Genomic DNA, 72089 nt, shown 5'->3' with positions numbered 1-72089 from the left:
ATCAAGACCCTCCTTTTGAGTAAATCCTTTGGCAACAAGTCTAGCCTTATGTCGCTCTACCTTGCCCTTGGAGTCTCTTTTGGTTTTAAAAACCCATTTGCAGCGTACTGCAGTAGCCCAGGAGGTAGTTCAACTAGATTCCAAACATTGTTTTTAGCCATAGATCTATTTCATCTTTCATAGCATCTAGCCATTTGGAGGAATTTACTGAATTTATGGCTTGTGAGAAATTTATTGGATCATCTATATTCTCTATGTCATAATCGCTTTCTTGAAGGTATACTATATAATCTGGTGGAATTGGAGATCTCCTTACCCTTGATGACCTTCTTAAAGTTGCTTCTTGATCCACTGGTTCTATAGGTGGAGAAGCAATATTTCAGTGATAATTGGCACAGATTTAAGTGGAACATTAATAGTAGACTCATCCTCCTCTAAATCATTATTAATGATAGGTGGAGGAATCACTGGCTGCTTATTTGAATCTCGCACACCATACAGAGTTTGCTTTCCTCAAAATTAATTTTTTGAGGTTTTATACTCCCATTGATTTGGTCATTTTCAAGAAATCTAGCATTTCTTGTCTCCACAATCCTCAAAGTATGATTAGGACAATAAAATCTGTATCCCTTGGACTTTTCAGGATAACCAATAAAATAACAACTAGTGGTTCTAAAGTCCAACTTTTTCTCTTATGGGTTGTACACCCTTGCCTCAGCTTGACACCCCCAAATGTGTAGATGTCTTAAACTAGATTTCCTACCTGTCCAAACTTCATAGGGTGTTTTTTGGGACAGCTTTAGTAGGAACCCTATTTAGAATATACGCAGCAGTTTTTAAGACATCACCCACAGAGAAATTAGGAGAGTTGAGTAACTAATCATACTTCTTACCATCTCCATTAATATTCGGTTTCTTCTTTCCGCAACTTCATTTTGATTAGGAGTACCATGCATAGTGTATTGTGCAACTATACCTTGCTCTTGAAGAAATCGAGCAAATGGACCTAAATATTGTCAATTTCAGTATACCTACCGTAGTATTCACCACCTCTACCTGATCTCACAACTTTAATCTTTTTATCAAGTTGTAACTCTATATCTGTTTTGAAAAGCTTAAAAGCATTTAATTCCTTAGCCTTGTCATACAACAAATAGATATATCCATAGCGTGAGTAATCATCAATAAAGGTGTTAAAATATTTATGACCAGTAAAACATGGGGTCGAAAAAGGCCCACATATATCTGTATGTATGAGATCCAATAAATTTGTACTTCTTATGGCACCTTTCTTAAACTTGTTAGTCTGCTTTTTCTTGATGCAGTCTAAACAAGTTTCAAAATCACCATAGTCAAGAGTTGGTAAAATTTCATCATTTACTAATCTCTTGATTCTTTTTATGGAGATATGACCTAATCTTCGGTGCCATAACATAGAGGAATTTTCGTTCATCATGCTACATTTTAATCCATAATGTCTTTATTTTGCAGGGATAAAAGGGATAGCTCAAAGGATGTATCAAGGTCTAATTTGAATAAACCATCCTCTAACAAGCAATTACTAACATAATATTATTCAAGAAAAGGTTTACAAATGACCATCCAAATGAACCGGTATATCCAAAGGAAGTAAGTTTAGAAACAGATATCAAGTTTCTTGAAAATCCAGGTACATAAAGTATTTTCTAGATACAAATATGGCCAGTCTTTAAGGTCAATTTGAACGTTCCAACAGCTTCCACATGTGAACGCATCTTATTTCCATTATGATGCTTCGTTCACTTTCCGTTGGAATTCTTTTGTTCAACAATCCCTGCAAGTTTTACATATATGGATAGTAGCACCAGAGTCAATCCACCATGTGTTATGAGGTACATCAATAAAATTTGATTCATAACACACTAAGAAAAGAGAAGTACCTTTCTTTTCGAGCCATTTCTTGTACTTGGTGCAGTCCTTTTTCAAATGTCCCTGTTTCTACAGAAAAAGCAACTTTATTTGCTTTTTGTCAGTCATTTAGCTGACATTTTCATTTTCTTCTTCTTGACAGGAATATGATGACTGGTACCTGGCCGACCTCTTTATGTTCTTTTTCCTTATGAGAGGTGAGATAAACACGCTCTTGCCTCTCTTGTTTTATTCTCTGCTCCTCATCAACACAATGGCTAGAAGTTGATTCATAGTCCATTTTTTCTGTATGTGTGTTGTATGAGATCTTAAATGGTGCATACTCCATAAGCAGAGAATTAAGAACAAAGTGTACAAGAAAAGTCTCAGACATGTCTACTTCCAATGATTTTAATTGGGCAGCGATGTCACGTAATTCCATAATGTGCTCGGTATGCCATCACTATCATTATACTTTAAGAAAGCAAACCTTGATATTAAGGTGCTGGCTAGGACTTTCTTGAACTCACAAATTGCTCTTCTACTGCTATTAAAAATTCTTTTGCAGTTTTGCAATCAGGAATTAAGCCCCTTATCTTTCTAGAGATATGATTTTATATGAGTAAAAGACTTAAGCGGTTTGATCGCTCCCACCTCTCATACAACTTTTTCTCCTCTGGCGTAGTTTCCTCCGTGGGGACGGGTGGCATATCCTCACGAAGTGCCAAATCAATATCCATGCATCCTAAAATAAATGTCAGTCTTTCTTTCCATTCCGATAAATTTGAACCATTAAGTATTGGAATGCATGATGTGAATTGTGAAAAAACTGTCAGAACAAAGCTGCAAAACATAAGCTTACTATCATATACATGCTATAAGTACACTAAATCTTATCTAAATCACTAACCCATATTAGCAATTTAGTGAGTAAAATCAAAATTAACTTTACATGATTTACCCTTTACGACAAAACTAATGCATTAAGTATGATATTTTAATGAACTTTATATATCTAGTTGGAAAAATCCAAAGAATAACAGCCCCAGATCAGTTTTCAGATCAGTGGTGAGAACTAGGCTCGCTTAAGTACCAGCCCTTTCCTTAGGCATGTATGCCTTTTTGATAAGCTTTTCTTAGACACCGTTATTCAATGGATAAATTTTACGGATATTGTTTAATATTAATGAAGAATTCAAGGCTTTGGGCAACAAGATTTCATCATAAATATCATACTAATAACATTATTTCACTCCCATCATTAACTTTGTATAATGACTTCCCTTTGGGGCCGGTTTCATTATATATGATGCAACTATTCAATTCATGAGATGGTGATAAAAAACTCTTTATTAATTAAATTTAAATTAAAGCATTCTAAAATTTATGGAATGCTTTGGCTTGTCACCCACAAATATGTAAAAAATTTAATCATTTTTATGTTCTTTTCCTACATAAGATGCTTTGGCTCGTCTCATGCATACATCACCCTTTTATCATGAAATATGAATAATATAAACAATCATGTATCATCATAAGAAAGCATATAAATTGATCATTTATGCCAATAAATTTATTACATAGAATAATACATAATTGTCAAAGTACTATTCTGTAATGAAACTTTAGCAAAGGGACCACATAATATATTTTAGGACCCTTTTGATAATTCAACCTTTCGGCTGGGGACCAATATATGAATTTCTTATGCCCCTTTTTTCACGATACATATTGTCAGGGGTTTAACTGCAAAATGCACAGTTTAGTCAAAAGAATTCGGGTTTCGGGTTGCGGGCCGAGACCCAATAACTCGAAACCTATTAATCCCTTCACCTTTTTTTTATTATTATTAACCGGATTCGGGTTGCGGGTTTAGAAAAATCCGAAACCCATTTCTATTCATCTTCTTCCCAAGCGAAAGGAGGAGAAGGGGGCCAAAACCAGTGGCCCCTTCTCTCCTAAACAATGGCGGCGCAACCGCCGCAGCCGGCCGTAGGCACGGCCACAGGCCGCGGGGGCAGCCGCAGGGCGGGGCTGGAGGCGGGGTCGGTCGGGGTTCGGCCGCAGGGTGCGGCCGCAGCCACGGCGCAGGCCATAGGGCCGTCGGCCGCAGGCGTTGCTGCGGCACCGTTAGCAGCGGCCGGGGCCGCTTAGCGGCGGGCTGCAGGCCACGGCGGCCGAGTCCTCCTTTCCCCTTCCACCTGCTTCAGCCATGGTGGCCACGGCGGTTTGCAGCCGCGGCCGGCTCGCCAGGGCGGGTCGCAGCGGCAGTCGGGGAGGCGGCGGCCATGGCGGCCGTGGGCGGCGGCGGCCATGGTTGCCTCCTCTCCCTTCTTCTGTTCTTAAACAGGGGTGGAAGGAGGTGTGGAAAGGGTGAAGGGTTTTAGTCCCATATTGCCCAGACAAAGATATTTCATTTGCTCTAAGTAATATGGGCAAAAAACTTTCATCCCGAAAGAGGCTTTTAGTCCCACATCGGGAAGCCCAAAAATCTTTTCGATGTTTAATAACATCGGGTTCTCCACGCAGATTAAATTAACAGATCAAATAGGTATGATTTACTTTAGACCTCGATCCGCTCTCATACCCATTGATGGAATGATTAATGTTAATGAATCTGATACCATTGATGGAATGATTAATGTAATGAATCATAAACCCATATTTTGACCTCGCTAAATCCATCTTGATTGAACTTGAGATGCGTGTAATCTGATCTGGCAGCCGCGATCAACGAGATTTGCTTTGATTTGGACAGAGATTAGCTGGAGAGAGAGCTCCTAATGCGTGTTTTAGAGAAAGGGTCTAACTGGCTATTTATAGCCCTCTCCAGGGATCAAACGCCGTGGTTAGTTACACCCGTGAAGAGTCACCCCCCATTAAGGCAACCTTTCACTGTCGTGCAATTACACTCAATACCCTCCTGATTATCAGGATTTACAAGTGACACTTTTCAAGATGTGAGTTCTAATTAAACGGGATCAGCGTTTAATTAAACGGGATCCAACATTACAAAGATACCATCAGAAATGAGATTTAGATAAAATAAATTATTATTCGCATTTTATTTCCAAAACTATCAATACTCATGATTGTTAGATAATAAAATTTTGTTCGTGAAACCAATACTATTACTTGCATGGACAAATTTGACAGAACCAAAGTACTCCTAATGATCTTTTTAATATAGTATAGATTGAAATTCGAGTGACTTCATCATTTTTGTTGCACTCTCTTTTCTTCAGTTCTTTGCTTTGAATGGCTTTCCCCTGTCCACCTCATCGAAATCCTTCAGATCATTACCTTAGGACAATCAACAAAGACTTTGAGAAGGTATGCAGCATCACTTCAACAGCTTTTTACTTGCTAATCATCCATAGTTGAAGCCCTAGTAAAATTTCGACGATGTTTCTATGATTCCTTCCAACAGGATATCGAAGAAGGCCCTGAAGTCCAGCAAATAACCACTGCTGAAGTAATTGAGACCCTTGTGAAATCTTATAAGTCCTCCACTATTTCACAACAAGTAGCTCAACAAATTGCAGAGATACGTGGAAGGGTAATCATGATCTTGGATTAGTACTTGTCCGTTCGTTCGTGATGTTATTCAAAGAACATCACTTAGCGCAATCCCTTATATATAGTTTTATCTCATGTTCTAATTTTACTTGTATTACTTTTCTGGAAGGGAGGAGCTCTGGTGAAGAAAGGAAGTCAAGCTAGCTTCTTAACTCAGTCCCTGGTCCTCACTAGAAGGTCCTTTATGAACATGTATAGAGATTTGGGCTACTACTGGTTGCGATTTGCCATTTATATTGCGCTCTGCCTCTGTGGAGGCACCATATACCATGATGTCGGCCATACTTATGGTTCAATTCAGGTGTGTTGGTGTATTCCCTTATGAACTCAAAGGCCATTTTAATGCTTTTTTATACGTATCATCATGTAATGCTGGTTTTGAAATTTTCAGGCCAGAGGTTCTATGCTCATGTTCATAGCTGCATTCCTGACTTTCATGGCAATAGGGGATTTCCATCTTTTGTGGAGGACATGAAGGTTAGTCATTTTCTCTCGAGATATAGTTATGCATCTGAATTGTTAACGATCCATAGGTACTTGCAAACTAAAAGACTCTATAGGCATGTTTCTTACAGAATTGGGCTTAAATTTTTACAAGATTTGTGGACTGGACCATTCATTTAAGCATGGCCCGTATCAACCAAATCCCATCTAGCCCATATCCAATGGGAAGAAGAAAAAAATCTCTATAAGTTTTTGTTTTTCCTTCATGTAAGCTAAAGGCTAGGATTTGGACTAGATTTTGATAGGCTCTCAAAAAATTCAAGCTAGATAGGCCAACAGCTCTGATTCCAACAAGATTTTCAGTCCAATCTTGTACGATATCAAAACTGGCCCTATAAGTTTCGCCAAGCACATATTGCATGTCAAAAGTTTCTGATCAATTATCTTCTTTTATGGACACTTGCAACACATGCTTTCGTTAATAGTCATATAGCATCATGATAAAAGAACTAGATTAGCCATAAATACCAATCATTGGTGCAGATTACCTTATGGTCTGATTCTTTATTATTACAGTATCATTTGGGTCCAAGCGCATGCCTAACAAGAAACAAGAGTTTTTTTTTGTTAACTTTACTGATACCAATCATTGGTGCAGATTGCCTTACGGCCTGATTCTTTATTATTACAGTATCATTTGGGTCCAAGCGCATGCCTAACAAGAGACGAGTTTTTTTTTTGTCAACTTAGTGCTAAACTTTTGTTCTTTTTATCTAATTGGAGCAATATCATTTAGGTCCAGGTGCATGCCTAACAAGAGACAAGAGTTTTTTTCTTAATTTTGGTACTAAACTTTTCTTTCTTTTGTTTTTGTAATCTTAGCAACAATTATAGATTATTACTGCTGCTTTTACTATTATTTACTTTCGCATTATCATAACATCACATGGATCTTTAGGTCCTTTCAAGCGAAAAAATATAATCTTTTTGATCACTTTGATGCTGCATGAAAACTCTCTTTTTATTAAAAGGTCAGCTATAAATACAAATCCACCAGTGTTAAGTTTATTAAGATTTGTTTCACTGTTAATGGCCATTTCATTCTCTAGGTCTTTGGACGAGAAAGACTGAATGGGCATTATGGCGTCACCGCATTCGTGATCGCCAACACTCTTTCTGCCATTCCGTACCTGGCTCTCATCTCCGTTGCACCAGGGGCCATGGCCTACTACCTTGTTGGCCTTCAGAGGAGAATAGATCACTTTGCCTACTTCGCTCTGGTGCTCTTCATGTGCATGATGCTGGTGGAGGGCTTGATGATGATCGTTGCAAGCATCGTCCCGGACTTCCTGATGGGCATCATAACCGGGGCTGGAATCCAGGGAGTGATGATACTGAACGGTGGCTTCTTCCGGTTGCCCGACGACCTCCCCAAGCCTGTGTGGAGGTATCAATGTACTACATCGCCTTCCATAAGTATGCCAACCAAGGCTTCTACAAGAACGAGTTCTTGGGTCTGACTTTCCCCAACAACCAAGCAGGGGGGCCTCCCACCATTACTGCGAAGAGATTCTGAGGGGCTTCTGGCAAGTTGAAATGGGCTACTCAAGTGGATTGATCTTGCTGTGTTATTCGGTATGGTTATTCTATATAGGGTCTTGTTCTTGGTAATTGTAAAGATAACAGAGAGGTTAAGCCCATGATGAAAGCCCTACTTGTTATGGAGCAGCTGTCGTCTGGGTACTCAGAGTGAGTACCATGCACTAAAATGGTCTAGTTGTGGTCTTCTGTAGTATACTTGATTTAACCTCCTTCATACCTCATGAGAGGGAAAGTATATTTCAGTCGATGGATAGGTATATTTCTTTTCATAGGGAAATCCCACATCAAAAATATTTGCTCTGTAGTAAATTAAGGCTTTTCTTATGAATGTACTCATAGACAAGACGGGCATGCAGTTTTTATGTATGGTTTCATATGCAAGAATGCCGCTTGCTCCATGTAAGGATAACTCACAGGCAATATCAGGGAAGCAATAACTCAAATCTGAAAATTTGTAACTCTTGACTGCACTGAAACAATCAGAACCAAATGCATGATCTGTAAATCCCATTGTTCTTCATCAGCAAGTATGATCTTTATTATCTAACGAAAATTCAGGACAAATTTGAAAGAATTGAAGTAGAAGAAATAAAATATACGGTCAAGCATTCTCATCTCTGACTTAGAGAATGCACCATTAACTAGAGGTGTCCCATTGACTGATGCTCTAACAATTGTTCTCTTTTCTTCTCTCTCTCTCTCTCTTCTCTCTCTCTCTCTCTCTCTCTCTCTCTGGTAGAGACTGGGTTAGATAGCATTGATGTACCAGTGCTGACAAGATTAAGCAACGCTTTGGGTCCATGTTTTGATTTGATTCTTTAGCTGATAACCTGTGTCTCTGTTTCTTTTTTTTTCTTTTTTTTTTTTTTTCGTCGTCGTCGTCTAGACTCCTTGTAGTCTTGAAAAATTCTGGAGGTTGATCCCTAGTGATCTGAGCTTGAATTGAAACTACAAAAGGCAGGTCCCCTGCCTGGAACTGACCTCTAAGGTGCCATAGCAAGCTCCTCTGATCGACTCAAAACTGGTCATCAGTTTCAACAATCTACACATAAGAAAACCATGGGACGCTGACTAGTATTTTACCTCTGAATTAGTTAAAATGATGAAATTTTGACCCAAGCTGACATGTATATCAATCTAATGGTATAAGTTTTCAGGTGAACTTGGATTTTGATGGCTATATTACACAATTTTGAGTCATCAAACTTGGACTCAAAACGTATATACCAACACTTTTCCCTTGCATATTTATCTTATATAGGACCAGATGTCAAATGTCTCCTCCTCAAGCCCCAGGTGCGAATCCGTTCAAGTCCCGCTCAAGTATAATTCACTGCTCTCCAAATAAACATTGCAAAAAATAAGTTGAGAAGAACCAAAAAATATCTTTTAGCTAAGGACATCACTTGGTGAGGGAGTCTACGGTTATGTTTGGAATTGGGATAAAGAGCGTTTATCCCCACTTTATCCCCTATAAGTTGCCAAACATCAGATTCTTGTGTCAGAATAAGCTATACCCAATAATTTGTTCAACACCCCGATATCCCAATTAAACAGGATTTATACCTTAGAGACTAAAATACAATAACATAATATAATATAATATTATGTAGACAATGCAGTATAGTATAGTATAATATTGTTAGTATAATATTGTTATAATATTAAGAGATCAGCTACACTACACTCGAGTCAGGGCCGGCTCGGGCCTTAGGCGACTGAGGCGGTCGCCTAAGGCCCCCGACCCATGGAAGGCCCCCGACCCATGGAACCACAGCATAGTTTTTTTTTTTTTTTTTTTTAAGCCGGATGGAAGTCTGGAACTCCTTGACACCCACCCATGACCCAGCGGACCGTAGCCTCCTGCGGCTCTGCCTTTCCCTTTCCCATCCGTCTCCGGTCTCCGATGGGCGATGGCTAGAGTGACACTGTGACAGTCGTAGCTGGGCGCTGGGCAGTGGGCGAGGCGACGGCTACCAGAGCACCAGTACCGGGCTGCAATGGGTTACGGGTATTTCCTCCCTCCTTCGGACCTTCTCTCCCCCCTTCTCAGTTCTCCCAAATCCCAATCCCCCGTTCTCCAGTTTTCGGCAGACTCGCACGCTCGCAGTCGCAGCACCGCTCCATCTGTCCTCGTCGACTCCGACGACTCGTCGTCCTCAGGCTCCGACCTCCGGCCTCCGGCCTCCGGGCCTCCGGCTCCTCGCCTCCTCGGCTAGTCGGCTCCCGCTCTAAAGTCCACCGTCCTCGGTGGCTCGGTCCTCCTCCTCCGGCTCCAAGAAGCCTTCTTGAAGAAGGCAGAAACCCGCCGGCCGATCTCCTCTCCAGACTCCAGCTCTTGGACCGCTGGCTGGATCTCCTCTCCTGGCCGACGCCCCGATGTCGCCGTCCTCGGCTCCTCACTCCTCATTCCTCCAACCTTCGGGCTTCAGCCGACGGAAGACCCGGCGAGTGGCTAGCCGCCGCCGGATCTCCTCTGAGAGGAGTCCTCTCCAGACTCCAGCTCTCCTCGCCGTCCTCGGATCCTCCGATCTCCGGGCTCCGCCGCTCCGGGCCTCCTCCGCTCCTCGGCACTCGGCAGTCGGCAGCTCGGCTCACTCCAAGCCCACCGTCCACTGTGAGTCTGTGTCTCTGTGACACACTGACACTGCGTCACTGCCCACTGCCCAGCCCACCGTCCCTCTGTCAGTCGTTGGACCGTGAGCATCCAATTTCCCACTGAAATTACTGAATCACTGTCACTGATTCCCAATTCCGGTGAGAATCTAATCCACCGCCTCCTCTGTTAGCTCCTAAGCTAGTTTACTTTACTAATTAATCTTTTGATCCAATTAATTTTTATTTAGTCAAGTTAAAATTGATTTTTTTTTGGATCCAAATGTAGGTTGGTTGTGGCTTCGGCGGTTCGGCCTCTTCTCGACACAATTAAGTTCGGCACTACTTGTCGGACCCGAGTTTGTTTTTCTTGACACAATCAAGTTTTTATATTTTGATTTATTTGTGGTGTTTTTTTAATTGCTTAGTTTGGATAATATTATTTATAGATTAAAATGTCTAATAGAAAATATGACTGTGGGTATGAAAAACTAAAAAAAAAAGGAAAATCGATAAACTCATTCAATCTCAAAAAGGAGCTCTAGATAGATTTGTTGTTACAAACAAACAAAACACCACATCAAATTCAACTCAGGAATTAGCAACAGAACAGGCATCCGAAATGGAGCTAAAAAATGAGATTACTAGTGAAACGATATCTAATGAAGAGCACATGAAGAATCAGATGGAGGATAAGATAAACAAGGAAAAAGATTGTGAAACTAGTTCTATTTCTGCAAATTTTTATGATCCTGGTCAATGGAAAAATATTGATGCAAATTTAGAGATCTAATGGTGGAAAGAGGTCCAATTAGAGATTATGATTTTCATTTTCCTAAGGATGAAAATAATAGACACTTCTCTACGATATATTACATTCGTAAGTTACCTAATGGTGAAAAATATGATAGAAGATGGTTAGTGTATTCGAAAGATTTGGATAGAGTATATTGTTTTTGTTGTAAATTATTTAATTCAAAGCCTAGCATGAGTCAATTAGTCAATGAAGGAAGTAGAGATTGGAAAAATCTAGGTATCAAGCTTAAAAGTCATGAAATAACTAATGAACATATCATTAGCATGAAATAGGTGGATTGATTTAGAAGTGAGATTGCTAAAAATAATACAATTGATAAAAGTCTTCAAGAACAAATAATCAAGAGAAGGATCATTGGAAAAAAGTTCTATTGAGAATTATTGCTGTCGTAAAAAATCTTGCAAAAAATAATTTAGCATTTCGAGGAAAGAATGAAAAGATCTATCAAAGTAATAACAGAAATTTTCTAAGTTTTATTGAAACTGTTGCCCAGATAGACAATCCAAGAGGGAGGGTGAATTGGGTTTTAAAATAACTATTACAATTATTTGATTTATGAAATACTAATTAACACCTTTTGCAAGTTGATTAATTAGATGCTATGTGCTGTGAATGAAATGAGATAAAGAACAACAAAGCAATCACAAACACAAGGAATATATAGTGGTTCGGAGCTAACCCTTGCTCCTACGTCCACTCCCCAAGCCTCACTTGGGAATTCACTATAACCCCTCGGATTACAGCCGGTGTTTTACAAGCTCACAACCCAACTTGTTGTTTTATGAGGTCACAACGAACTCGGTCGGTTTTTTCCAGGCTCACCGACTAGAACCACCCGATTGTTTTTCCGGGATCACAATCGAACCCTTACACCGTTGGTTTCAACCTAGGCTCACCAACAAACCTTTACACCCTTGATTCAATCCCCTGATTGAATCAAGTAAGGAACAAACGGTTTGAATAAAAACAAACAGAAAAATAGAGCTTCTAAAAAGCAGATATACAGCGATATAAATAAGAGAAAAGTTAAGAGCCCTCAAACAAGTTTATGATGATGTAGAGGAGGGCTTGTTGAACTCTGGGTCTCCTCTTGAATGTCTTGAAGACTTGAAGGCTGAAGGAGACTTCTTTAATGCTGGGAAGAGTTGGTTGAATGGAGTTAATGGCCCTCTTCCTTCTTTATGATTTAGATCCCTTTGACAGATGAAGTTTTTGTATTTTCTTTGAAAGGAATGTCACTTCACTACTTTGCTACAGTCCTCTGTGGCTATTTAAGCCATTCCCCATGTAAACTAGCCGTTAGACACAATCTACTAGCCGTTCTGCACATTCTGCACATCCTGACAATGTTTCCATTGGGATCGGAGTCGACTCGCGCGATCTGGAGTCGACTCGGTTGCAGCAGGAGTCGACTCATGCTTTTCTGGAGTCAGCTCGGCAATTGTTCCGGATTTGAATTAAAGTGAGCTTCTCGACTGGGAGTCGACTCGACTTAACCCGGAGTCGACTCCCCAAATTCTGGAGCTGACCTTGCACTTTTGGAGTCGACTCATTCCAAGGAAATCCATAGAGGTATTCTTCAACTTTGCTCACTCGAGTCGACTCGGAAATTCTGGGAGTCGACTCGGCGCTCAGAGCCCGAACTCCCGATTCTTCTGTCTTTTGGCTCGTGCAGTCTTGGAGTCGACTCGGACTGTTTTGGAGTCGACTCGGCTCTCAGTATCCAGAAAAACAGTCTTCTGTCTTTTTGGAGTAGCGCTGCCTTGGAGTCGACTCGAACTGTTTTGGAGTCGACTCGCGTCTCAGAGACAAAAATACTGTCTTCTGTCTTTTTGGGTCGCGCTGTCTCGGAGTCGACTCGGGCTTTGCGGGAGTCGACTCGGCTCTCAGTGTCCGAAAGTTGCTCTCTGACTTTTGCCTTGTGTAACACTGAGAGTCGACTCTCGCTTCCTTTGGAGTCGACCTGCCAACCATCGGAGTCGACTCGCGTTCCTCAGGAGTCGGCTCGGCTCTCAGGGTCCAAAATGACTTCTCTGTCTTTCTGTCTGTAACTCCATGGAGTCGACTCATACTACTCCGGAGTCGACTCGGCAAGCATCGGAGTCGACTCGCACTCTTCCGGAGTCGGCTCGCTGACAGGTTTTGAGTTGAGTCTTTCTGTTCGTCTGTCTGTTCTCAGTCGGAGTCGACTCATAATGTTCTGGAGTCGACTCGAGCCTGTGCCAGTGCTTCTGATACGCTTGGAGTCGACTCGTAATATCCCGGAGTCGACTCGAGTCTCAGACTTTGGTTCAGATTCACTTCTTAACTTATCCAAAATGTCTTGAACCAAATCTAGAGACACTTAACCATAAATTTACAAGATTTTCACTGAAACACTAGATTGAATTCATTAGTAAACATAAGATATACTCAAATGCTTTGAGCTCATCAAAATCAAATAGGGTTATAATCAATCACTCCACAATCTTCCTCTTTTTGAATGATGACAAAACATTGAGTATATGTAAAGTGAATTGCTCAATAAACAAGAAATTTATAATAAAATTTTAAAATGAATTCAAGTGTCTGATTATTTAATTTATCCAAACTTGAAAGGTGTGAAACAATAAATTTTGAAGTTAAAGCTCCCCCTTTCATTTGGAATTATATAAGCCTTCATGTCATGCAATCAATTGTTTGGCTTATATATATTTAATGATTTTGCTTTCTTAAAAATTCAGATTCTCCCCCTCAACATATGCATTCAACTTTGTTTCGATTCTCTCTGAATTTTTTTTAGTGCATTGAAGCTTTTGAACTTAAATTTTTGGTTTTTAGAGGAAAATCTGCCAATTTGTTCTTAAGTATGATTGAACTAATCTCCGAATATCCCTTGAATAGATTCTGGAGATTACTCCATTAGGAGCCCCAACAGAGAGATAATGAGCCTCGAGGTATCGAATCCACTAAGAACAAATTCTTGTGTGTTATAAAAGTTTTCTTTTTATTGATTTTCATTGATTCCCTTTACATGTCTATTCAATATATTTCTCCCCCTTTTTGTCATCATAGCAAAAAGGAAGTAAGCAGAACACACAAGCAGTTAGAGATTAAATTGCACAGTATTGAAGAAAATTGTCTACTCATTGTATTGATGTATGTGTAGGTACATTTGTGAATACTAAGAGTAAAGCAGTAAATACATGTCAAAATACACAAAATAAGCTAGGGCTTCCTCGAGGATATGGCTCCTCTGCTCAGTCTTGATTGTTCCATTAGGAGACTGACCCCATCCGTGACGTTCCCTAGCTGGGTGATGATGGCTGAGGTGGCTCTACTGTGCGTCGTGGAAAGCTCAGTCAGAGTCTCCTGGAGTTTGTCCACCTTGGCGATCAACACATTCGCCAAGCGCTCGGCCCCCTGGTTCAGGCTGCCCATATCGTGTCGGATGTCATCTCGCATCTTTCTTGTGTTGCTTGTGACATCGCTCATGTTGGAGAATTGGGCTTGTATCAGGCTTCTGACATTGAAGATCTCCTCCCTCAAATGAGCCGTCATCTCGGTCACAGCTGATAAGGAGGGAACTAATGCAGAAGAGGGGGCAGGGACTGGACCTCTGAGCTCCCTCAGTAGATCGTCCCGAAGATCTCGTACAATCTCCTGCCGCAACTCCCGGAGCTGCTCAGGAGAAATCCGGACCTCCATCGGCTGAGTGGGTGGAGCTGAGGAGGAGGGTCCGGCTGAGGTGGATGGTGCTGATGTGGAGGGAAAGGTGGGATAGTCAGAATCTGGATCAGGACTGAGGGAGCGTCTAGTGGTAGCTGTGGAGGAGGATGGTTTCCTGACCCAGGTTCCCTCTACCTTATGAAAACCCATCCTGTGTAGGGTTCCCTCACCCATGCGATCTGTCCATCGCAGTGCGCGAGAGGGTTCCCCCTCAGGAATGGGGATCCCGGACTCCCTAAAGATCAAGGTGTACATCATCCCATAAGGAAGGGTGAGCCTAGGTCTGTCTAGTGGCTCACAAAGGTACTTGTAGATCATCTTGGGGAAGTTAATAGGTGTGTCTTGGAGGATGTAGAACATAAGGGCTAGGTCCCTCTCAGATACAAAATCAAAGCGGCCGGTCTTAGGGAAAAGGGTCCTAGAGATAATACTCAAGAGGAGCCGCATTTCAACTGACAGTGAACTAGCGGACACCTCATCGAGTGGGGACTGGGGTGGACTCCCTAAAATGGCCGTAAGGGCCTCAGTCCTATCCTCAGGGTGTGTAGGAAATACCCCAACTTGGGGAAGATGTAGGATTTGTGCTATGAAATCCTCAGAAATGAATAGAAGGAACACCCGCTACGGTTCCCTGTATCCCCCCATTGCCCCTATGCACTGTTCCATAGAACTCCCTAACTAGCCCTGGGTATGTGGGGAGATCTATGGAACAAAAGAACTCTAAACCTTGGCCCCTCAACCTATCTCCTATGGTGAAGCCCTCCCGGGAGAGATAGTCGAAGTTGACGTATCTCCCGGTGGAGACCGCCTTCCCGGCGCACGGTCGCGAGGGAACCGGCCTCGGCGGGGAACGAACCGGAGGTTGTGGCCTCACGGGATCGTTCCGAGCCTTGGACCGTCGCTCGGCACCGGTCGCGGGTTAGGGCCTCTTCCGGCTTGGGACAACCATTTTTTGAGGCATCCTTGACCTAAGGATGGGGTAAAAACCTAAGGGACGGAAGAAGGTCGACGAAAAAGCCCTAACGACGGTCGGAGACGATCTCGGAGACGGCTCTAGGGTTTGTGAACAGTGGAGGCGGTGAATAGAAGTGTTGATTAAACGCTTGGATTAGGGTTAAAAACTCGGATCCCGACCTCGAGTCGACTCCTGTAAGTCGCGAGTCGACTTGACCTCGAGTCGACTCCAAAATATGCGCGAGTCGACTCCCCTTATGCTTCCATCGGCCTCGAGTTGACTCCCGTCAATGTGCGAGTCGACTCCCCTTATGCTGCCATCGACCTCGAGTCGACTCCCGTCTATGTGCGAGTCGACTCCCCGTCATGAGCCGACTCTGAAACGTATCCGAGTCGACTCGAACTCTGGCACGCACCTAAAAATTATGCTATTTTCGTACCAAACAAGGGACACTCACTAAGTTATGATCTGATTTGATGATCATAGATGAGAAACTCTATTTTTAACACAATCTAATCATCAAAATCAATGAAATCACTAGGATGGATCAATCACTCCTAATCCTCTCCTAAGCACACTAAATCTCTCTTCACTCAAGGATTTTGTGAAGATATCAGCTAATTGATCATCAGTACAAACAAATTGAAGTGTCACATCACCATTCAGTACATGATCTCTTATGAAGTGATGTCTTATCTCAATATGTTTAGTTCTTGAATGCTGAATTGGATTTTTAGTTAGATTAATGGCACTTGTATTATCACAATTAATGAAAATTTTATCTTGTTTAATTCCATAATCTTCCAAGTTGCTGTTTAATCCACATGATTTGAGCACAACAACTCCCGGCTGCCACATATTCAGCTTCAGCAGTAGATAATGCAGCTGAGTTTTGTTTCTTGCTGAACCATGAGATTAAATTTTCTCCTAAAAATTGACATGACCCGCTGGTGCTTTTTCTATCAAGTTTACAACCAGCAAAGTCTGAGTTTGTGTATCCTATTAAGTTCAAGCTAGATTCTTTAGAGTACCATAAGCCTATATTTTTTGTTTCCTATTAGGTATTTAAAGATTCTCTTGACAGCAATTAGATGAGATTTCCTTAGGATTAGACTGATATCTAGCACACATGCATACACTAAACATGATATCAGGTCTACTTGCAGTGAGATACAATAAAGATCCTATCATACTTCTATACATCTTTTGATCTACAGATTTACCTGATTCATCTTGGTCTAATTTGCATGATGAGCTCATGGGTGTGCTGATTGACTTGTTTCCCTCCATATCAAACTTCTTAAGCATCTCCTTGATGTATTTAGCTTGATTGATGGAGATCCCTTCTTCAGATTGTTTGATTTGAAGGCCGAGGAAATAGTTCAGTTCTCCCATCATGCTCATTTCAAACTCACTCTGCATCAAGTCAGCAAATTCTTCGCAGAGGCGATTGTCAGTAGCACCGAAAAATAATATCATCAACATAAATTTGTACTACTAACATGTCTTTGTTTTTCTTTTTTAAAAACAGTGTCATATCTACATTTTCCCTAGAGAACTCATGATCCTAGTAGAAATTTGCTAAGTCTTTCATACCATGCTCTAGGTGCTTGTTTCAAACCATAAAGTGCTTTGTTCAGTTTATACACATGATTAGAATATTGATGATTTTCAAAACCAGGAGGTTGTTCTACATACACCTCCTCATTAATATACCCAATTTAAAAATGCACTTTTTACATCTATTTGAAATAATTTGAAATCCTTAGAGCATGCAAATGCTAATAATAATCTAATTGCCTCGAGTCTAGCTACAGGAGCAAAGGTTTCATCAAAATCTATACCTTCTTCTTGATTATACCCCTTTGCTACTAGTCTAGCCTTATTCCTTATTACAAATCCATTTTCATCAAGTTTATTTTTATATATCCATTTGGTACCTATAATTGAGTATTCAGAGGGTCGTTCAACTAGATTCCATACCTTGTTTCTAGTAAATTGGTTTAATTCTTCTTGCATTGCATTTATCCAATTTACATCTTTTTCAGCTTCTTCTATGTGTTTGGGCTCAAAATGTGAGACAAAAGCTAGATGATTATTTATGTTCCTAAGAGATGCTCTAGTCCTAACAGGTTGAGATGGATCATCTAAAATTAATTCCTTAGGATGCCCGTGAGCATACCTCCAAGCCTTAGTCAGCCCATGATCCACAATAGCCTCTTGGCTTGATGATGCATTTCCAATTAATTTTTGTTCATCATCTTGTAATGTCATCTCATCAATCTTTTCTTCAAGAATTTCAGCATCATCATCAAAATTAACTTTCTTACTAGAAGAGATATCACTAGAATCATCAAAAACATGTATGGATTCTTCTATAACTAGGGTTCTTTTATTAAAGACTCTATAGGCTTTACTAGTTGTAGAGTACCCCAAGAATATACCCTCATCAGATTTAGAGTCAAATTTTCCTAGATTATCTTTTCCATTATTATGAACAAAACACCTACATCCAAAGACATGAAAATAGTTTACTTTTGGTTTTCTGTTTTTCCAAAGTTCATAAGGTGTTTTCTTTATAATGGATCTCAATAAAACTCTATTTAATATATGATAAGAGGTATTGATGGCTTCTCCCCAAAAGTACTTAGGGAGGTTACTTTCACATAACATGGTTCTAGCCATTTTCTCTAGAGTTCTATTTTTTCTTTCCACAACTCCATTTTGTTGTGGTGTCCTAGGTGCAGAAAAATTATGAGTTATCCCCTTTTTACTACAAAACTCATCAAATAAATGATTTTCAAATTCGGTTCCATGGTCACTTCCTAATAGCTATGACTGAAGTATCTCTAGCATTTGTTACTTCCTTATGAAATTTCTTAAAAACTGAAAATGCTTGATCTTTATGAGCTAAGAACATGACCCAAGTGTATCTAGAATAATCATCTACAATAACTAGACCATATTTACTTCCACCTAGACTTGTGGTTCTAGTTGGTCCGAATAGATCCATGTGTAGTAGTTCTAGAGGTCTAGAGGTAGAGACACAATTTATGGATTTAAAGGAGTTCCTTGATTGTTTGTCATATTGACAAGCTTCACGTATTTTATTCTTTTCAAACTTTAGTTTTGGCAAACCTATCACGGAATCTCTTTTAACTAGTTTTGATATTGTGTCCATGCTTGCATGACCTAACTTACGGTGCCATAACCAACTAGCATCATTATCCTTAGTTTCATTAACAACTAAACATGGGTTATGTTTGGCAAGATCCTCAAGGTCTACAACATACACATTCCCACGTCTTATTCCTTTAAAAACTAAACTATTGTCATTTGAGTTGGTTATGATGCATAGTGATGGTTTGAACAAAACATCAAAACCTCTATCACACAATTGACTAATACTAAGTAGATTATGCTTAAGACCATCAACATATCGAACATTATCAATAAAGGTTGCAGGGGTAATTTGTACTTTACCTATACCAATGATGTGACCTTGGTTATTGTCTCCAAAAGTCACAGCACCTCCCTTCTTAGCTTCAAGGGTGATGAATTGATCCTTGTCACCCATCATGTGTCTTGAGCAGCCACTATCCAAGTACCAACAATTTTTGGCGACCTTGGCTGCAAGACACTCCTACACAAGCAAATCATACAATTTTAGGTACCCAAGTTTTCTTGGGTCCTTCATGGTTAGTAATGTTCGTTTCCTTTTGGAACCCAAACCCTTTTAATTTTTTTTTTAGTTTTTTTTTTTCTATAATTACACACATTTGCTTTATGTCCTAAAGTTCCACAGCAAAAACATGTTATTTTCTTAGTTTTGCTTTCTCCTGCTTTAACAAAGAAATTACTAAGGAGTTTTTGTCTATTTTTAGGTTTATACCCTAAACCAGCTTTATTGAACACAGCTCGTTGACTATTAAGTATCATTTCTAATTTTTCTGAAGCTATAAGTAAATTTTTCTACAAAAGCCTTGTACTTCTCAAGTTTTAGTGCCAACTTTTGTTTTTCTATTTTTAGTGCATCTAAGTCTTTTGTGAAATTACCTCCAATAGTTTGTTTATCCTTTTTAAGTTCAGAAATTTCCTTGGCTAGTTTTTCGTTATCTTTACTCAAGGTATTAGTTTTTTGAATTAACATTTGGTTGCTTGTCTTAAATTCTAAATTTTCTTTAGTGATAAAATTCTTATCCTTAACTAATTTATCGTATTTATGGAGGTGAGATTGATTGGTTAGTTTTAGCTCTTTATTCTTAAGGCTTATTGTCTTATATTCATCCATTAATTCATTAAACGCATCATATAACTCATCAAAGGTAAAATCTAAATGTGTTTCAGATGTTACCTCATTTTCGTTTGCCATAAAGCATAGATTGGCCTTTTCTTCTTATTCCTCATCCGATGATGATGAAGATGTATCGGAGTCCGATAGGGTGGAGACGAGGACCTTCGTTTTTTTGTACTTGCTGGCCTTCTTGAGCAAAGGACAGTCTGCTCTGAAGTGTCCCGGTTTCTTACATTCGTAACATCCGATTCCCTCATTTTTCCTTTCCTTACCTTTATCCTTGTGATAGGAACTTGAGGGGCCTCTCCTTTGATAAAAGGTCTTCTTACGGTTGATGAATTTTCTGAACTTACGCACGAGAAGAGCCTCATCATCATCTCCCTCATTGTCTTCCTCTTCACTGCTGCTGCTGCAAGATAAGTCTTTGTTAGTAGAAACAGATTTGAGGGCTATTACCTTTTTCTTGTGGGAGGACTCTTCTTCGCTGTGTTGTTTCATTATGAGCTCGTGCGTCATTAGGGATCCAAGAAGCTCCTCAAGTGGAAGCTTGTTCAAGTCCTTGGCTTCTTGGATTGCCGTCACCTTGGCTTCCCATGACCTTGGTAGACAGCGAAGAATCTTCCTGAACAAGCTCACTGTTAGTATAATTTTTGCCAAGGCTTTTTAGGCCATTGACAATGTCAGTAAATCTAGTGAACATGCAAGTGATTGTTTCATTAGAATCCATCTTAAATAATTCATACTTATGAACTAATATATTTATTTTGGATTCTTTGACTTGATTCGTGCCCTCGTGGGTCACTTCAAGTCTATCCCAAATCTCTTTTGCAGAATTGCAAGTAGAGACTCTATTGAATTCATTTCTATCTAATGCCCAGTAAAGCACATTCATTGCTTTGGCATTGAGTTGTGCCTTCCTAATGTCATTGTCATCCCAATCCTTTTCAAGTTTGGGTACAGTGACACCCTCTACATAAATGGATGGAATGTATGGTCCATTTAGTATAATGGTCCACATCTCATAGTCTTGGGCTTGGATAAATATTCTCATCCTAGCCTTCCAATATGAGTAGTCGGATCCATTAAAGAATGGGGGTCTTTGGGTGGACTGGCCCCTCAATGTGGGAAGATCCAAATGGGGTTGTCATTTTGATCTTTTACTCTTTGGATAAAAGAGTTCCGGCTCTGATACCACTTGTTGCCCAGATAGACAACCCAAGAGGGGGGGTGAATTGGGTTTTAAAATAATTATTATAATTATTTGATTTATGAAATACTAATTAACACCTTTTGCAAGTTGATTAATTAGATGCTATGTGCTGTGAATGAAATGAAGATAAAGAACAACAGAGCAATCACAAACACAAGGAATTTATAGTGGTTCGGAGCTAACCCTTGCTCCTACGTCCACTCCCCAAGCCTTACTTGGGAATTCACTATAACCCCTCGGATTACAGCCGGTTGTTTTACAAGCTCACAACCCAACTTGTTGTTTTACGAGGTCACAACGAACTCGGTCGGTTTTTCCAGGATCACAATCGAACCCTTACACCGTTGGTTTCAACCTAGGCTCACCAATAAACCTTTACACCCTTGATTCAATCCCCTGATTGAATCAAGTAAGGAACAAACGGTTTGAATAAAAACAAACAGAAAAATAGAGCTTCTAAAAAGCAGATATACAGCGATATAAATAAGAGAAAAGTTAAGAGCCCTCAAACAAGTTTATGATGATGTAGAGGAGGGCTTCTTGAACTCTGGGTCTCCTCTTGAATGTCTTGAAGACTTGAAGGCTGAAGGAGACTTCTTTAATGCTGGGAAGAGTTGGTTGAATGGAGTTAATGGCCCTCTTCCTTCTTTATGATTTAGATCCCTTTGACAGATGAAGTTTTTGTGTTTTCTTTGAAAGGAATGTCACTTCCCTCCTTTGCTACAGTCCTCTGTGGCTATTTAAGCCATTCCCCACGGAAACTAGCCGTTAGACACAATCTACTAGCCGTGCTGCACATTCTGCATATCCTGACAATGTTTCCGTTGGGATCGGAGTCGACTCGCGCGATCTGGAGTCGACTCGGCTGCAGCAGGAGTCGACTCATGCTTTTCTGGAGTCGACTCACCAACTGTTTCGAATTTGAATTAAAGTGAGCTTCTCGACTGGGAGTCGACTCGACTTAACCAAGAGTCGACTCCCCAAATTCTGGAGCTGACCTTGCACTTTTGGAGTCGACTCATTCCAAGGAATCCATAGAGGTATTCTTCAACTTTGCTCACTCGAGTCGACTCGAAAATTCTGGGAGTCGACTCGGCGCTCAGAGCCCGAACTCCCGTTCTTCTGTCTTTTGGCTCGTGCAGTCTTGGAGTTGACTCGGACTGTTTCGGAGTCGACTCGGCTCTCAGTATCCGAAAAACAGTCTTCTGTCTTTTTGGAGTAGCGCTGCCTTGGAGTCGACTCGAACTGTCTTGGATTCGACTCGCGTCTCAGAGACAACAATACTGTCTTCTGTCTTTTTGGGTCGCGTTGTCTCGGAGTCGACTCGGGCTTTGCGGGAGTCGACTCGGCTCTCAGTGTCCGAAAGTTGCTCTCTGACTTTTGTCTTGTATAACACTGAGAGTCGACTCTCGCTTCCTTTGGAGTCGACCTGCCAACCATCAGAGTCGACTCGCGTTCCTCAGGAGTCGGCTCGGCTCTCAGGGTTCAAAATGACTTCTCTGTCTTTCTGTCTGTAACTCCCTGGAGTCGACTCATACTACTCCGGAGTCGACTCGGCAAGCATCGGAGTCGACTCGCGCTCTTCAGGAGTCGGCTCGCTGACAGGTTTTGAGTTGAGTCTTTCTGTTCGTCTGTCTGTTCTCAGTCGGAGTCGACTCATAATGTTCCGGAGTCGACTCGAGCCTGTGCCAGTGCTTCTGATACGCTTGGAGTCGACTCGTAATATCCCGGAGTCGACTCGAGTCTCAGACTTTGGTTCAGATTCACTTCTTAACTTATCCAAAATGTCTTGAACCAAATCTAGAGACACTTAACCATAAATTTACAAGATTTTCACTGAAACAATAGATTGAATTCATTAGTAAACATAAGATATACTCAAATGCTTTGAGCTAATCAAAATCAAATAGGATTATTATCAATCACTCCACAGAAATGATTGCAGAATTTGATCCAGTAATGCAAGAACATATTCGACGCATTCAACATGGTGAAATTCACAATCATTATTTAGGTCATAATATTCAAAATGAATTGATTCAATTATTAGCATCTGAAATTAAAGCTATAATAATTAAAAAGATTAAAGAAGCAAAATACTTTTCTGTAATACTTGATTGCACTCCTGATGCAAGCCATCAGGAACAAATGACCCTAGTTTTAAGATGTATAGATACTTCAACAAGTCCAGTAAAAGTAGAAGAATATTTTTTAGAATTTTTAGAAGTAGATGATACATCTGGAAAGGGTCTTTTTAATGAACTTATAAATATAATAGAAAAATATAAATTTGAGGTTAATGATATAAGAGGACAAGGGTATGACAACGGATCTAATATGAAAGGAAAACATCAAGGTGTACAAAGGAGATTATTAGATATAAATCCTAGAGCGTTTTACACACCATATGGATGTCATAACTTAAATTTAGTGTTATGTGATATTGTTAACTCATGTCCTAAGGCTATATCTTTTTTTGGAGTGATACAACGAATTTATACCTTATTTTCTTCTTCTACAAAACGATGAAAAATTTTACAAAATAATATATCCACATTAACTCTTAAACCCTTGTCACAAACACGTTGGAAAAGTCGTATTGAAAGTGTCAAAGCAATTAAAAACCAAGCTCCTAAAATAAGAGATGCCTTAGTTCAATTAGCGGAAACTAGTGAAGATCCTAAAACAAAGAGTGAAGCCACATGTTTAGCTACATATGAGATTGAAAATTTTGAATTTTTATTAGGCATGAATATTTGGTACGATATATTGTTTGCTGTTAACTCAGTTAGTAAGATTTTACAATCTGAAGACATGCATATTGATGTTGCTATAGATCAATTAAAAGATCTTCTTTCTTATTTAAAAAGTTATAGGAAAAATGGATTTATGAATGCTTTGAATTCATCTAAAGAAATTGCAAATGAAATGGAAATAGAACCTATATTTCGTGAAAAACGTGTGATCCGTAGAAAAAAATATTTTGATGAAAATAATGATGATGAGATAACAAGATCAGCTGAAGAATCTTTTAGAATTGATTACTTTTTATATATAGTAGATCAAGCTATTTTTTCAATTCAAAATAGATTTGAACAATTTACCATATATGAAAATATTTTTGGCTTTTTGTTTAATTTTAAAAAGTTAAAATCTTTGAATGAAGATGATTTGAAAAAGTGTTGTCTTAATCTTGAAAACTTTTTAAAGCATGGTGAATATTCTGATATTAATGGTATTGATCTATTTTCAGAGTTAAAAATTTTAAAAGAATTTTTACAAACAAAAACTAGTACCCCTATTGATATTTTAAGTTTTATAAAAAAACAGATTCTTTTCCAAATGCATGCATTGCATATAGAATATTATTAACAATACCTGTAACAGTTGCTTCTGCTGAAAGAAGTTTTTCAAAATTAAAATTGATAAAATCTTATTTGCAATCAACTATGTCACAAGAAAGATTAAATGGATTAGCTATATTATCGATTGAAAATAGTATTTTAATGGATCTTGAGTATAAAAGTTTAATTAGTAATTTTGCTTCTCAAAAAGCTAGACGAATTATTTTTAAATAAAAATTTTAAAATATTTTTATACTTATTAAAAAAATTTATTATTTAAATAATAATAAAAAAGGCCTCTTTTAATGAGTTTGCCTTAGGCCCCCAAATGTATTGGGCCGCCCCTGACTCGAGTATAGGGAGCCTCAAATCTGATTGACCTACCTACCTTCCATTTGACTCGAACACTAGGAATCCAACACTCTTCCGTTAGCTGTCAATTATTGGTGTTCTTAAAAATTAAATAGTTAATACGATGGGACAGAACACGACTCTTTATTTCTATTTATGTTTACAATGTTTGTATTAATCATCGTAAAAAAAATTTATATTTATTCTGAAGTAGTTGATATTTATTTTTAAAGAGTTTTTGTTTATTTCTAAAGAAGAATATAGAAAGACTGAGAGCATCCATGCAATTTTCAATTTATTGCTCATCAATAGAGATTTATATTTATTTTGGACCATTTAGTATTTACTTTCTTTAAATTTTGTATTAATCTTCTACTATTGCTATATATCTACTATGATAGACAACCAAGTTTTCATTTATTTTTGCAGTATTTATATTTATTGCCTATAGACTAAGTATTTAAACTAAGAGATTATATTTATTATAAAATAGTTAGTATTTATTTTTTGAGCCGTTTTTATTTATTTTTAAAAATATATATAAAAAAATAATGAACATCAGTGAGATTTTTTGTTTATCACTCGACAATTTTTATTACTCTAAAAAGTTTATTTTTATTTTGAACCACTGAATATTTATTCCCTCGAAACTTTGTGCTTATTCTTCAATATTATTGCTTACTAGAAATGAGCTCTAATATGATTGAAGGTGCTTTTTACGGTGTTTGCATTTAACAATGCACATTAGATGTTTTTCTTCCGAGATTCGTGTTTATTTTGATGCGGACATCCAGACAGCCCCGTACGTGGCAGCTGCTAACAAGAGAGCGTCCGAGAGAGAGTCCGTGGGTGAAGCTATGCAACATGTCCCAGCCCATCGTACCTGCACAAAGCCTCAACGGTGGCTCCGGTGAGGGCCCTCCGACGATTAAGTTAAAGTGGATTTAGAATGGATTTTTCAGAGATATTTATACTTACGTTACTTTATGGGTTTATTTATAGTCCCTATAAAGGTGTCCAGGTGGCGGAGATATGGCCCGCTCTCATCATGAGAGAGAATGGCTTTAAGCTAGATAGCGTGTAGCTGGGGTTGCTTGTGGCGCTCAGTGCAGTCTGTTTTTGTGAATGGTAAGGCATTGACAGTCGTAGCAGGGAGCGGCCGGAATAGCATGGCGTTGTCCTTGACTGTCGTTGGCTAGCAGGTAAAGCATGGCGCGGAGATATTGCGATGTACAACAACGTAGATGGGCGTAGGCACACTCGTAGATGCGACCGTAAGCAAGGTCGAGCTCGTTGAGGGGTCGCATCATATACTCGGCGAGATCGGCTTAACAGGTGCTGAGGATAGCCTGGCGTCCCTAATTCCGAAATGTGCTCAGTAGAGAGCCCCGAGCTCGGAGGTTGGGGCGCGTAATTGGATAAGGCACCCCGAGCTCAGTCAAGGTGCATCGATGAATATAGGGGCACCCAGAGCTCGACCTGGGCGCATTGTCTATACAGAGCGCTGGGGCAGCTCAACGGAGATGAGGTATTGTCCGCTTTGGGGGAGCACACACGTGTTTAACATCGTATGCGGCAATTTTTCCTTCACGACTTTGTCCCATAAGGGGTGCCTTGCTATGAGCATCAGAGAAGATTGACGCAAGTTGTCAGCTGAGGCCTTGACAAGGTTCGAGCTTGGATTGACTCTTGGTGGGGCCGAGGCCTAGCTCAACTGATGCTAGGGTTTATTTGGCTAAAATTGGATCCTACTGTAGTGAGCAGGATAATCCATTTTGCCCCTCATCAATAGCAGATAGGTCAGGTTAACCCATGACCCGACCCAATTTATTTAGACCCGATTTGATCTATTTTGGAGGACCCATGAGACCAGATTGGATCCTAAAATTAAATCCGTTCCGTTCTATTTTCTGAGTCAGATTTGAGTTTACTAAATTCAAATCCAATCCAATCTGACTTATTTAAAATTTAGATAATTTTAAATTTATAAATTTCGACTCGAATCTATATAATTATTTGGACCTCCGAATGGCAGCCCGCAGGATACCAACAAGTTCTGAGCCACGGATGATCCAAACTCTACCAAATTCAAATTTTTTTCAGTTGAATCCAAATTATACATGAATCCGATCCAACTGAATGACTTATTGAGTCAAAACTTGTAACAATAGATCCGTTCCAATCTACTATTAAATTAAATCTAAATCTAAAATTAAAATTTAAATAAAAAATAAAATTAGAATCGAGGTCAACCCAACCTATTTTCATCCGTGGATCGAACAGATTTGAGGCTTGTTACAATCAAGTGGGGCGTAATCAATCTCTAAGAAGAAGAAAGCAGCAGGGCTCGAGACAATGGAGAAAGAAGACAGATACTTGTTCGCGCGGAAAGAGATCCGCTCTATAAGCAAGGTAAGGATTTTTTTGAAGACTAACAGCGACTAACTCTCATGCAATGTTGATTTTTTTTCTTTTTTTCATTCTGGATTTGATTCTGAAACAGGGACCGCCAAGGCGTCCAACGTGCTTCAACTGATGAAGATGGTGAGAGAGTTGGCTGCAAAATCTTACCAACATAATATCTTATTACTCTATTATATTATGTATTATAAATAATATAATAATAAAATATATAATATATTGTGTACGATATTATTACCATATCATTAAAAAATAGGAATTAGAAGGATAAATTTAGCAAATTTCATCATATCCCAATTTTTTTTCCTCGGACAACATCCACCACCACACTCGCTAAACTTACCGGGGGAAAATAAGCCGCTCCGAAACATAAAGGTACACGGTCGGCATGTACCTAACGACATCCGACCTGGAGGCGTATGGCATAGCAGATGTCAGGTGGTGAGAGTGAGGTCCGGCGCTCGACTAGGCACCTGACCAGGCGCTCTACTGGAAGCCGATCTGGAGGCGCCCGTCCAGGCATCCGGCCCAAAGCCGACTAGAAGGCGCCCATCCTGGCATCCGGCCTGAAGGCGCCCGGCCCGACGTCCGACCTGAAGGCGCCCAACCTGTATACTGTGGTCACATCCACCTACAGTACGACCAAGGACCATGCCCTGCTGCCGCCCTCAACAATTAATGCGCATGGTCTCTGCAGACCTCCGACTTACTCAACAATTAATGCGCATGGTCTCTGCAGACCTCCGACTTACTCAACAATCAATGCGCATATCTCTAACTATCTACGGATCTCAAGCCCTCTACAGCAAATCTGCTCGGCAGCATTAAATCAGCCATAACAATTCCTGAGCTCCGGCTTGATCTTCTACGGCAAGACATTGATTCGCACGATCGTGCATTAATTCGCACGACGCGCTCAATCACACGGTAATTTCGCCCCGTCATATCACAGGTAATCCAATACCCCACTATAAAAGAGGAACCTTCCTATCTTAGTGGGGGTTGGACTCTGAAACCTAAAAAAGACACATCTCCTTTCTTCTCCATTAAGCACTCCTTCTGACTTAAGCATCGGAGGGCCGGCGTCGGAAACCTCGGCCACCAGCTTGTCACAGGTCTCCCGGAGGATGCCACTTACCGACGAACCGTCACCCACCAACTCTCGCCGGAGCTCCCCTTTTCATCCGACGGTCGCCCCTGGGTCCAATTTCTAGCAACACTTACCATAAACAAAAAAGAAAAAAAAAAACGAAAGTCTAAAAGTTGGATCTATAGATGCTTTTATTTATGTATCTTAAACCAAACTAATCTAAACATCACAAAACACGTGAACACCCGCTAGAATTTCCGGCCAGAGCCGAAAAAAACATCTGCTCGGCCGGCATATAACCAAGGGTGTTATAAATCAGACCCAACCAATTGAACACGCCCATGTTCAAAGTCCAAACAGTTCAAATCAGGACGAAAATCAAAGGATAAATGAAACCACATCCAAAACCACTAGCTAGTCAGGCCCGTCCAAGAGCATGCTCAAGCCTTCCAAAGCTGCAATATAAAAGAACAAATAACTGCAACAAACTAACTTTATCATGCATATGGATTAAAGTTCTACACTGTTAGAAGATACAAAGCATTGAGGAAAGAGAACAAAAAGAAGATACACCCTGCATCTACCGAAACAACAGAGGGAGAGAAAGAAGAATGAGAACTCTTTTAGTATCTCTCACTCGATGTTGATTTGGAAAACGTCTTTACGCTCCTCCGCCTTGACCTTGGGAACCACCACTTTAAGAACTCCGTTCTTCATTTCCGCCCGGATCTGGTCGATCTGGTACGCCTCCGGCGGCAGGTCGATCCGGCTGCTGTACCTTCGACCGCTCTCCTCCTCCTCCGTCTCCTTCTCCCCTTCTCCCTTTATGATCAACGTGTTCTGCTCTGCCCACACCTTCACGTGCTCCTTTCCCAATCCCGGCATGTCGATCCTCAGGTGCAGCGCGTCCCCGTCCTCCCTCGCCTCCCACCCTCGCCGGAATCCCCCGATCGCCCCCTGGGTCGCCGCCGCGAACGGGTTGTCCAGCATCTGGTCCATCAAGTTCAACACCTGGCTCAAACTCCTCGCCGGAGTGAACGGATCCCGCACATCTGAAACCCCACAAGCAGACCCGATTCAGAATCTTGAAACGATTATCGGGCAAAGAGATCAAATAATCAGGAAAGGAATCGACGAGTTATGAAGGGGAATGAGATGACGACTACCTGGGAAGATGCTGGGGAAGAAGGAAGAGTCGCCGCGGCGGCGAGGGGCGCCCGAGAGGTCGTCACGGCGGCGGTCGACGTCGAGGCTGCGGTTATCATCGAGGTCGAGGAGCCTGGTGTTGGTGTTGAAAAGGCGGGAGCCGGCGGCAGCAGAGGGGCGAGCGGGGGAAACGAGGAGCTTCTCCAGGAGCTTGGAGACGGGAGCCCTCCTTATGGCGATCATTGCGGCCATGGAGACTTAGAGATCGCGAAAAGAATTGGGAGTAACTTTAGGTTGACCTGCGTGATTCGAGCGGAAAAAAGAGGGGGAAGGGGTTTTGTATTTATACAGAGCGAAGGGGGGCGGGGTTGATGCGCTCCGTTTCTTGGGAAGGAAGCCTACAGGAGTACAGAAAGTTCTGGAACGTTAAAGACGATGAAGAGTGGAGAACGTTCGTGGGGGGCGCTGGGAGGTTCCAGAAACACCCAGACAAACAATCGATAGGCGGATGGATGTTTTATATTAAATTTTAAAGTAAATTATAATTTTTTAAAATATATTTATATTTAATAGTTTATAAAATTTATATTTATGTCTTACTAAAATAACGACATTAATAAAATTATTTATCTTATATAAAAAATCAAAATTATTTTTAAATATAGAGCATGATGCCCATTCTTATTTAAAGTTAATGATTTGATTAATATTTTGAGAAGCAAGAAAAGATAAACATAAATTTTTCAACTATTAGATATAAGTAAAATTTATTTTTAATTTTATAGGAATTTTTGTAATTTTTTTTATAAATTTTTGTATCACATAAAGATAAATCTAAAGAGATATGTTGTATGCTTACTAATCATAATGGATCATTTTGATCTTAGTGTATATTTTTGCTTCTTGTACCATGATATCACGTAATCGAACTTGGCAATAGAATTGCTTCATTCCATGGTGTTCCCTGATATTATTTGTTTGAACTTGGCTGGATAATTGGATGATTCCATGGGCAAATGAACTATAAGCTTGAAACTTTCATAGCTGATGAGCCAATGTTACAAACTTGCAGAGCAAGTTCTTTGGTCTAACTAATCATATATTATGGCTGATATGCAATTTCCTCTCCATGTATCTATTATCTCGGCCCTACCCTTGTCTCATATCATCTTATAAAAGTTAGTCTTTTTAAATTATGCATGTGTGCAAGTAAGCTAATCTGCATAATGTTTAACTCAAAGGCGAGTTTTTCAGTGGAAAATACTACATAATGGGAAATAACTTCCCTAACTCTTTAAATTGATCTTGTTAGACAAATTGGAGCTCTATACACGCTCTTTATCTTGCATTTGTAACCCCCCCTCCTCTCTGCAAAAAAAAAAAAAAAAAAAAAAATATTGAGAATAAACATGCTTGATTTTCTAAATTTAATAAAAAGAGGTTAACATGTTTCGGTGATAAATTTGCAATCACTATAAAATGCTATCTTGTGCTCTTCGACAAGCTTAATTGACCTATCCTTCAACAAGTGTTCAAAGATCTGCTCCCTTCAATTATATTGAATGGGTATAACATGTTTCAGTGATAAATTTGCAATCACTATAAAATGCTATCTTGTGCTCTTCGACAAGCTTAATTGACCTATCCTTTAACAAGTGTTCAAAGATCTGCTCCCTTCAGTTATATTGAATGGGTATCGAGCTAGTTGAACCTCTTTTGATGGCCAACTTTGTGCACTCAGCTCAGTCAAGATCTTACGCATATATGGTTTGCCAATCAATAACTCGGCCATATCAAGCCCTTTGCATTCATCCTTATTGGATGTCAACTGATTAAGGTCAGTATCAATGGCTGAAATCTCATAATTGGAGTCTCCCATTTACATCGCTTTAGATATTTCCCTTTATTCCTCTTCTCTAAAGATAGTTTCATAGTTTGCAGCTTGTATAGTAAGTTGGAAAAAATCAGAAAGCTCTTGTTCAACAAATTTTTTTCTCAGCTTAAGATTCAAACAATTCTAGATAATCTTGACATACTAGGCTCCCTAAGTGATGCGTAACAACTATTCCTAGCTCATGCAAACTTGGCCATATACTTTTCAAGATTCTCTATGTTGTTGAGTCAACCTGGTCAAATTAGTTACTGACACCTCGTGTTTGGTTCCGTAGACAAGTTCGAGATTAAGAATGTCATTATTCTCAGCTTCTCGACATTGAACTTAAAATTGACCTAAGTGGTCCATGGTAGACAAGTTATCGTCTCCAGAAAATCTTGAAAATTCGAGGACTGTGTCCCCTAGATAGCTCATAGATTTGATTAGACCATTCTAGATAAGAATTCTTGTAGATTGGCCTTGTTATTGATTAATAGGCAAAACCTAACGAATCTCTTATTAGCTCAGTCAGCTGAGTCAAGTTTCATGGAATTTATCTCAATCAAGTGGGTTAATCAAATTCTGAGTGGGATGCTAGACATGCAAATTTAGGGCTTACTGATGCAGCAGATTCCAATGCAGGTTATAAGTTCTATGCTTAGCCTGAGATTGGCCTCAAAGGTTTGGCAAGACTCTGTGTGGTGCTTGCCGTCCAATTCATGGATTCTGGGGTATAAATCCCACCTATAGAGTGAAAGTTTGCTCCCCCATTTCCCACATTATTCAAGGTTTGACCGATGCTCGAAGAGCGGTCTGGTTTCTTTGTCTTTGTCCAATCGACCTTGGCTTCCCGTATTCAAAGTCATCCTGGATTCCATGTTTAGACTGACATTAATTAGCTGAGGGGTCTATAGGTAGTTGTTTGATTTGACCCTGCTCATTTCCATTTGTTGGTGGGTCAATCTCTTGATCATCTTGACCCTACTCTGAGGACTCCCCAATTCAAAACTCGACTCACCTTTATCATAGTTCATATACTTCTAGAGGATTGGCTTCTCCAATAATATCCTTATACCCCCATACTTGTAAGCTCAGATTAATTTGTTTAGAAACTGCATATAGGCTTTGACCTGTCAAACTTACAATTGAATGGTAGACTGAGGGCTTTATAATGGCTAATATTGATTTGCCAACACATTCACCAACTTCACTTATTTTGCGATGGCAGTTGAGGAAGTCTTCTCTCTAGTTAATCAACAAATGGCCTCTACACCATAGCTACTTAGCTGGTGATTGCTTCTAAAAAGATACCACATGGGTATCTAATTTTTAGGACCATGACCTCTTGATGGTTTAGAACTAGCTTGCCCACTAAAAGTAGTTACTTGTCCTTGGGAAGCCTGTTAGCTATGCTCTCGAACAGGAAAACTTGAAAGCCTAACGCGAGGGTTCCTCACTTCAAAACCTAGAAAAAAGCCAGAAACCTCCGAAGAGGAGCTATTAAAGCTCTTAAGCCGAGGAGTGGAGTTTCAACTCAAAAGCCGGCCCGAAGCAGAGTGAACTATCTAAAAAGCCCAGTCTCAATAGCTCTTCTTGTGGTGTCTCCTGTTCATCAGCAACAATGCTTGAGTAAAGTCGAATAGCAGCACATCATTCATTTTCTTAAGCAGCATCCGAGTAGTTACCCGTGTCCCACTAGGCATGCCAAGACTTATTTCTCTTGAAAATGAGAACAAGGAAAACATCTATAAGGTTGGCTAGATGAATGCACGGACATGCCACAAATTAGTTATTGGACAAGATAGAGGTTTGGTAAGTGATTATGAAATAATGTTGGTTTTAGTGCCTTGAAACATCAAGAACTTTTATTACTAGGATGCTATCCCTAGAAGGTGGGCTGATGATAGAAATTATGTTGAAGAATTAAAAAAAAAAGACAAAAACTTGATAGGGGATAAAGTATTATTAAGATAAAAAATAAAGATATGAGATCTAGTTTTTTGTAGCGCCAAAAGAGAGTGTCCCCTCATTTCTGTTACTTTCTGATACTTACTAGTACCTCCTTTAACTGCTAGGACAACTATCATTCTTCAACTCTCTTGTGCTCGTTACTTAATTTGTGCCACATTATCCATTGTACATAAAAATTATCATTTTCTCCGCTACTATGTTCTAGGTAGTACTCCAACTCCTCCCACGTTTTGAGTAGTAATAATAGCTAGTTAGCTATTCTCCTTTAGTTTTATTCCACTAAACATCTCATCTTAGGATGAAGACTTCCACCATTTTGATTTGCGTTTTGTATGTTTCCTTGAAACCTAGAAAAAAGCCAGAAACCTCCGAAGAGGAGCTATTAAAGCTCTTAAGCCGAGGAGTGGAGTTTCAACTCAAAAGCCGGCCCGAAGCAGAGTGAACTATCTAAAAAGCCCAGTCTCAATAGCTCTTCTTGTGGTGTCTCCTGTTCATCAGCAACAATGCTTGAGTAAAGTCGAATAGCAGCACATCATTCATTTTCTTAAGCAGCATCCGAGTAGTTACCCGTGTCCCACTAGGCATGCCAAGACTTATTTCTCTTGAAAATGAGAACAAGGAAAACATCTATAAGGTTGGCTAGATGAATGCACGGACATGCCACAAATTAGTTATTGGACAAGATAGAGGTTTGGTAAGTGATTATGAAATAATGTTGGTTTTAGTGCCTTGAAACATCAAGAACTTTTATTACTAGGATGCTATCCCTAGAAGGTGGGCTGATGATAGAAATTATGTTGAAGAATTAAAAAAAAAAAAGACAAAAACTTGATAGGGGATAAAGTATTATTAAGATAAAAAATAAAGATATGAGATCTAGTTTTTTGTAGCGCCAAAAGAGAGTGTCCCCTCATTTCTGTTACTTTCTGATACTTACTAGTACCTCCTTTAACTGCTAGGACAACTATCATTCTTCAACTCTCTTGTGCTCGTTACTTAATTTGTGCCACATTATCCATTGTACATAAAAATTATCATTTTCTCCACTACTATGTTCTAGGTAGTACTCCAACTCCTCCCACGTTTTGAGTAGTAATAATAGCTAGTTAGCTATTCTCCTTTAGTTTTATTCCACTAAACATCTCATCTTAGGATGAAGACTTCCACCATTTTGATTTGCGTTTTGTATGTTTCCTTGGGACTGGCCATATATAAGGTCTGTGCACTTATGATGGATCTGCATCTATGGCACTTTATCTGTATTTTAATTCTCGATCTGTAATTTGGGATAAAACTCGGCATGCACTTTGAAGCTTGATCTGCATCTTTTATTCTCCGGTCCATACCTTGGTAATTGATCTTTACCTTGGCTTTTAATCTATATATAATAATCCTTGACCTAAGGGTTTTTTTTTAGCATTAGGTCCATAAGAGATATTCTCTTTGCAGATCCATTAGCAACTTTCCAAGGCCCACCTTTGATGAGCCCACTAGATGTGGTGTATACATTTCTAACATTATACTATGTTTCCGGAGTTGAAATTGTGATAATTATTGTGATTAATAACATCATTCCAAAAGCAGCCGATCGGCAAAACATGGGCTTGCAATGAAATCCTTTGTAATTTTGATTTACACTAGTAGTTATGGTGTCAAAAATGTATTGACCAAAATAAACCCTGCTTCAAACATCCAAAGGACATAATTTCATGTATTTTGTTTCTGCAAATTTAAATACTAGAAAAATTACATAGATATCTCTTCAAATTTGGGCCAATTATATTTAGACCCCAAATATTTAGAAAGTTTCAATTAGCCAGCAAAACCTTATTTTCGTTGCAATATGGCGCAGCCATTTGTTTGGATCCTAACACCTTTAATGGAGTGAGAAAAAAAAATAAAAGTTTCTTTGATTCAGAGAGGCTAGATCATAGCTTTCATGCGATCTCAAAGCGCTTTGTCCTTTATGATTCATCCACTTGTATAGATCTCAAAACACTCAATTCTCTATTATTCTTCCATTTGCATAGATCTCAAAGTGCTCCATCCTCTAACATTCATCCATCTACAAAGCTTTCAAATCACTCCACCCTTTATTATCTACCTGCTTTGTACAGATCTCAAAACGTTTCGTCCTCTATCATCCATCCACCTATACAAAATCTTAAAGCACTTAATCTACTATATCCATCCACCTGCACAGATCTCAAGGCCTCCATCCACTGTTATCCATTCACTTACATATATCTCAAAGTGCTCCATCCTCTGTTATCTGTCCTTCGTTATCCATCCATCTGTATAGATCTCAAAGCGCTCTATCCTCTATTGTCTATTCACCTACTTAGATCTCAAAATACTTCATCCTCTATCATTCATTCACCTACACAGATGTCAAAATACTCCATCTTCTGTCATCCATCCACCTGCACAAATCTCCAAGAGCTACATCCTTTATCATTTTCTGCCTACACAAATCTCAAAGGACTCCATCCTCTGCCATTTGTCTGTCTGCATAGATCTCAAAGAGCTCCATGTTCTATCATTTGCCTACCCGCACAAATCTCAAAGCACCCTATCCACTTCATCAATGTGGCTATATAGATCTCCAAGCACTCCATCTTCTATCATCCGTATGCTTGTATAAATCTCAAAGCACTCTCTCCTCTATCTTCTATCCACTTGCATAGATCTCAAAGTACTCTCTCCCCTATCTTCCATCCACTTGCATAGATCTCAAAGTACTCCATCCTTTATCAAACGTCCGTCTGCATAGATCTCAAAGCGCCACACCTCTATCATCCATCCGCATGTACATTCTCAAAGCACTACATCCTTTACCATTCATAGGGCTGGAAGTGGGTTGGGCCGCTCCATGCCCCTACTCAAACTTGGCTCGAATTATTTTTCAGGCTTCGAGTTGAGTATAGGCCCGAAATTTTTTGGATAATCCAATCCCAAGCCCGACCCAAGCTCAGGCTCGAGCCTGACCTAAACCTGATTGGGCCAACCCAAATTAACCATTTAGGCCAAAAATATGTTTGGCCTGAATGTGACTTTAAGTTTAATATTTCATAATATTGCTTCACAAATAAATGAGCTAGCTAAAAATTGGACTCTCTTCTGTAATACAAGTAAATGATACATTATTCGCAGCTCAACCTATTTTAATTTGTTCTTTGCTTCCTCATAATTCTCTCTAAATAACAACATAAAAAAAAAAAAATCAATCCATGCTTGAATTGATGCTTGAATTTGGGCTCAATTTATGGTCTTATTTAGGCTTGGGCATAGGCTAGGCCCAGGCCGGGCTAATGATATATCCGAGCTTGGCTCGAAAAACAAATAAGCTTTTCTACATTTAAGGCCAAATCTGATCCGATCTCTTTTGGACCTAGCCTTTAGCCTGATCCAAGTCGAGCCCATTTCTAGCCCTCATCATCCATACACCTATATAGATCTCAAATTGCTTTTTCTTCTGTCCTCTATCATTCATCATCTGCACAAATCTCAAAGTACTCTATATCATTCATCTATCAGTATAGATCACAAAGTACTCCTTTTTAATTCATACTAAGATAAGAGTCCCTTGCTAAATCAGTGGGAGTAAAAATTCTAGGATTTTACAGAAGTTTAGTTATCAAGTGACCCTCATATGATAATGTTTTATGACGGATATAGATGGTTGATAGTTTCCAAACTTTTAAGATTTAAATGTAATTGGCCAAAAGTTACAGGGATATATCTGTAAATTTGCTAAATACTATCTCCTATTTTTTTAAAAAAACGGGTCTCAAACCCAAAAACCGGGTCGGTTCCAATGCGAATCGCGTTACCTGATGCCGGCTCGGACCGAAACGTGCCAAGTGTTACCATGGTTCCGGGGAATATGAACAGAGAGCCCATGGGCATTTGGGCAGCGGAGTGATGGAGGAAGAAGAACACGAGGTGTACGGCCAAGACATCCCCGACGAGGGGGAGATGGAGGGCGACATCGATCCCCACGGCGCCGACGTCGACATGACCCGCGCCGACGACGACGCCGTCAAAGTCTCTCTCTCCCCCCTCTCTCTCCTTCCCTCTGAACCCTAACCGTAACCATAGTGCTGACGCTGATCCCCGATACAGGAGCTCGATGAGATGAAGAAGCGGCTTAAGGATATGGAGGAGGAAGCCACTGCCCTACGCGAGATGCAGGCAAAAGTCGAGAAGGAGATGGGCGCCGTTCAAGGTTCCTTCCTCTATTCTTTCCTCTAGGGTTTTGTGATTTCCTTCGATTTTATACGGATTACTGATCAAATCGCCTTATCTTTCGTCAACTGCCCATTTTTTGAACTGCTTTCGCCTAATTATCGCTTTGTGGTGATGGTATACTGATATACTCAGCAGCATCTTTCGGGTTTTGCCGTCAAAATTTGAACTTTGAGCTGATCCGTTTCTAAATTATGTTTTTTGTTCCTTGCCTTAGTTTTATCACCTCAGAAGGCGCAATTCTGTTATGATCAGTGGGTATAATCAGCAAAAGTTCGTGTCTTTGTTTATGTAGAAATGATAGAAGGCAGGGGCTCTAGTTTGTGCTGTAGAGAACTTATTATCTTTGTTTTGCTCGAAATTAAATACAGAAGAAACACTGTCAGCTTCATTTTGTTCACACATGTCTGCTCTTATGCTGTTTTGTCATACCTCACCTGCCTTGGTTCTCCTTTTTTTTTTTTTTTTTGCTTGCGTCCTCTAGATCCATTTTCTGATACTGTGATCTGCTAGAATGAGTCAGAGTATCCATGCATCCCGGCATACCCATCTAAAAACCAAAATGTGCTTCTTTACCTCCTCTTCATCTTCATAGTTTATAACATTTCTGATACTGTGATCTGCTAGAATGAGTCAGAGTATCCATGCATCCCGGCATACCCATCTAAAAACCAAAATGTGCTTCTTTACCCTCCTCTTCATCTTCATAGTTTATAACATTTGCACCTCTGCACCCCCGGGTGGGGGTTGATTATTTGACTATTTCCATCTACCAGACTCCATGACTTAGCTGATATCTCCCTTTCTTCTCCCTAGGGGGGGGGGTGGTGTTGATGCAGCCATATATTATGCAATCAAGTTCATGGAGACAAACATTCTAATGACAAAACTAACAATAAGAAAAGCATGATATGTTCATCACAAATGCTCACATTGAGTCATTTTAACAGCTATTGGTATCTTGTGATATGATCAATGACAACCTACAATGATGCCAATGTTCGCAAATAGTGGACCTCCCTCCAAGACTGTTACTTAATGTTATCATGAATATAACATGTAATGGCTGTAATTTGATAAGTTGACTCCTTGCTGGATTTGCCTGGAAATGAAACAGTGGATGTTATATTGGCACTCTTATATTCCGTTGCTGTGGTAAATAATGGAAAATAAAAGATAACCAAATGCATCATTTGCTTAAACCACTGTTCACCAAACCAGAAAAAGTTATTCCTATCTGGCATCGGTTTTTGAACTAAAAATATGATTGTGTCAGATTAAACAATGAAGTTGTTGAATGTGGTTGTTGTATTCTGTTACAAAATGGCCTGTAGAATGGAATATCAGTCTGCTAACAAGCATCACTTATACTCTTCTTGGAATACATAACATAATGAGAGCCCTCTAAATCCATTATAAGGATGTTATGACACAACTGCTATTTTAAACTTTATAGCAGCTTATGTATTTTTACATTGAATATATTTTTAGTAGTTTTGTATATATTTTTAGAATAGTAACTGAATATTATGTTTCAAAATTGTCCATTAAACCTAAATTCTGAATTATTTCTCCCTTAAAGTACTTCTTGTCTCTCTTTGGTTTAAGCAGAAACTTTTGGATTTATTCATGTTCATTTCATATTCATCAATGCTAGGATACATACTCGACTTTTACATGTTGGAAAGAAGGAAAATGCAAAAAACATGGATCAGATGCCCTCCCTCGATCTTTTCCTTGATTCAATTTTCCCCCTATTTGACTTAGCAACAGAAAATTATCTCGATTGCAATTTGGAATACAATCATAGTTATTAGCCTGGATTGGATCAGCTGGTCAGATAGGCATATCCGAGCAAGCCAAGCCTAAATCTGGTTCAGGTTTATACCTGGACTGATGTGGCATTTGGCCTAGTACAACCCACCAGACTTGACCATATCTCGCTTGACCTGGTCATGTTCAGTGACCCAGGCAACTCAGGCGCCCCACTTCCTCAAGAGGGAGAGAGAGAATTTCAATTTTAATTGGTCAATTCTCAAAGCTAGATCCTTGGCCAAGAGCAAGTCTTAACACCATCTCAACCCATGAGGCACAATGCCGGCTTGTTTAATATTAATGTTATGTTATATATATATATATATATGTATATATATATATATATGTATATATGCATAAATATGTATATATGCATATATATGTATACATACATACATATATATATGCATAAATATGAATATCAAAATCAAATCCTATGATCTCAAGACTTAGTTTATCAATTTTTAAAAACCATTTTTTTAATATTAACGACACATGAAAAATAATTGTGATTCATTTCATCCACTTTGGTGGTTTCAAACCTTTAATATCTAAAATAAAAGAAATTCTCAATAAGTTATGCAAATTTTCCTACATTATATCTATTTTCTATAATATTCAAAAAAAATTCAATTTTTTAAATATTTCTGTCTTGACTGATTGGCCTGGTAGTTACGCTAATAACCCAATTAGACAACCCCATAACCTGGTTGATGTCCAATTCAGTTTTGATAACTATGCATACAATTGGTCTGGTGGAGAGGAAATAAGGGATTAAAGCTATCAAATGAAATAAATGATTTTGCATATGTTGGGATTAATTTATGTTACTTTCATGTGCATGTCACATTGGGGGAGAAATATCCAAAGATATGGCTTATGGATTTTGTCATATTATTCCCTTGTTCTATATCATGTTGAACTTTAACTTATACATTATCACTATGCAATGGAAATGGACCATGAGTCCTTAATCTCTCCATGCCTGCATAGGCACTTCATGGATGTGGGTTGGAATATACAACAATTTAGGTAGGGTGGACCTAGTATTTTTTTACCTGTTATAAATATTTTTATCCACCAACTTGATAGTGCTCTTTTTCCTCTTCTTTCAACCAAAAAAGAACCTAGAGAGCATTCTTGACATTTGCACATTAAAACATCGAATTCAATGAAAATGTGAAAAATCTTAGCTTATCTTGCACCACCCAAACAGCTGAGATTGTATGAATTGGAACTTGCATTTATTCTTGGTCTGTTTCTTTTTTTTTAACATAATCATTTCTTATTGACACAATAATCATCTTTCTCATTTTTTTCTGCTATTGATGTTTATACAATGATGACCTTACACATGTATTCCTTCCACAGATCCTGCTAGTGCTGCTGCGACTCAAGCAAGTAGGGAGGAAGTTGATTCTCGATCCGTTTTTGTTGGTAACGTGAGTTCAATTATCCTTATATCTTTTACAAAATTATTTAATCATTCAGCTTATCTCCATATTTGACATGTTTTCAATTACCAAGTAAAATTGTCATTTGCCATATTAAAATATAAAAAAATGTGGAGATATTTTGTTGGCTATCTCTGTTGCTTATCTTTTAGTAAGGATTAAAATAGTGTATTGTTCTTGTGGAATCAAAGGCCAGCACAATACATCATATAGTGTAGAACCCCTTGAACATTTGGTACCTACTGGGATAAAAGGAAATGTAGATGTTGTGCACATGCTACCAACATTACGTGAAGCTTTTATACTAATGGGGCTATCAGAAACTAATTTTTATGGGTTACCTTGATTTCTAACATTATAAGATAATGGTTTTTGTCATTACTGTGCCCAATCTATAGATTACGCTCTCAAGCCCTCATATAAAGGCGAAAAATGTAATTCAATGGGGAAGATATTTAGCCTGCCGCAAATGCAAATCAGAGCTTTTCCAGTGGTCAGAATGGGTTTGGAAGGGAAGGAAGTAATGGAAAAACCACCTAATGGATTCCATTGCCCCCTCTGTTTCATTCTCTCTCTTTTTATCTTTTACAATGAAAAGAATAAAAGAGGTATCCTGTTTTGGTCTTTGCTTTTAAGAGAGGAAGGGAGATCCCATGTCTGTCTTTGTTTTTAAGAGAAGAAGAAGATGAGGATACTTTTTGTGTTGTTACCTTTTGCTACTTTTTGGTGATGTGCCAAATACCAGTGTTTTGTAAGTGAGAGAGGGGCAAAGAAGCAAACTTAATCCAAGTTGACTTTATAGTGAGTTGGAACTGAAAATAGAGCCACTTTGATTCTTTGTGCTCTATTTTACTCACTCAACTGTGTTTTAGCTAGTGTTAGATAGAAAAGAGGCTCCAGAACTACAGTGAGGAGATGATGAAGTATCATCCTAGATTAGATCTCCCGTGGAGAAACTAACTCTGCAAATAAGTTCCAGATGACAATGGGAAGGAATGAATAGGGGGAAACTTAGGTTTTGCTAATTTGTTCAGCTAAAGCCTAAAAAGTAGTGTACCTTATTGTCCAATTTGGTTTGGGGGTTGTTTCCCGAGGGACAAGGATTGATATGCTCATGTGGAAGTTTTTGCATCTCACAAGTGAGAAAAGTGGCATAAATAAGTTTTGGCTATCTAACATAGTTTTTGGGTTTACCTTGAGATAATAAGAGGAGAATGCCTTAAGTAAGAAGGACCCATTTGGTTTGTGGGAAGAGGAGGGGGGAAAGTACGGTCAATGAAAAAAATAGAGAAATATCTCATATTTGGTTAGATTTCCACATTTGATGACAAAGAAAAACCCATGTGCGATGTAGGAAAGTTCAATTCCTACTGGCTGGCAAATGGGGCAATTTTTTTTCAAAAGTTCTCTTAAGCTTTTAGATAGAATGGGGTATGGTTTTTGCTTTTATTAAGGGCATAACAGATATTTTATATAACTTTCCGAGGAAAGTAGATGCTCAATCAAACATAAGCCACTCTGCAATGTGCTACCTTTTCATGTTCAACTAAATATGCAAAAACCACTTTCTCCGACATCATATACCTAGGCTTCAGCTTCCCAGAAAAAAATATTCTAGTGAGGAAAAATTCTTCCCAAAAACCAAATGAGTCCGAAAGGTAAAACAAAAAAGATTATCTTATCCTCAATAGCAAGAAACTTTGCCTAAAGTGCAACAAACATCTTACAACTTCTTAGGAGTTTCGCTATTGCATCTGCTTACTGAACACATCCATTATTTATTTTTCTGAAGAGAAAAAGAGATTTGTTTCCCCATATCTACAAGCATATCTGCACCTATGCACCCACTTTTGCTTTAGGTAACTAAGATCCAATTATGATTGTTAAAGTAATTGCTTGTTTGGTCTGGCAGTTGTTGTTCTCTGCTAAAGACCAGGAGGATAGCTTCTTTCAACAATGTAATTTTAGTAGAAAGAATTAATGCCATCCATTTTTTCTTAATTCTTTCTTTGAATCGAGGAGCAGTTTTTTCTGTTAATCCTCCTTTGGCAGTTTACGCAGCCATACTTCCTCTTAGAGCTTGCAGGGTCCAATTAATTTTAGCTATTTATTTATTTGACTCTTACAATTCATATTGGTTTCTAACCCACTAGGGGTACAATTTGAACTTAATATATATTCTCAAAACCCATCTTTGACAGAAAATTTCAACCTATTGCTTCTCCAAGCTGTAACCTAGCATTGTAAATCTTATATGTTAAATATTCTTTGAATACAGTTACTTAATGTATTATATTTGTCTCTGTGCATAAACTCGTCCATTTTGGGCATGAATGCATCATTGTTTTAAAATATGGCGCATGCGAATATGTATGTGCCTCCATATACATATGTGGTCCCTTGACCACATTGCGTTGCCCATATGGGTCAAAAAAAGAGTTTCATTTTGGACAAGGCAGCAGCATAAACAGTGTACTTTGCATTATGTGGCTGCATATGTGCCCTACTTAACATTCTAAGTCAAAAACACTCCATTATTATGCGGGCCCTTGCATATGTAGCAAGTCTAAGTTGATAATTAGGTTTGACGTGGTGTGTGGTGGGCCTAGTAAAGGTATTAATAATGTTAATATTGTTCATTATGTATATCTATTGCCATTAGATATTAAGTACCAGATAGTAATCATTACTGTTCTTTATCCAAAAACATTACAATTATTAGTGCTGTTTTTATTGCATTAATGTATTTTATTTTTTTTTAAATAGTTAAAACTGGTAACTACATATGTGGCTTGGATACCTCGTATGGACTGTGTGGTCCCTTGATCACCTGCATGCTGCAGCAGCTTCTTAAAACATTGAATGCGTGCAAGCATGCGTCTGCTTTCTTGTTTGCCAGCTTGTGCGCCAGCTCATCCTGCACTGCCACCTGCTTGCCTGCATGCATCAGACTTTTACTACTGCAGATGCAATTGTAGCAAAATGAATGTTTAATATGCCATTAGCTGATGGCTTTTTCAGAAAAAATATGTTTGTGTTGATAACTGATGGAATTTTTTTTGACCCTCTGAATAATTAGTGTTGATCATCACTGGCATGCAATGTTTCCCCCTGCTTTAAACAGATTAGGGAGAAAGCTTCACTCCCAAAACTTTTGATATTCTGCTTCAGGAAGAATTGATAAAATTCCATATGATTATAGGTGAATGAAGATAATAAAATAATTCTTGGCAGCTGTTATAAATAATCATCATTTTATTGATTTAAATAATATATTGGATGGGTGGCTAGGTTCCTGATTTGCATTCAGCAACAAAGAAATTTTTTTGACTGCTTTTATTTACTTTTTTAATTTCTCATAATGGTCCTTTACATTTTTGTGCATATATGTTTTTAATTCTAAAGTCTCTCTTTGACTGGTTGTTTAACAATCGCAGGGTTAATTTTCATTCTTCCAGTTTTTTGTTACCAAAAATATGGGATTCCATGAAGTTTTGTCAAAAATAAACAAAAGAAAGAAAGAATGAAAGTCATGTATGATTTATTAGAAACAAAAGAAGGGAAGAAAAAAAGGAAAAAAAAACAATAAAGGTCGATAGAGGGAAAAAAATGAGGGGCCTATAAAAAAGCAGCAGCTTGAGTGATATCACTCAAGGAACCAAAAAAGGAAAGAAAAAAGAAAGCATGTATGAAGACCAAAAACAAAACCTGTTCTAGCTCCCAAAAAAACTAAGAAAAGGGAGGAAAACATGGGTGTGGAAGCAGGAAATGTTGGTATTTGGGATGTGGTACTCTGAAGTCTTGGAAGGGCTGAGTAGCCACCCAGAACTTATAATTGTGCAGACGTGCTGAAGTCACTAGCATATTTGGCACAATGACACGACACGATGGGTACGTGCATCTTTAGGTGAGTTGGGAATGCCTTTGGGGCATCTAGTTACTTTCAACAAATAATGAGAGGTCCTGGATCTCATAATTCTTACCTTGATCACTTTTGTCATCCTCTTACAAAATTGTTTGTTTCCTTCTTGCTTATCCTCTAAGCTATTTGACAATTTTTCTTTTTTTTTCAAGTGATATATGTTGAGGATTTGACTGTTGTTTTGTTGTCTTCCTATCATCATTGATATTCACTTTGTGGAAAGAATGAAGTTGATCTATTTGATAGTGCAGTTCTGGTAACTGTATCAAGCTACAGTCAGACAGGTTGGTCACCCTGTTTTGGTGAAAACTGTTAAGATATCTATATTAAAGAGAAAAAGAGATTTCATTGTTGTGTCGTATGCATAGCTTATTAATATCTTTTCATCGGTCTGATTATTAGCATTATGGTCTAGAAGAATATGAATTATTATAATTTTCCCTTTAATTTCAGCTGTTTAGTCTTGTTATGTGCTGGCCTTCTCTTTTACTTCATTATCACTGGAAGTGGTTCCATTTGGTAGCTTTCCAGATTGCCATGAATAACTGTATTACTGTTGGATTCATCCATAATGTAAGTTGTGGGTGTTTTTTTAAGCCCTGGTAATCTAAGTTATACTTTGGTAGACCTGATATGTTGATGCTATTATAACTTACATGATGTGAAGCTATCTGAAGTGAAAAAGTTGCATAAGAATGAAATTTAACATCATGAAGAAAACTATAGTAATAAAAGACCCTGTGGAATTTGAAGTTTGAATTTTCTAAACATTTTTTCTCTTAAAAATGATATGGTTGGAAAAAGGAAACTACTAAGAAAGTGGGGTAGCTTTATTTTGTAGAAGAAGCAGGTTCCAGCTGTTTGGATAGACTAGATCAATCTATGCTTTAAAGGTGGTGGAGTAGCACAATTTTTTTCAAAGGATCTATGAAAATTCGTTCTTAAAGATCTAGAGGAAGTCAAAAATCTAAGGATGAGATGATTGGTGGCATCGCTTAGAGTGTAATTCAGACATTGCACTATTGTTTGAGTTCATCATATACCTATGAAGCATCATCGCTTGCATGGCTTGGAGAATGAAAAATTGGGCTTCTGTGCACTTGTACAGATGCCCAAATCTCTCTCTTTGTTTCTCTCTCTTTTATCTTTTATTTGCTAGCAGTCAGGCAATAAGTGCCGGACACAAATTGTATGCTGATTTAAGTTGCCACATCTTACAATGATTGTGACTCTTCATTATTGTGATTATGAATTAATCTCAACCATACAAATAGAAAACCATTTAAAACATATAAGAACGTCCGGTAACAGTAAATAAAGGCCTAAAAACAGAAAATACTTAAAATTCTGTTATCAAACATGCTGAATATACGATGTTTCTGATCATGTCAATAATGAATCATGAAGGTCATAGATTTCAGCGAACACACATTAGAAACTATTTATTTGTTTAGAATGTAATGGGAAAACAATCTAGCATAATATTTGACATATTTTTTAAAAAATGTAAAATTTATTTTTTTATTGAATCCATATACTATGCCTGATAAAGTCGCCGACTTGGCATATTTTTTCTTCATTGAACATTCTATTTTTACTCCAACCTAGATATGATTTATGTAATAAAATAATGATCAATCAGGTGGTTTGGCCAAAACTGACTAGTTTGGACTAATATTGACTGGCAGTGCCTTTAGGTCTAGGGACTAGTTGAAAACTATGCATGACAAAATCAACAATTCTCTTGATTGTGTGTCTTCAACTATCACATTCTTGGGCTTGATCTTTACTGTCACTAACACCCGTAAGGTGGTCCTGCCAGAGTATAACAGTCTTCGAGATTGTCCACAATGTCTTCTATGTGGACTGCTCATCTGCAGCTATGAATGTCTTGAGCGTAGTGATGTACTAGACAATCCTTTGGAATCAGCCCAAGTTGAGCTTCTTAAACCTATGCCAAATCCTACAATCGTTGATGACATCTTATATCTGAAGTTTTTGAATGCATATAGAAGGAACAATTTATAAAAGATCTTCCAAATTAATGTAGTCACTGACTTTCTCAGGCACAATAAAATTGACACAGACAACAAATAGCATAACTAAGACCACCATCAAGCCTTGTCCTAACTATCTGAAGCTGGCTTTACATGCCCTCCTTTGTTGGGTGTTCTTATTTAGGTCTTTACCTTGTTTTCTTATCTACTGCAACTTCCAGTGATGACAGGGGAGGCCCTAATAGTCATGAAAATCAAATTTGGTTTTATTTCATACTTTGATTTTCAATTATGAGTGGCTATCAACCTAACAACCACCCTCCACCTTTTTCATATATGCTTGGAGACTGGTCTTGGTGGTGTTTGGCACATACATAGAGGTGTTAGATGCTATTTAAACTTGTATTAGCACACTATTCTTATGGTCAAACGTAAACATGGATTTGTCCATCATATTCAATTTTCATTTTGTTTTCTTCATGTGCATTAAAATTTCAGAGAGCGAACATGTTGGGTGGTACGTCATTAATTATACTATACATGTTTCCAGATAGTTTTGTCACCTATATATCACTTTTGACTTTAGAAAGTGAAGAGAATATTGGTCTTTTTCCTTGGATTCTTATATGGACTAGGTTAAAAATTGCCATTTGTCCAGAAGGGCCCTTTTGTTTTTTGGGTAGAAATTACCACAGTTTAAAAAATTGTAGGAATGGATTGCTTCTTTAGGAACATCCTTGTGGAAATATATTGAAATAACTGTCTCATGGGTTATGGCAGAAAAATCGTACTATAAAAACTGGCCACAATAAAGATTAGCCTTAGGGAAAATCCAGGAACACTTTTGTAATGCTTTAGATCAGCATACAAAATTGTTTATGAACTTTGTTGATTTACTGGGACAAGCTCCTAAATTAAAATCAAATTCAAATATAGCTCACACTATTCTAAATTTTTAGGCTGTTTGAGATTTTTTTTTTTTTTTTTTTTTGTTTTATGGGTATGATGGCATTCTAAACCCATCTTATATTTTAAGGAACAACAGCACCATAATAACAATGAAGAACCTGGGTTAATCATTTTACCGTTATATCATTCGAAATATAGCAAACCGATAAAAGGGACCTATCTTGGATATTATATGTCGAAAATGTTTTCTGAACATGGGACAGGGGCATCACGCTGCCAAGTGTCCTGAAGAATTTGACACAACATATCTAAAAGCCTGGACACGACAACACGTCTGCATAATTTAACTGTGATACGGAATATGGTCTTGGGATTTATTTGAAATTATGTGGGCTTCAAAAAATATTGAGACTGTAGGTAAGCAATAATTTTGGGCTGCAATTTTTTATAGGTCCATGTTAGTTTAGTTGTGACTTGTTTGCAGGCCGGTATAGGCAGAAAGTAGGGGTGCATGTTTATTTGCTTCACCTATCTGATTGTGATGTTAAATCCCACTGCTCTTTTTCTTTCTGTTTCTCTCTCGGGTCTCCAATTACCCAACACCCTAGGTTATTAGAGAGGGGGATAGGGTGTCCTTTTGCTTGATTTCACATTGCCCGCAACTTCAAGAGGTGGTTAGGAGTTTAGGGCAAAGGATTTATTGCCACGTCTTCGGGGGGAGGATGCTCTCAAGGTAGAGAAGAAGCAGGTATGGCCAAGCTCTCTCTATCTCCCTTCTTTCTCTCTCTCCCTTCTCTTTCTCTCTTTCCCCTCCTCCTTCCACTCTTTCTTTTCTTTGCTTTTCTATTTCGAACCAGTTCCTTTGTCAGCTTGCACAAAAGAAAGGTGCTGAGAACCCTGAACAAACAGGCTTTGTCTATAATGTACAACACGCAGGATGTGTCTCATGTCGTGTGAACCTGGTGACATGGCAAAATGTAATTTTTGCCATGTCCAGGTAGCAGAACATGTTAATCACCAATGAACAAAATGAATGCCCTTTTCAGTTATCAATGGCCAATAAGGGGCAAGGTTTCGAACCCCAGTTTCATTTTCAAGATGGCTTGCCAATTTTTGTTTCCAGTAGCTTTGGTGGATTTGGAAGTTTCAGCTGAAATTTTATACTACAGTGAAAGAATTAGGGAAATATGAAAAGATCAGGAAACATAAAGCGAATAGAAATGGTAAAAGTTTGTATTACATTATTTTAGAGCATATTATAGTATTTTAAATCTTTGGACATATAGGTTTTGGGGTTATTGATTGCTTGAAAGTTGAAACTATATAAATAATTTTGATCTTTTTAAATCAATGAATTATATTACATTTAAATGTTTGATGACAATCAAATTATTAACGATATAAAAATGTAACTTGGACGGCATATGAATATGAATTCGATATTAATGAATACTATTATATTTAGTTTCAAGTAGAAGCATGTGACTTATAATTTTTAAGGCATGAAAATAAGGCTAAAATTAGATATATTTTGTTTTGATGCCTGTAAAATTTAAGTTGGATCGAGCAAATCTGAGTTCAAATCTTATCCATTCACTACATTTTTGATTAAATATTTTGATCCCCTTTTCTCGTCTTTGACCTGAAAAACTTGTAAAAGTCCTAGAAAAATTTCTTGTGCTTCAGTAAAGCATTTAGTTTCTGAACAAAAATTTCAGAAATACTTCTAGCATTTAATCTAGAGATAAATTTTTCTGGGAGAAACTACAAGACTTGCAAATGGTCCGTTACTAGGATTTGGCCTTGTCAATTTTCTCGAGGGGTGAGCAGGGCAGGAAGATACTACAAGTGACAGAGACAAGGTTGAGAGAGGGTCATGGTGGATATGCACAAGGAATATAAGGGGAAATGGAGGTAAAGGTATCGGGTAAAGGGGATTGTATAAGGGTCCAGTCCATTGTATCCCAAAACTAAGGACATGAGGACTTTGGCTAAAAAAGGGATCTAAAATTTGGGTGGCGGTATGTTGACATGTTATACATCATCTAGTCTTGTCCAAACTTGGAGGCCTTTGATGGGCCAACTCGAGCCCAACTTGCAGGGTGCCTAGTGTTAGATGTATGCCCTAGAAGCCAATTTGGCTGACACATTGTTGATTCTAGGGACATAATTTTGTACTTGACTATTTATTATTGAATAAATAAAAGGCATCTTTTTCATTCATATTGTTTATGTGTCTATGAATCGTCCAAGAAATTAATAAGATGATGATACATATTCTTAAGAGTTGAGAATTTGAGCCATGTATCATTGGTGATTAATTTCTAAATGCTCCTGATCAAAGGATCATCACGAGGACGGTGATCGATCCGATCAGTGCACAGATCACTCTCCTTCTGGATGGACGAGACTTGAGTCCACAGTGTAGGGACACTGAAGTGATAGTGCAGGTGCTTGTTAGAGAACAAGGGTACTGAGCGTGACCAATACAAGAAGTCACTTGGATGTCTATCCACTCGTCAGTGACTTGCTTGATGTTGCAGTAGTGTGACTGGTCCTTTGACCTGCGGCGCTTCGGCTACTCACAGTGAGGTTATTGTAGTTTGACTGCACACATACATGGTCTCTAGCCATATGGGTCCATGCAGTGTAGATTGGCTGCAGTAAGTTCACTGTAGGAGTAGGGTATGCACCTATATGGAATCTATCGACCTTGATAGATAAGGAGAGATCCTATGTGATTTATAAGACTGAGTTCGTAAGACCTCGGCCGGGGCAGTATGCACAGTGGAGAAAGAGTTTTTCACTATCGAACTCGAGTCGAATAAATCTTGACATATGACAGACGATGGGGTTTGACGAGTTGTCCATGACCTCCGTCCTGTAGGGATCCACGATAGTAGGACTGTATCACATGTTAACTGCACCTAGAGGTTCATCATTCCATTCTGCTGGGTAGCCACTACATGCTGCTAGGTGTCACTGGTGGATGGTGGGACTCATAGGGATTATCTTGATGATCGATAAACCCTAATGAGTTGAGTTGGAATCGTTCCAACCCATTGAAAGGAGTTTTCAATGATATAGTGATAGAGATCACAATATATCTCACTACCAGTCAGAATAGAACCTATGGGGTCACACACACTAGAAGTATTGACCGATCCGATGGTTGAAATCGTGATTAGGAATCACAAGAAATCAATTTGATTGATAAGAAGTTGAAGAAGGAAAAAGGAATTAATTAATTGGACTTGAAACAAGAATCCTACTTCGGGTAGGATGACTAGAGTTCTAATTGGATTAGGACTGGGATTCCTACTTGGAATAGGATTCCTCAATCCTAATGAGATTAGGAGTTTTGAATTAAAAATTGGATTCCTACTTGGAGTAGGATTCCTAGAAATCCTAATTGGATTAGGACTTCGGATTCAAGTAGAGTCCTAATTGGATCAGGACTAAAATTAAACAAATCCTAATTGGATTAGGATTCCTTAAGTCCAAATTAATTATTAATCTAATGAATCAACATGACTCCTAATTGGATTAGGATTGAAGAGTTCAATTGAGTCATGGTTCATTCAAGTCCTAATTGGATTAGGACTAGTATAGATTGAACCCAATTTGGCCAATCCTAATTAGATTAGGATTAAACCATGAGAGAGGCACCTAATCCTCTTTGGAAGAGGATTAGGTTAACCAAGTAAGAGGGGCATCAGCCCCTCTCATCTTGGATGGTGCGGATTGAAGGAGAGAGAGGGGCCGGCGCACCCCCCCCTTTCTTTCTTTGGAAAACCATCTAGGGCTCCTACTTTGGAGGAGCCCTTGATGGCTATAAGAAGCACCATGAGGCCGGCGCCCTAGGTATTGGAGCCATCCTCCTCTTGCTGCCGCCACCCTCCCCTCTCCTCTCTTGGTTCAGCCGCAAGCAAAGGAAGAGCAAGGTCCAAGCGTTGGCGTCTTCCTCTTCCTCCAATCCTTCTTCCAACGCAGGGAAAAGAAAGAAGGCTGCAGAAGCTGTGTTCTTCTTCCTTGAGTTCCTTCTTCTTCTTCCTCCTCTCAAGCACTTTCAAGAGTTGAAAGAAAGAGAAGAGATCAGCCATCAAAGGAGTCTTTGCAAGGGAGCTAGCACCCCGGGAAGACAAGAAAGCTTTGATCGGTTCTCTACTTCGTGTGGATACCCGTAGAGGCCGGACGTTTGAACGGCTTCAAACGAACCCTCTTCCAAAACCACGAATTCAGATTCGCGGTGATCATCTACCCGCGCAAGGTGAAGATTTGATCTTCCTATTAGTTCTAAAAGTTTTAATTCTTACCTAATTACGAAAGGTCTCGAAACAAGCGTTCATGCGATGAACGTCGAACCCGTGCATGCCGATTCCGCTGCCATCTGAAAATTTTTGAAATATCAGCGGCATGGGCGGGTTCCCAACAGTGGTATCAGAGCCTAGGCTTCGTAGATTAAGGTAAGAATTAAATATTTAAAGGCATATTAGATCTGAAAATTGAATGATCATGCATGCTGAAAAATTCTGCATGCAGATTTTTCAGGGGTGCTGATTTTTACATGCTGATTTTTATGTGATAAAAAGATGATTCTAATTGCATTGTTAATGGGATTACAAAGTTTAGAATCATGATTAGCATGATCAGCGACCTATGTCATGATATAATCAGTTAAGTTTCAGATCTGAAAATTATAATTGTAGCATACGGTGATGATCATAGGATTCAACCCCTTTTGGTATCAAATGTAATGACCTGCGATGTGATCTGCGATGTCATGTAATTTTTCAGATGCTTGCATGCATCTTATTTGATGTTTTGAGAGGCCTGCGTGCCTCCTAAAAGGAGATGTAAATTATTTTTATTTTTATTTTACATCTGGTTGTATTTCTGTGATGTGATGTACATCAACGATCAAGTTGAAGCAAAGGCATGAGATGAAAGGTGATCTAAGCGGTTGATGGCGATGGGATCAAGAGTTGATCAAGGATCGAATCAAGGAAGCTTGGATCCAATTCAAGAGTTGAAGACCACTTGATCGATTGATGTGCATGTGCTTGTAATACGACCTAATTAGAATCCATGATCATCACCTAGTTAAAGTTTAGCTTTAATTATTGCCGCGATTATAACTGCCTGCAATGCGCCGTTTGCACGTGATGTGAATGAGAGTCGGGTAGATAGGTCTACATGTGATGTAGCAAACCCAATTGAGACCTAAATCAAAACCTCCTCAATCAAGTCGAGAGTGAACCGACATGAGCAAGTCATATTAGATTAATTGATCTAATTGGTGTCTAGGAAAGCATGAAAGGTGGTTACTTAATTAGGACCTTACTCTCTGAGTAAGGGGAGCCTCCCACCTGCTTACCTGGCCAATTGTTCGATTACCTCTTATGAAAGGCTCAAGTTGCAAACACTAAGACCTGATTAACCAATATTAAGTCAATAGGTCTTCCACTGTAGTAGAGCTGCTAAGGCCTTTCTGATGTTGACTTGTCTCGGCTGGATACAGTGGTCAAGTTGCATTGGGGGGCTGGACCTCTCTATAGACATGAGATGTTGTAGGGTAAAGGTGGGGTTGGGCACCAATAACTGTTAGGTGAGGACCCAATGACGACTTTATTCCTACGGTTATACGGTGGGTCTGACTTAACTAAGAAATGAGACCAATAACTGTTAGGTGAGGTCTTCATGGCTTAGAGACCAAGTTGCACTGCAACATGCTTGAGAAGCATTGTACAAGAGTTGTACACTCATCCATCTATGTGTCACCAATAACTGTTAGGTGAGGTGGCATGTAAATTGGTGGGACCGCAGTACCCACTAGAAACCCTAGTCGTGTGGGATTTCCGTTTTCCTACCAGGAGAGTGTGAGGAATTCGAGAAAATAGTGGGAGTCACATTTGTTCTAAAAGACCTTAGGACAGATTAGGATCAAGTACAAAAGTCTAACTAGAATCTTTACTCTCTGCAGATACAATGTCGGCTTCAAACCCTTTGACCCGTATTCTTGAGACCAACCGACTGACCGGAACCAATTACAAGGACTGGCTTAGAAATCTCAAAATAGTTTTGGACTGTGAGAAGATAGGCTATATACTTGATTCAGATATCCCCACATTACCAGCACGTCCCACTGATGTTCAGCGTGAGATGCATAAAAAGTGGTTGGACGATGACATTAGAGTAAAATGCTATATGATGGCATCTATGTCTAATGAACTCCAATGCCAGCATGAAAATATAAAGACTGCTAGGGACATACTGGCACACCTACAAGAGTTGTATGGTGAGCAGAGTCGCACAGCTCGTTTTGAAGTGTCCAAGAGGCTTTTCAAAGCGAAGATGCGCGAAGGGCAGTCTGTCCATGATCACGGTCTGACCATGATCAAGGACCTAGAGGAGCTTGAGAAGCTCGGTATGGACATGCACAAGGAATTGCAAGTGGATTTGATCCTACAGTCACTTCCTGATTCATTTGGTCAGTTTATAGTAAACTACCACATGAATAAGATTGAATGCACTAAGACTGAACTAATCAACATGTTGGTAACTGCTGAGGGAGCCTTGAAAGGTTCAAGGGGCAATGTCCTCGCTGCTGAGTTGACTTCTGGTTCCAAGAGAAAGTCTACTTGGAAGAAAAGGAAGCCTACAAAGAAGCAGAAGAAAGACAAGAAGCCAAAGAAGGAAGTTCAAAAGAAAAAGGCTAACGACAAAGGAAAATGTTTCCACTGCAATGTCGAAGGCCACTGGAAGAGAAACTGTCCTTCATACCTCGAGAGCCTAAAGAACAAGAAAGGTGACACACCTTCAGAAGGTATAGACTTGCTCATTATTGAAACTAATCTAACGGTTTCTTCTACTTCTAGTTGGGTTATAGATTCTGGTTCTAGTGCTCATTTGTGCACTACCATGCAGGGTCTAAAGGAAAGTAGAAGGCTGGCGGAAGGTGCGGTAACCCTTCGGGTTGGCAACGGGGCAAAAGTTGCTGCTGTGGCTGTGAGCACCTACCATCTGCGACTACCGTCTGGATTTAGTTTAATACTTAGAGACTGCTATTATGTACCTGTTGCTAGCAGAAATTTGATTTCTGTTTCATGTCTAGCACAGGAAGGTCATGTTTTTACATTTGACAAAGACTGCTGTTCTATTTATTTGAGAAATAAAATAGTCGCACGTGGTTTTATGATTGACAGTCTCTACCATTTACATATGGATGTATCTGTGAATGTTACCGAGCAAGATGTGAGTGCCAAAGGATCCAAAAGATCCAGAGATGAGATAAACCAAAGATATTTGTGGCACCTCAGACTTGGCCATATTGGAGAAGATAGAATGAACAAAATGGATAAAGATGGGCTCTTAGGCTCATTGACTTCCGAGTCATATCCAGTTTGCGAGTCCTGTCTTCAAGGAAAGATGGCCAGACTACTCTTTGTAGGACATGGGGAGAGGACCACTGAAATACTTACCCTAGTACATACAGATGTATGTGGCCCATTCGATGTGCTAGCCAGGGGACGTTATTCTTACTTCATTACCTTTACCGATGATTATTCACGGTATGGGTATGTGTATCTTATGAGACACAAGTCTGAATCCTTTGAAAAGTTCAAAGAGTTCAAGAATGAAGTAGAAAAACAAACTGGAAAACCTCTTAAGGCTCTTCGATCAGATCGAGGAGGAGAATACCTTAGTGGGGAATTCCGGGACTATCTCAAAGAAAACGGCATAGTCTCACAATGGACACCTCCGGGAACACCTCAACTCAACGGGGTGTCAGAGAGGAGAAATCGGACCCTATTGGATATGGTCAGGTCCATGATGAGCTTCACTGATTTACCTATGTTCCTTTGGGGAGATGCCTTACTCACAGCGATTTATTTATTGAATAGAGTTCCCTCTAAATCCGTTCCTACCACACCGTATGAGATATGGCATGGTAAGAAACCAAGTCTGGGTCATCTCAAGATTTGGGGATGTCCGGCCCACGTCAAGCGACTACAGGCGGACAAGTTAGAGGCTAGGACCATAAGTGCTCGTTTTATAGGATATCCTAAAGAGTCATTAGGATACAATTTTTACGTCTCAGAGGATCACAATGTGTTTGTGAGCCGTCATGCCATCTTCTTGGAAAATCAGTTTATCCTTGATAGAGGCAGTGGGAGGAAAATTGAGCTTGAAGAGAAAGTCTCCGAAAAGCAACGAGTCATGGATCCTAAAGAACCTATTCATAAGGAGCCAGTACACGATGTCCCTCAACCACCTCGTAGATCTAGTAGAGTCTCCCATCCTCCCGATAGATACTTAGGTATACTTGAAGAGGATACTGAGGAAATGTTCCTAGTGGGAGATAGGGATCACATACAGGATCCCAAAACCTACAACGAGGCGATATCTGATATCGATTCCGAGAAATGGCTGGAAGCTATGAAGTCAGAGATAGACTCCATGCATTCCAACCAAGTCTGGACCTTAGTAGATCCACCAGAAGGTATTGTACCTATTGGATGCAAATGGATCTACAAAAGGAAGATAGGTTCGGATGGAGAGGTAGAGACCTATAAGGCAAGGCTTGTGGCGAAAGGGTATAGTCAGCGCGAAGGCATTGACTATCAGGAGACCTTTTCATCTGTAGCCATGCTAAAATCCATCCGAACATTGCTTGCCATTGCAGCATTTCATGATTATGAAATCTGGCAGATGGATGTGAAAACTGCTTTCCTGAATGGATATCTTGATGAAGATATCTATATGGAACAGCCTTTGGGTTTCACTTCCAGTGATGGAGATCACAAGGTCTGCAAGCTGCAAAGATCCATCTATGGACTAAAGCAAGCCTCTCGGAGTTGGAACACTCGTTTCGATGATGCAATCAAAACGTTTGATTTCATCAAAAACGAGGAGGAACCATGTGTTTATAAAAAGGTTAGTGGGAGTGCTGTCGTTTTTCTCGTACTGTACGTAGATGACATTCTCCTGATTGGGAATGATATTCCCATGCTAACCTCGGTCAAGGTCTGGTTGTCAAAAGAATTCTCCATGAAAGACCTTGGGGAAGCATCCTATATTTTGGGAATAAAGGTCTATAGAGATAGATCTAAAAGGATGCTTGGCCTGTCACAGAAAATGTACATAGAGGAGGTGCTGAAGAGGTTCAGCATGGAAAACTCCAAGAGGGGTCTCTTACCCCTAAGGCATGGAATTCATCTCTCCAAGAAGATGTGCCCCAACACATCTGAGGAGATTCAACGCATGAGCAAGATTCCTTATGCATCGGCAATAGGAAGCCTCATGTATGCCATGCTATGTACACGACCTGATATAGCTCTTGCTGTGAGTATCACAAGCAAATATCAGTCGAATCCAGGTGAAGAACACTGGACAACTGTGAAGAATATTCTTAAGTACTTGAGAAGAACTAAAGATTTATTCTTGGTTTTTGGAGGATCATCAGAGTTAAAGGTAGAAGGGTACACAGATTCAGACTTCATGACTGATGTCGATGACAGGAAGTCAACATCTGGATACGTGTTCTTGTGCAATGGTGGTACGGTGAATTGGAAGAGTTCTAAACAACCGATCATTGCTGATTCGACTATGGAAGCCGAATACATCGCCGCCTCTGAAGCTGCTAAGGAAGGCTTCTGGTTCAAGAAATTCATTGCAGAGCTGGATGTGATGACATCAGATGCCATAACACTCTACTGCGATAACAATGGCGCCATAGCCCTTGCTAAGGAGCCAAGGTCTCATCAGAAGTCTAAGCATATAGAGCGGCGCTTTCACCTCATACGCGACTATGTGGAGAAGAAATATGTAGAGGTGCAGAGAGTAGACTCCGCGGATAACGTGGCAGACCCTTTCACTAAGCAGCTGAGTCAGCAAAAGACTGAAGCCCACCTTGAGAAGATGGGCCTAAGATATATGACCAATTGGCTTTAGTGCAAGTGGGAGATTGTTAGATGTATGCCCTAGAAGCCAATTTGGCTGACACATTGTTGATTCTAGGGACATAATTTTGTACTTGACTATTTATTATTGAATAAATAAAAGGCATCTTTTTCATTCATATTGTTTATGTGTCTATGAATCGTCCAAGAAATTAATAAGATGATGATACATATTCTCAAGAGTTGAGAATTTGAGCCATGTATCATTGGTGATTAATTTCTAAATGCTCCTGATCAAAGGATCATCACGAGGACGGTGATCGATCCGATCAGTGCACAGATCACTCTCCTTCTGGATGGACGAGACTTGAGTCCACAGTGTAGGGACACTGAAGTGATAGTGCATGTGCTTGTTAGAGAACAAGGGTACTGAGCGTGACCAATACAAGAAGTCACTTGGATGTCTATCCACTCGTCAGTGACTTGCTTGATGTTGCAGTAGTGTGACTGGTCCTTTGACCTGCGGCGCTTCGGCTACTCACAGTGAGGTTATTGTAGTTTGACTGCACACATACATGGTCTCTAGCCATATGGGTCCATGCAGTGTAGATTGGCTGCAGTAAGTTCATTGTAGGAGTAGGGTATGCACCTATATGGAATCTATCGACCTTGATAGATAAGGAGAGATCCTATGTGATTTATAAGACTGAGTTCGTAAGACCTCGGGCGGGGCAGTATGCACAGTGGAGAAAGAGTTTTTCACTATCGAACTCGAGTCGAATAAATCTTGACATATGACAGACGATGGGGTTTGACGAGTTGTCCATGACCTCCGTCCTGTAGGGATCCACGATAGTAGGACTGTATCACATGTTAACTGCACCTAGAGGTTCATCATTCCATTCTGCTGGGTAGCCACTACATGCTGCTAGGTGTCACTGGTGGATGGTGGGACTCATAGGGATTATCTTGATGATCGATAAACCCTAATGAGTTGAGTTGGAATCGTTCCAACCCATTGAAAGGAGTTTTCAATGATATAGTGATAGAGATCACAATATATCTCACTACCAGTCAGAATAGAACCTATGGGGTCACACACACTAGAAGTATTGACCGATCCGATGGTTGAAATCGTGATTAGGAATCACAAGAAATCAATTTGATTGATAAGAAGTTGAAGAAGGAAAAAGGAATTAATTAATTGGACTTGAAACAAGAATCCTACTTCGGGTAGGATAACTAGAGTTCTAATTGGATTAGGACTGGGATTCCTACTTGGAATAGGATTCCTCAATCCTAATGAGATTAGGAGTTTTGAATTAAAAATTGGATTCCTACTTGGAGTAGGATTCCTAGAAATCCTAATTGGATTAGGACTTCGGATTCAAGTAGAGTCCTAATTGGATCAGGACTAAAATTAAACAAATCCTAATTGGATTAGGATTCCTTAAGTCCAAATTAATTATTAATCTAATGAATCAACATGACTCCTAATTGGATTAGGATTGAAGAGTTCAATTGAGTCATGGTTCATTCAAGTCCTAATTGGATTAGGACTAGTATAGATTGAACCCAATTTGGCCAATCCTAATTAGATTAGGATTAAACCATGAGAGAGGCACCTAATCCTCTTTGGAAGAGGATTAGGTTAACCAAGTAAGAGGGGCATCAGCCCCTCTCATCTTGGATGGTGCGGATTGAAGGAGAGAGAGGGGCCGGCGCACCCCCCCCTTTCTTTCTTTGGAAAACCATCTAGGGCTCCTACTTTGGAGGAGCCCTTGATGGCTATAAGAAGCACCATGAGGCCGGCGCCCTAGGTATTGGAGCCATCCTCCTCTTGCTGCCGCCACCCTCCCCTCTCCTCTCTTGGTTCAGCCGCAAGCAAAGGAAGAGCAAGGTCCAAGCGTTGGCGTCTTCCTCTTCCTCCAATCCTTCTTCCAACGCAGGGAAAAGAAAGAAGGCTGCAGAAGCTGTGTTCTTCTTCCTTGAGTTCCTTCTTCTTCTTCCTCCTCTCAAGCACTTTCAAGAGTTGAAAGAAAGAGAAGAGATCAGCCATCAAAGGAGTCTTTGCAAGGGAGCTAGCACCCCGGGAAGACAAGAAAGCTTTGATCGGTTCTCTACTTCGTGTGGATACCCGTAGAGGCCGGACGTTTGAACGGCTTCGAACGAACCCTCTTCCAAAACCACGAATTCAGATTCGCGGTGATCATCTACCCGCGCAAGGTGAAGATTTGATCTTCCTATTAGTTCTAAAAGTTTTAATTCTTACCTAATTACGAAAGGTCTCGAAACAAGCGTTCATGCGATGAACGTCGAACCCGTGCATGCCGATTCCGCTGCCATCTGAAAATTTTTGAAATATCAGCGGCATGGGCGGGTTCCCAACAGCATGAAGGCCTGGGGCAAATCTGACTGACAGTTGAATGATTAATGCTCTGCCATGTTTCATTTAACTTCTAGTTATTGGTGTGGACTTCATACATTTGTGCCATTTTTTATAATCTATACACATTTTAGCCTGTACATGCATACTTATGCCTTGTTTTATACGTCGGTACTGATTAGCCATGAAAACGATAGACCAGGGATAAAAACTCTCAGTTTATGTCCCTTGATTGTTAAATGTCATAGAAACCATGGACCTGTTAATTTTACCTATCAAAAGAAATCTTGATTGATGGGATCCATCACAACATCCATTAAATGCTCTCGAAGAAACCATGCACACAAATATGTACTTGAAGCCTGATTAAAATTCACCCTAACAATGAAGTCCTTTGTCTCATCGGTTTTGATGCTAAACATGATGCAGCCTCCATCATCTCCCCCAGTTTCCTCCATTTGCTGCACACCACATCCATCCACCACCGACCTCATCTGCCCAAACCATCCCTCCAGCGGCCCACCTCATCTCTTATGTTGGTGAACCGCCAAGGTAAACCTTTCCTGGTCCTCTCTTTCTTGTTTTTTCGAGACCTTATCCTCCCCCTCTATCTCTGCTTCCTGTTTCAAAAGAATGTTGTGTTTTGGTGATGTATCGGACTCTATTCATGGTCCTGTGCTGTGTTATGTCATGTGGACACCGGTACTTAGTGCAAGGTGCCAAGTCTATCATAGGTACCATCCTCATAAACTTCATCCAAGCGGGTCTCAAGAAAATGTTATTATGTTAGAACAACAATACTATAGGAAGAAAGTGAAGTGTGAAAAACTCTATTATCTTTTTGTTATAACGTGCTCTATGCTTGTTATGGGTCAGTGCAAGTGAAACTCGAAACAATCCTCAGGTTCAGATTGATGTCAGGTGAAATGAAAATGTTGCAATTTCAGTTTTGAAGTTGTGGCTTAAACATGAAACTATGAATGCATCTTTTTCATTTCCTGTTATTACCTAACCAGCCATAATTTTATTTTTGTGTTGATTTTAGCTGTAAATGTGACATGCACCCTGCCGAAATTGTTTGCTGTCATCATATGATCCTTTGAACAGTTACTGCTTTTGCCACTTGACACTCTTAACATCTGCTTTGTGCTCATATCACTGCAGGTGGATTACGCATGCACACCAGAAGAAGTGCAGCAGCATTTCCAATCTTGTGGAACAGTAAACAGGGTGACAATTCTGACTGACAAGTTTGGCCAGCCCAAAGGCTTTGCTTATGTGGAATTTTTGGAAGTTGAGGCTGTACAAGAGGCTCTCCTCTTGAATGAATCTGAATTACATGGCCGCCAACTGAAGGTGTTTTGGTGATGGAAGCTTTCGCCCAGTTGATCATTATTTTGATTTCTTTTCCTTGCATCTCTCATGCCTTTAAATGGAGACACTGCTCCGCAGGTATGTGCCAAACGAACTAATCTCCCTGGAATGAAGCAGTACCGTCCGCGGCGATTCAATCCATACTCGGGCTACCGATTTAGGAGGCCCTATATGCCACCGTATTTTTACTCTCCCTATGGATATGGGTTAGTTACATGGTCCTGGATCGTTTTTTGTTGACCATTTTCCTGCTTCAAGCCTATCATTGACAAACTATTTTGCCCTTTTTGCAGGAAAGTTCCCAGATTCAGAAGGCCAATGCGCTATAGGCCTTACTACTAAATGATGAATAGTTCAATTAGGGTAATATGACTGTTATGCTAGCCTGAAGTTGGGAGTCTGTCCCGAAGTTTTCTATGCAAGTGGCACGGGTCCCACTTGATATCGTTACTTCTCTGCTTATGAGCTTTGATGAATGGTGACGAGCTTCCTGTGACTGCGGTTTATTTCATGCTGGATATAGTTTATTTTAATGTTACAACTTTCTATATCTTCGCCAGAAATATGATGCTTTGAAGTATCTTGCATTTATGCACTTTGTCTTGGTTGGTCAACCAGCAAGTTCAGCTCTGGCCAGTGCTGTTTTCTGGGGGTTGGATTTACAGGCCTTCCAAATTCTCCTCCCATTTTATGTTGAATTTTCTTTGTTAAAATGCTTTTCTTGTATGTTGTTGGTTCCCATTTAATAGTGTTGGAAATAGAGCTGGTATTGGATGCAATGCAGAGGAGGAAGAAAGAGTTCTACCAAGAAAAAGAAGAAAAAAAAAAAGGCAAAAAGAAAGAAAAAACAGAGAGGAAAAGTGATTTATTCGGGCATGCTATTAAAGTGACATGCATTAACTGAATCATAAATATATTGAATCTAATATGACCAAGCTCACGAACAGCTTTCTTGTTTGGCAATCTTAACTTGTAAGGATTATCCTTTCATATTGGCGGTTTTTCCCCACATTAGAAGTAGGCAAATGAAAGAGAGAGGAAAGTTTATCTATCTTCTGGATTGACTGGCATTTTATATTCTCTGCCGATAGAAAACTTTTGAGACAAGTCTTGATTTCGACGACCATTGTATGCTTGTACATTATATGTATGCTTTTCTGCATGGATGTATACGAACATATGCAAGAGAAGGCCCCAATCTATATCAGGACTAACTACAAAGATTGTGGTCGAACGAGGGATCAAGTTTTTGAAAAGAAATGTTAAAAATATGATAAGGACTTCATAAGCAGATGGATCGAAGTTAGCATTTAGCTTCTGTAATCCAAAATTTTAAATCTCATGGGGCGGTGTACGTTTTCTCCAAAAAAAAAAAAAAAGCATCCTATCGTCTTGCTTCATTCCGGCTGTCCCCATTGTGCATGCTCTGCGTCTTTCTCTTCTTCTTTTCTTCCTTTTTTATTTTATTATTTTATTTTTTTTCTTACTTCATTTCTTTCTTAATTCCTTTTTCTTCTGCATTTTATTTTTTTTCTTGTCTTTCTTTTTTTCTTTCCTTCCTTTGTTTTCTTTTTTTTTCCTTTTTCCTGTAGATGGATTTTAGAATGCCACCCATATCCTATTTCCTTTTCTCAAAATACGAATTTCAAACCCTACTGTAATATATCTCACATCAACATTCGATTTTTAGCCTAGCAAAATGAGCCAGTTACCCTTTGGATCTTTGGCTTCCTCATCCTTGCGGTATCCCTTATTATAAAGAGGTGTGGGATTAAGTTGTTTATGGATACAGCGATTCCAAGACTAGGGAATATGTAGGTTTTTTCTTCTTCTGAACAAAGACTTCCAGCTCAAAGCAGACATTAACTAGAGTATTTCTGCAAAAACAAAAATAGTGGAATTTTTCTGCAAAACCTCTGAATTTTTTGTACCATGAAATTTTGGGGATTGTAGTGTTAAAATTTTTAGGGATATTAGGATTCAGAAATATTGCTATGTGATGTGTATCTTTTATATATATATATATATATATATAATTTTCTCTGCCATATAGTACAAGATGGTTAGTGCAGCTGATAAGGATTGATAATTTGATGCAGTATATGAAGAATGAATGAATGTGGAGTTGCCGAGCCACGATTATGTGGGTTAGAGGTAAGGATGGCAATAGAGTTAAATGCATGATAGATTAAAAATTTATCAACTCGTATCTAATGTATCAAGAGTCAAAAATTTACTCTTGAATCCAATTATTTTATTAAATAAATAATTTAATTTGATGTATGTAGATTGAAATAAGTTAAATAGATAAAATAGTTAACTAAAAGGGGCTTCACCTGACATCCAAATAATTTTCTTATAGGACGTACTCTATTCTGAGAGGCAAGCCAGATTTTTTTAAAAGAAATTAATTATTTTTTATGCAGCCAGCATTGACTATTTTTATAGCTTGGCCTCTTCCGGCACCCAGTTGGCCACCAAACCCCTATCCCCTGCTAATTGTCACTCCAAACTATTGATTTCTTAGTCTCCTACATCTAAATGGATGTTTACCTACCCTCAAGGCTAATTTGTCATCTTTAATCTAGTCCAGGACCCACATTTCCAAAATAACTGGCTCGAGAATCTCCCTCCAACCTGTCCACTGGCAATGGACCGTCACTTCCGAAAGAAACTGCAGAACATATAAAAAGGGGCAGCACAACAAATTCTTGACCATTTTCTTGGTTGAAGGAGATAAGATAGTTATCTCTCACGTAAGAAGCAAAGTTTATAGAATACATTAAAGAAGAGCCCAGTGGTATCCTGGAACGACAAATGTCACATTGACATTCGCCCGACATCAAAAGCCTCCACGTGGCGCCAACCACTTTGAAAGTGTTGGTTGCTTCGCGGTCGCATCTTCACCCTATCCTGCAGATAAAAAAAAGGACAATCGTACCTGCCTTAATAAACTTATATGAAAAGTGTGTCAATTTCTGCCTTCTATCCGGGGGATGTAGTAGCCAACTAAAACAAGAAAAAAAAAAAAGCAGAGAAAAAAAAAAAAAGGGTGCATGTGGAGTAGGAATGGAGAGGTGGCACACGTGACCGACGATCGCCACACCATTCCGAAGATGGGCAGTGTGTAGGGTATAGAGAGAGATTGGATGGGAAGCAGAGATTGGGTGGGAAAATGCCAGGAGAGAGAGCGAGATCGAAGTCGAGGCGGGGTAACACGGGTGGTGGCTAGGGTTTTGGAGGAGGAGAATGAGAAGAAGTAGGGGCAGTGAGGGAAGGTGCCGGAGATGCATTCGATCGGAGGAGATGGAGGAGGTCTGATAGGAGAGGGAGATGGGGTATGAAGATGTTAGGATGGGGGAGGAGAGCAAGATCGGAATGGGAAAGATGGGTGGTGGGTGGGATTTTGGAGGAGGAGGATGAGAAGAAGTGGGGGCGGTGAGGGAATGTGCCGGTCGAAGGAGATGGAGGAAGTTTGGTAGGAGGGGGGATGGAGTAGGAAGAGGTTAGGATAGGGAGGGAGACCGAGATTGGGGAAGATGGGCGGTGGGTAGGGTTTGGAAGAGGGAGATGAGAAGAAGGTGAGGGTGAGGGAAGAAGCCGAAGCTCTTTGGAATGTTCTAGAGAGCTCGCAGTCTCTAAGAAAATAGAGATCGATCTATGGGCACGGATCTCAAAACATTTCAAAGAAACAAGGACAAGAACTGAGCGAGGGTGAGGGAAAATACTGGTATGGATGTCAAAGCTATGCCGTAGGAGGGGGTGATTGGGATGGGTGGACCAAGATGAGGGAGATGATAAGAGAGCGAGGAAAAATATCAGCATGGATCTCAAAGCGATCCGGATGATTAGAGGGTTAGCGTGAGGGAAATATGGGCACGAATCTCAAATCGATCTGGTGGAAGGGGGTCGGGCATGATCGTGGGCAGGGAGATGACAAGCGGGCGAGGGTTAGATGAAAATATCAGCATAACTCTCAAAGCAACCCAGATGATAAAAAGGTGAGCATAGGAGAAATATCGGCATGAATCTCAAAACATTCCGACAAGAGGGAGGATCAGGGCAAGTATGATTGTAAAGAGGGAGATGAGAAGAGAGCGAGGGTGAGGGGAAATATTGGCCCTAATCTCAAGGGTATGCAGATGAAAAGAGGGTGTGGTGAGGGAAATTGGAAACCATATTTTGCTATTCATTTTAAAATTCAACCATTAATAATTTGTTTAAATATATATATGCATAGTGGTTGCACAAATCTTGGAGCTTAAAATTTTGCTATTGTATTTTTTTATTTATTGTATTTTTAAGATTAAATGTTAATATGATTTAATAGTGAGTTTTTTGAGTTAGTTATTATGTACATGCAACAAAAATTATTATTAAATATATGTGGATATATATATATTAGCTATTTGGTTGTTGTTTGATAGCTAATTTTTGAGTCAACTGAAATTGCAGAGATCAAAACGGTAAAAATTTCAACGGGGTCGGTTGGGGGATGGACAAAGAGCTTTATGCACCAAGAACACCCAGTAAGCAGTCTTGGTTTTCATCCATGTTTTATCACCTTCTTTACTCATCTTAAACAGAGAACCATTATGAAACTTAAATTTTCAGATAGTTGGCACATGAAGGGCCAAAATTGCGAGGTTTTACTCAGCTTTAAAGCACCATTTGTACCGAAAAGAAAGCTTTAAAGCACCATACTTTCCCCTTCCTCAAGAGAAAAGAAAGAAAGAAAAGAGTCTCTCACTTTGTCTGCTCTCCCTCCCTCCCTCCAACCCGCCACCCCTTCATGAAGTGGACCAAGGAAGAGGCAATCAGGAGTTCCATTGCTAAAACATTAGAAAAGAAATAGATGGTTACTAAAGCAGTCCAACTACAGAGAAGCGTGAAGGGTTTGACAATCAAACATACAATCCCCATTGACTGAGCCTCCTTCCTCTTTATTCTCATCTCAAATACCAAACCCAATTGTTTTAAGTTTACACGAACATATTGCTTTATCTTAAAAAAATACAACCAGTAAGCTACCAGCATATATAATTTTTAAGCTCAACAACTCTCTACATCCATCTCCTCCATTCAGAGCCCCATGGAGGGCAAGGATCCTGGGCGACTGTGCTGGTTGAGGGGCCCTGATGCAATCCTCCTCCTCCTGAGTCGCTCGGCGATGATGAAGGCCAGTTCAAGAGATTGGGAGGCATTGAGCCTTGGGTCGCAGTGGGTGTGGTAGCGCGAGCTCAGGTCATCGAATGTCACGGTTCTTGATCCTCCAAGGCATTCCGTCACATTTTGCCCGGTCATCTCCAGGTGCACACCTCCTGGATGGCTCCCTTCTTGCTCGTGGACATCGAAAAATGCCCGCACCTCGGCCTAATGATCAAGCAAGCCAAGTAACTATCACTAATGCAACTGGTAAAATATTCAAGCAAATGGAATGGAAACCCTAGAAGAAGCTGTATCTGATACTCTTTCAACTGAATGATTTAAAAAGCTTTACATTGACTAGGTAAATGTTCAAAGAAGAAGCTAGTGGGAAGTTTCTCAGGTTTCAACTAAGGAAATCTTAGTCATATATGCAACGGAATGGACTATTACTTGGGTTCAGCCTAGCAAATACCATTGGGCAGAGAACTCAGTTAAAACACCCACCAAACTATAGTTAGATGAGTCTAGCATATTTCACGGAATAAACCAAACCACCACCAAACAACTGAAAATTACCCCATGCTTTTGACTAGCCTCTTTCCTAAGCTCGTCCACAAGGTCGACCGCTCTTATGACCTTTTCAAGTATCATCATGTACAGGGCAACTACTAGCTGAGATTGCTAGCTTTTAAACAAGAACAGGAGGTACTGCAAATAAAGGCATCCCAAAATCCCCACCAAAAACAAAGGGTCCAGAACAACTGCATCACCTACTTCAGCTCCCACAGCCATTCTTTAGAAGTGGTGGAACCAGGGGCAAAACCCATTGGCATTATTGATATGGTAGGCAAAGAGCTAATGATGCTTCACCACTTTGTTCAAAGCACTAGACATCAACTAGTTCTATCTGTGGTCCACAGGGGAATAGCTAACCAGACTAACGAAAGCATGAAGCCTTTGAAGAAGACAAAGTAGAGTAAGAACACAGTAAGGGATCATGGACATATACCAGAATCGAATCGAAGGGCCGAGTTTTGAGGCCGCATGGAGCCTTGATGGTGTTCCCGTGCATCGGATCGCTGACCCAAGTGACAATCTGCCCAGCTTGGCGGACAGCCCGGATCAAATGTGGCAGCTTTACCCTCATGTTCTCGGCCCCCATTCTTGTGATCACAGTGATCCTCCCTGGCTTGTTCTGGGGGTTCAAAATCTCGATCAGCTTCACAAGCTCCTTCGGGTCCATCTTATTGCTCACCTGAGTCAATCCACCAAACACCAAATCAGTCCCCTTATACATAATAAAACTAAATGGCATACAGATTGGGATTCCATCTGTAAGAAATTTCTCACCTTGATGCCTAGGGGATTGGCGACGCCTCGGAGGAACTCGACGTGAGCACCGTCAAGCTGGCGGGTGCGCTCACCGACCCAAAGGAAGTGAGCAGAGCAATCATAGTAGAGGCCAGAAGTGGAGTCCTCGCGAGTAAGGGCCTGCTCGTAGGGAAGCAGGAGGCACTCATGGGAGGTCCAGAAGTCGGTGGTGGTCATGATGGGATGGTCGACGGTGAGCCCGGCAGCAGCCATGAACCCTAGAGCCTCATCCACCCGGTGGGCCAACTCCCTATACCTGTTGATTCCCAAATGAGCAAAAAAACAAACACCATATCAGCATGTGAGTTTCGACCCGGCCTAATTCCAGCTCGGGAACCGAGCTCCTGTGTCAAGTGTATCCAATTGAGAACTTTTTTGAAGATTTTTCTGTCCATAAAAACAGGGAATGAATCACAGAAAAAAAAAAAAAAACAGATCAAAGAATATTCCTAAAGTTACTTTTAACTGTAATATTTATTCAAAAACAGCATAAATATTGCAAAAATATGTTCAAAAAAGATCCTGCAATCTCTAGTTATTTCTCGATTGATCGAATGAAAATTTAAGAAATTAAGCCCGATATCAATTACAAATTGCTATTTTTCCATAACTATCTCATAAATAACTCAGAAAACCGGTTCATATTTATGCCAGAAACAGGCCAAAATAGATCTAATTCTAGAAAAAGTGGCGAAGATTGATCGAAAAGGACTGATATGACGTGTAAAAATCCAAATGTTTCCATTTACAAGCGGAAAAGCATGGAAAAGTCTAAAGCTTTTTCAATAAAAACAGTAGAAAAAACAAGGAAAGATTCAACGTTTTGCTCAAAATCAAGGAAAGGTTCAAACTTTTTTCATTAATAATAGCAGAAAAACATGGAAAAATCCAAGCTTTTTCAATAAGACCAGCAGAAAATCACGGAAATTTCCTAACTTTTACAATAGAAACGAAGGAAAAAGGGTAAGAAAAATAAAGGAAATCAATGGAGATCAGAGGCATGGGGGTTGGTACCTGTCGCCCTGCTCGCTGTGCCCCGTGAAATCGAGGTTCCACTGGGTAACACGCTGCATGGCCGCGTATCCACCGGTAGCGAAGGCGCGGAGAAGGTTGAGCGTCGCCGCCGCCTGGCAGTAAGCCCTGATCATCCTCTGCGGGTCCGGCGTTCTCGACTTCTCGTCGAACGCGTCGCCATTGATGTTGTCCCCCCTGTAGCTCGGCAGCTTCACCCCGTCCTTCTCCTCGAACGACTCCGACCTCGGCTTCGCAAACTGCCCCGCCATCCTCCCCACCTAAAGAAAAAAGAAAAAACATATCGATTTCGCTTGATTGGCCCTGGATTTGGGGAGATCGGAGGCTAGCACTTCAGATCTAGGGTTTGGTGTTACCTTGACGACAGGCATCTGACCGCCGAACATGAGGACGGCGCCCATCTGGAGGAGGATGCGGAAGGTGTCACGGATGTTGTTGGCGTTGAACTCCTTGAAGCTCTCGGCGCAGTCGCCGCCCTGAAGGAGAAAGGCCTCGCCGAGGGCGGCCTCCGCAAGGCGCTCCTCCAGGTGCCGGGCCTCTCCGGCGAACACGATCGGCGGGAAGCTCTCGATCGTCCGGAGCACCGACTCCAGCTCCTCCTCGTTCGGGTACTCCGGCAGCTGCAGCGCCTTCTTCGTCCGCCAGCTGTCCACCGCCCACTTCCCCGGCCGCGCAGAGAAAGCAGCCTTCTGCTTGTCGGCGACGACGGGGTTCTTGGCGGGCTCCGCCGCGTGGACGGCGGAGATGGGTCGGGGGTAGGGCCGCCGCCCGGCGGCGCGGAGGAGGGAGGGGAGGTGGAGTTGATGCCCGCCGCCACCGCCGGAAGGCGGGAGGAGGGATTTGGTAGAGAGTGAGGAGGAGGAGCCGGTGGCGAGGGCCATTATGTGAACTTGGAAACTTTTCTCTCTCTCCTTTTTGGGGAGAAGTGAGTCGAGAGCTGTTTTATCTAGAGAGAGAAGAGAACCCTAAGGAGAGACAGGGAAAGGAAGGGGGCAATTTATAGGGGAGGAGTCGCTCGCGCCGGCCGCGGGGTTTGGTGAGTTGCTCGGGGGTAGTTGAGCAAGGGCATTCGGGGAATAAAACGCAAAAAATTTGCATCTTGAGGTTTTCGCGTATTGTTGCCAGGGGTGCAATTAAAACAAGCCGAATCGAGTAGCTAAGGCACAAACTCAATTCGAATCAAAATACTCAGATTTCAAACTCATTTCGATCAAAACGAAAATTAAATTAATAAATATGCAAATATTAACCAAGCCAGCTCGAATTTGACTCTTCATCGTAATAAAAAAATAGTTAAAACAAAATATAATATTATATTTTTAAAATATTAAATTAATAATATATATTAGAAATAAAATAGATATTGTTAAATATATATATTTTTGATTAGGTTTATAATATTTGAGCTTAAAATTTTGCTATTCAAATCCGATATTAGTTGAGTTAAATTTGGTTCAAATCCGTAATTGTTATTAGATTTTTGTCTAAGAAGAAACAAAAAATATTTTGGTATTCAAATATGACTAACACTGACTTGCTCAAGATCGCGCTTATTTGGGCTTTCTACTTTGTTGGAACGGAGTCGGTGTGCGTATTTATTTAATTAGTTTTTGGATAAATTTATCTAATTACGTCCATTTTTTGATCCTCACGCATTTTCTTGGTCCTTCTATATTGTTGGCCTTGTACCTTTAAGCCGCTGAGAACGTTGGAGTAGACCCCTGGGCGTTCAATTATTTTTTTTGGTAAATTTATCCAATTACATTCATTTTTCGGATCAATGAATATATTTTATATGAAAATTTTCCAAAAGGCAACCGAATTGGGTGCGTGTATTTAGTGATTATTTCTATTTTCCGAATATGAAATACAATTTAGATGGAAATTTCCCCAACAGTGGGAAACCAAGATGGATTTCTGACTGACGGGAAGAAATAATGATTTCTCGGGCCCGAAATTCCCGTTTTACCCTTCCCTAAAACCGCCGTTGACTCCGGTTTCTGACGCATCGGGGAACAAATTGGGGAGTGTGTTGTTTTAATAAAATATAAAAATATATAAACCATGGTGGGGTTGTTGACGTCACGTGTGCTGCACGCGAGGTTTGACCAGGCGGAAGAGGCGTGGTTGGTAGTGTTATCACGTTAGGATGGCCCGGCTACACTGATACATTGGATCTACGAGAGTCCAAACTGTGGTGGGGCGGGCCATCTTCTCCTTCAATATATTTAGATGTTGGTGAAAAATAGGATGGCTATTCAGACTAAATATGTATTCAAATAGACTAACGGAGCTGCAAATTGGATGACTACTTATGTGGCTAGTCATTCTGGGGCGCCCTATGGGTTGAGAATGGGGAGTTGCCTTAGGCACTCCATGTTCTGTTATTTTTTGATTTGTTAGGTGTATCCATATTCGTATTGTATGACATATCCATTTTAGAGAGGGGAAGAAAGATTGGTTAAAAAAGAAGAAGAAGAAGAAGAAGAAGAAGAAGAAAATATGTGGGTGGTATGGAGGTGGATTGGGCAACATGTCATGCAGGTGCAGGTGCAACAATCTTTTGATCCTATAAATCATATAAAAAAATAAATATTAGTTTGTATGGTTGGTGAAAGAGAGGTCTCCATCACATCTGGCATGGTTCCCGGTGGAAGCATGGACTGGGTTATGCTTGCTTCATCAGGAGGATCGTTGAGATGATCCTAGTTCAGCAAATAATTAGGCTAACATCAATTCCACAAGGAAAGGAAAAGGTTAATGTTTATTTAGCATTGGCTAGAGTCTAATTCTCCACTTGAAGGGATCAACAATTTAACTAGAAAAATCTTTCTATCAGAGACAAGTATGTTCAAATGAATGATGGTTACATGAAGTGAGGGACGACTAACTGTTCTAGTAGGTTATAAGAGTTCACATTAATTACATGGAGATATTTTTATCTCAGCACATCCTTGTCATTTTCAATTAATTGCGTTAAAAGGGTTAACATCATATATTCATACACAAGTTTGGATATAAGATTTCTCAATTCTTGTTTCTCATTGCAGTATCAGTATTTTTGTGGGAGGAACTTTGATGCACGCAGAGAACGGGAAGGGTGGAACTAGAGAATGATGACGGCTGATCCTTTTTGAGCATCCTAATGTTATTTTGATGTTCACAAAGTCATTGAGGTCATATGTAGTACTAATGCTTTTAATTCAATTGATGTAGTACATAAATAGTCAAGAAAGAAAGAAAC

At 39.8% G+C, this 72089-nt stretch overlaps 3 protein-coding genes and 1 pseudogene across 4 annotated transcripts; 2 read left to right on the top strand and 2 right to left on the bottom strand.

The window, feature by feature from the left end:
- Positions 1–4099: 4099 nt before the first annotated feature.
- Positions 4100–7613, top strand: LOC120111169 (annotated as a pseudogene).
- Positions 7614–28760: 21147 nt separating this feature from the next.
- LOC120111030 (small heat shock protein, chloroplastic-like) lies at positions 28761–29852 on the bottom strand. 2 transcript variants are annotated; one of them, XM_039127316.1, is made up of 2 exons: positions 29461–29852; positions 28761–29349 (listed from the first exon to the last, which is right to left on the bottom strand). In XM_039127316.1, the coding sequence occupies exons 1-2, from the start codon at positions 29693–29695 to the stop codon at positions 28931–28933; spliced, it is 654 nt and encodes a 217-aa protein (XP_038983244.1). In that variant the 5' UTR covers positions 29696–29852; the 3' UTR covers positions 28761–28930. The 2 variants fall into 2 exon arrangements, with proteins under 2 accessions (XP_038983244.1, XP_038983245.1); XM_039127317.1 differs by having other exon boundaries at positions 29464–29837.
- Positions 29853–37175: 7323 nt separating this feature from the next.
- Positions 37176–62020, top strand: LOC120111029 (polyadenylate-binding protein 2-like). The gene is made up of 6 exons (XM_039127315.1): positions 37176–37334; positions 37413–37515; positions 40722–40792; positions 61085–61276; positions 61373–61500; positions 61588–62020. Exons 1-6 carry the CDS (start codon positions 37212–37214, stop codon positions 61634–61636), a joined length of 666 nt encoding a protein of 221 aa, XP_038983243.1. The 5' UTR covers positions 37176–37211; the 3' UTR covers positions 61637–62020.
- Positions 62021–66178: 4158 nt separating this feature from the next.
- Positions 66179–69816, bottom strand: LOC103697540 (phospho-2-dehydro-3-deoxyheptonate aldolase 1, chloroplastic-like). Its single transcript, XM_039127314.1, has 5 exons — positions 69202–69816; positions 68828–69105; positions 67793–68069; positions 67452–67697; positions 66179–66667 (listed from the first exon to the last, which is right to left on the bottom strand). Exons 1-5 carry the CDS (start codon positions 69724–69726, stop codon positions 66377–66379), a joined length of 1617 nt encoding a protein of 538 aa, XP_038983242.1. The 5' UTR covers positions 69727–69816; the 3' UTR covers positions 66179–66376.
- Positions 69817–72089: the final 2273 nt, after the last annotated feature.

The sequence above is a fragment of the Phoenix dactylifera genome, chromosome 6 (assembly GCF_009389715.1).
Source record: "Phoenix dactylifera cultivar Barhee BC4 chromosome 6, palm_55x_up_171113_PBpolish2nd_filt_p, whole genome shotgun sequence".
In the NCBI taxonomy this organism is placed as follows: Eukaryota; Viridiplantae; Streptophyta; class Magnoliopsida; order Arecales; family Arecaceae; genus Phoenix; species Phoenix dactylifera.
Note: the sequence above shows the minus strand (reverse complement) of the source record. Positions and strands in the feature narration are given on the sequence as shown.

What these genes read in the sequence shown, in the direction of transcription:
- LOC120111030 (XM_039127316.1), bottom strand. Translation starts at nt 29,695, where the DNA reads ATGGCCGCAATGATCGCCATAAGGAGGGCTCCCGTCTCCAAGCTCCTG. An exon ending in CCCCAGCATCTTCCCAGGTA is followed by an intron (nt 29,350 to 29,460) that starts GTCGTCATCTCA and finishes GTGGGGTTTCAG; the next exon opens with ATGTGCGGGATCCGTTCACT.
- LOC120111029 (XM_039127315.1), top strand. Translation starts at nt 37,212, where the DNA reads ATGGAGGAAGAAGAACACGAGGTGTACGGCCAAGACATCCCCGACGAG. An exon ending in CCGACGACGACGCCGTCAAA is followed by an intron (nt 37,335 to 37,412) that starts GTCTCTCTCTCC and finishes TCCCCGATACAG; the next exon opens with GAGCTCGATGAGATGAAGAA. An exon ending in GATCCGTTTTTGTTGGTAAC is followed by an intron (nt 40,793 to 61,084) that starts GTGAGTTCAATT and finishes ATATCACTGCAG; the next exon opens with GTGGATTACGCATGCACACC.
- LOC103697540 (XM_039127314.1), bottom strand. Translation starts at nt 69,726, where the DNA reads ATGGCCCTCGCCACCGGCTCCTCCTCCTCACTCTCTACCAAATCCCTC. An exon ending in CACAGCGAGCAGGGCGACAG is followed by an intron (nt 68,070 to 68,827) that starts GTACCAACCCCC and finishes GGGAATCAACAG; the next exon opens with GTATAGGGAGTTGGCCCACC. An exon ending in CCAATCCCCTAGGCATCAAG is followed by an intron (nt 67,698 to 67,792) that starts GTGAGAAATTTC and finishes GGATTGACTCAG; the next exon opens with GTGAGCAATAAGATGGACCC.